The 72,089-nt window shown below is 48.3% G+C and overlaps 1 protein-coding gene and 1 pseudogene across 4 annotated transcripts; both read left to right on the top strand.

Annotated features, from left to right (window-relative positions):
• Positions 1 to 29,189: 29,189 nt before the first annotated feature.
• Positions 29,190 to 34,744, top strand: LOC117866338 (disease resistance protein Pik-2). Of its 4 annotated transcripts, none has more exons than XM_034750531.2 (5): positions 29,191 to 29,353; positions 29,577 to 30,480; positions 31,025 to 33,263; positions 33,359 to 33,443; positions 33,939 to 34,744. In XM_034750531.2, the coding sequence occupies exons 2-4, from the start codon at positions 29,579 to 29,581 to the stop codon at positions 33,407 to 33,409; spliced, it is 3,192 nt and encodes a 1,063-aa protein (XP_034606422.1). In that variant the 5' UTR covers positions 29,191 to 29,353; positions 29,577 to 29,578; the 3' UTR covers positions 33,410 to 33,443; positions 33,939 to 34,744. The 4 variants fall into 4 exon arrangements, with proteins under 4 accessions (XP_034606423.1, XP_034606422.1, XP_034606418.1 ...); XM_034750527.2 differs by having other exon boundaries at positions 29,573 to 30,480; XM_034750526.2 differs by having other exon boundaries at positions 29,499 to 30,480.
• A 1,352-nt stretch (positions 34,745 to 36,096) lies between these two features.
• On the top strand, positions 36,097 to 42,037 carry LOC117866521 (serine/threonine-protein phosphatase 7 long form homolog; annotated as a pseudogene).
• Positions 42,038 to 72,089: the final 30,052 nt, after the last annotated feature.

Below are 72,089 nucleotides of genomic sequence, written 5' to 3'. Positions count from 1 at the left end.
TTCCTACAATGAACTGGTGAACCTGGCAATTTCCTAGGAAGATTGCATGAAGGCTCTCAAGGCCGACATGAAGAGGAAGGCCCCAATGCCGGCACCCAGCCCGCCTGCCCAGAAGTACAGAATGGTTCCCCCACAAGCGCCTCGTAGGCCTGCACAGCCTGGGAGATGGGTTGCTCGACGTCCATCGCAGGCAGCACCTCGTTTCCCCGGTTTCCAGCCGCAAGGGCCCCGCCCTGCTCTCCAGATGCCACTGCGCCCGGTCACTAGAAACCGCTGTTTCACTTGCGGGAACTCAGGACACTTCGCCAAGGACTGCCCCTGCAACCAGAATCAACGACCCGGTCAAAGCAATACACTGGGCAACAAGGGGAAGAAGCCAAAGGTGCAGGTCCGACAAGGCAGGCTGAACTTCACCACCCTTGCTGAACTTCTAGAGGGCGCACCAGTGATGACGGGTACCTTTTCTATCTGTGATCAACCCGTCCTTATTTTGTTTGATTCGGGAGCATCTCATAGTTTCATTGGGACTAGAATCAGTGCTAAGTGTGGGTTAGATTTCTGTCACACCAAAGGTACCTACATAATCTCTACCCCGGGTGGAAAGGTAGCTTCACACCAAGTGAGCCGCAAAGTACCTATCCAGTTAGGGAGAACCCTTCTTAAGGAAGACCTGCTTACCCTTGGAATAGAAGGAATAGATGTTATCTTGGGAATGGATTGGATGACCCGACACCGAGTGACCCTAGATATCCCTGCCAGGGCAATCCAAATAAATTCACCCAAGTATGGTAGCTCCACTATACACTTACCTCCCCGAGAGTGCCAAACTTCTTGTGCCTATCCCGTGTCTAAAGCCCGTTTGGAAGATATCCCAGTAGTGTGCGAGTACACGGATGTGTTTCCAGACGATTTGCTGGGTATGCCGCCTGAGAGAGACATCGAGTTTGCCATTGAGTTGCAACTAGGTACCGCCCCAATTTCAAAGAGACCATATCGGATGCCACCAGCCGAACTGGCAGAAATGAAAGCTCAGTTGCATGATTTGTTGGAAAAAGGTTTTATTCGCCCAAGTACATCACCTTGGGGTTGCCCCGCCTTGTTTGTGAAAAAGAAGGACGATAGTCTGCGAATGTGTGTGGACTACCGACCTCTCAATGCGGTGACGATAAAGAACAAGTACCCCCTACCCCGCATTGATGTTCTGTTCGACCAATTAGCTGGAGCTAGAGTGTTTTCCAAAATTGACCTCCGTTCTGGCTACCATCAAATCAAGATCCGCCCGTGCGACATTCCAAAGACTGCCTTTTCTACACGATATGGACTCTACGAGTACTTAGTCATGTCATTCGGGCTTACTAATGCACCGGCTTACTTCATGTACCTCATGAATTCGGTGTTTATGCCCGAACTCGACAAATTCATCGTGGTATTCATTGACGACATCTTGGTGTACTCGAAGAATGAACAAGAACATGCAGAGCACCTACATACTGTACTCCAACGCTTAAGAGACCACCAACTCTATGCCAAGTTCTCTAAGTGTGACTTTTGGCTGGACAGTGTTAAATTCTTGGGACACACCATATCCAGAGACGGTATAGCAGTAGACCCAAGCAAGGTGCAAGAAGTAATGGACTGGAAGCCGCCCACTTCAGTTCATCAGATTCAAAGTTTTCTTGGTTTGGCCGGTTACTACCGCCGCTTCATCCCTGACTTCTCAAAAATAGCTAAGCCAATGACGGAACTGCTGAAGAAAGGGAGTAAGTTTGTGTGGAGTGACAAATGTGAAGAAGCTTTCCACACCTTGAGGCAATTATTGACTTCTGCGCCAGTTTTAGCTCAGCCCGACACCACTAGGCCATTTGATGTGTATTGCGATGCCTCTAGCACTGGACTTGGTTGTGTTCTTATGCAAGACAGCCGAGTCATTGCCTATGCCTCGCGAGCGTTACGGCCACATGAGTTGAATTACCCTACTCATGATCTTGAGTTAGCGGCAGTCCTTCATGCTCTGAAAATGTGGAGGCATTATCTCATGGGAAACGGATGCAACATCTATACAGATCACAAGAGTCTTAAGTATATATTCACTCAAGAAGACCTCAATATGCGTCAGCGGAGATGGTTAGAGTTAATCAAGGATTATGACCTAGAAGTGCATTATCACCCAGGAAAAGCTAACGTAGTTGCAGATGCACTCAGCCGCAAGGTCCATTGTAACTGCTTATAGGCGGTTAATTATGCCGAGACCCTGTGTCACGAAATGGCTAAACTCAACTTGGAAATTGTTCCACACGGCACCTTAAGTCATATTTCTCTGGAGTCCACCCTGCTTGACCAAATAATTCTAGCACAGCTAGAGGACAAAGAGATAAACCTGATCAAAGCGAAACTTGCACAGGAGGACAAAGGATATAAACGTTTCCGACAGGATTGGAAAGGAGTGGTACTTTATGAAACTCGACTTGTAGTTCCAAATGATCCCGAGCTTAAGAAACAAATTCTGGATGAAGCACACCTGTCCAAGTTCTCGATTCACCCTGGCAGTACCAAGATGTATCACGACCTCCGACAAAATTTCTGGTGGAGTGGGATGAAACCCGACATTGCTCGATATGTTTCAGAGTGCGATACCTGTCAGCGAGTTAAGGCAAGCCACTTGAGGGTAGCTGGCCCCTTGCAGCCGCTCCCTATTCCCTCGTGGAAATGGGAAGATATAAGCATGGACTTTATAGTCGGACTACCCAATACCTCCCGCAAGCATGACTCCATATGGGTTATGGTAGACCGACTAACCAAAACGGCACATTTCCTTCCAGTACACGCCACCCACACCATACAGAAATATGCAGAACTGTACCTTGATCGGATTGTTTCCTTGCATGGTGTACCTAAAACGATCATCTCTGATCGAGGTAGTCAGTTTGTAGCACGCTTTTGGTAGCAGTTGCAGTTTTCACTTGGCACTAAATTGATCCGCAGTTCCACATATCACCCTCAGACCGATGGGCAAACTGAAAGGGTTAATCAGATTTTGGAAGATATGTTGCGCGCCTGTGCTATTCATTATGACAAGAACTGGGATAAGTGTTTGCCATTAGCGGAATTCTCCTACAACAATAGTTACCAAGCTAGCCTGAAAATGGCACCTTTCGAGGCCTTGTATGGACGTAGATGCCGAACCCCACTGAGCTGGTCGCAACCCGGAGAGAGAACAGTGTATGGACCTGACCTGGTCATAGAGGCCGAAGAAAAAGTGAGAGTCATCCGCGAAAATCTCAAGGCCGCCCAATCTTGACAGAAGAGCTATTCCGATCAAAGAAGAAGACCCATCCAATTTAAGGTTGGAGATTTTGTATACCTACGGGTTTCACCGACCAAAGGTGTACAACGTTTTGGAGTAAAGGGAAAGTTACCTCCGCGCTATATTGGTCCCTACGAGATCGTAGAGGCATGTGGACCCGTAACGTACCAAGTTAAACTTCCAGAGAAGATTGCAGCGATACACGATGTTTTCCATGTCTTGCAACTTAAGAAGTGCATCAGGATTCCAACTGAGATCATTACCCCGGAAGAATTGGAGATTGAACCCGATTTATCATATAAGGAGTATCCAGTTAAGATCCTCGACTGGAAGGAAAGACACACTCGTCGACAAATGGTCAAGATGTACAAAATTCAGTGGAGTCACCATACGGAAGACGAAGCGACATAGGAGACGGAAGAATATCTCAACGCTAACTTTCGCGGTTTTCTTTCGGTCAAGGAGGTACGTTGCACCAGCCACACTAGTTCTTTCTGCACTTGAATCTCGGGGCGAGATTCCTTTAAGGGGGGTAGTCTGTAACAACTCTACCTAAATTAAGTGCTTTTAACTCTAAACCAGTGATAAATCCTTAATTTAAGAAGTGAAATGACCTTTATAAACCTAAGAAGCTCTTTTTGGAGTTTGATTTTAAAGCTTGAAATTCTATATACAAACTTAAGTTTCCGCCCAAATAAGAGTTGTAAAACTTTTTAATTCCAACAACTTTTGTTAAAGGCACCTTGACTAATTCGGAGTGGAAGGAAGTCAAAAACAGCAACCAAAGCCGGTTTTCCTAAGGACCCTGAAAATCTCTTAAGTCCTGGAATTCGAGTTTTCCTCCATCCTTGCAAGCTTTCATCTCCCGTTTTCCTATCTAAACTCGAGTCAGAGCCTTAATAGAAGTTGTAGTACCTCGAGAGTGTTCCAACTTTGTTACACTGACCCAGATCCAAATCGGACCCGAACTTGTTCAAAATCCCGGTCAAAGTGAGGTAAACCAGTCAACTCACCCCGGATGCCTTAATCCTAAGTCTGGAATTCCAGATTTTTGGCTAACTTTGGCTGGAAATATCTTTAAATCCTTCCACAATCTAAACCAGCACCTTAAACAAAGTTTGAAGAACAATCAGAGTTGAGCATGTTTGTTTAAGGGAGTTTCAGAACTTGTGTTGAAAGATTCGGAGGAAGGATCACTCCCAAGCTGGTTGGGCTTGCTGCCGAAAGGAGCCTCGACGCCCGCGCGCCAGAGCCCATTCGCTCGCGCGCCGCGCGCCGCGTGGCCGCCGGCCACCAGCAGCTCGCCGGCGCCCTATCACCAGCGCGACAGCGACAGGACGAGAGCCACGGTGCCCAACCCGTGCCTGTGACAGGACGGAGCGAGCGCAGGGCTAGCCAATCGCCGGCCGCGCGCAGGTCGCCTTCCACCTGCCACGACTCTACTCCGCCAACCCTGTTCCGCTCGTTCGCCGAGAAAGCTGAGACGCCCCCGACGTCCCGCGCCTCCGCCCGCTCGCCCAACCCCCACGGTAGCCCTTCCGCCTCGCCCGCCCGACAGACCCGAAGCCCCAGACGCGCGCCGCCTAAGGCCAATCCCCGCCGAAGACCACACGAAGCTCCGCCTCCTCTGCCCAATGGCGTCGTCGGCCAATGGTCGCCTCGCCCGAGCACTCGCCGCTCCCGGCCTTATCCTTTCCCCACCGGAGCCCCGCCTCGACCCTCCGCGCCACCCCGGCCCTATAAAAGGGAACCCCCTCACCGGCAACGCCACCCCTTTGCCACCGCCGCATCTGAGCCGCCGCTTTCTCCCCGCGCCGCTGCTGAGCTTCCGTGGAGCTCACCCCCTTGCGCCACCCCCACACTCCGATGACTTCGCCGCCACCCTCAAGCCGTTTCCCCCAACACACCAGCCGCCCGCTCCTCCGCGCGGTACTCGAGCTTGCTGGTGTCGGCAAGAAGCACCGCCGCCGCCGGACCACCGTCGAAGTGTTGTCACTGCCCAAGCGTTAGCGCGTACGACTTCCCGCCCTAGCCTACTCCTGTTCGGCCCCAAGGCTTCACCGGTAGACCTGGAGGTAAGCTACTTAACCTCCCTGTCCTTTCCGTCTCGCCCGACCCCTTTTTCTTTCCGTCTCGCCCGACCCCTGTCCTTTTCGTTTCGCCCGACCCCTATCCTTTTTCGTTTCGCCCGAGCCCTTTGTTTCGGTTCGCCCGACCCCTTTTCTTTTCGTCTCGCCCGACCTTTTCCCGTTCGCCTCGCCCAACCCTGCCAAGTTTCACCGACCCTTTCTCCGCCTCGCCCGAGGGCTTGGCTGTAACTTTTTTTTTGACCCGAGGGTATCGGTCAAATATTTTCGGGGATTCCTCTATGTTGAGTCTGAGGACCTCGGTACGGTTTTCCTTAAACCTGAGGGTCAGACCCTAAGTTTTCCCCAATCCGACCCTCTAATCCGGCTCTCCACCAACAGAAGTTGAACTCCCCCACCTTTCCTGTAGCTTTGCTACAAGTGTCCATGTTAAAACATGAGTGTGTTGAAATAACCATCTAAAATGTTTAACCCCTGCATTGCATTTCCGTGTAGAGTTGAATCTCGCCGACAGAACGTACGAGCTTCACCCGGCGCCGGAAGAAGACCCCGCCGAGGAACTGAACCCCTTCAAAGGAGAGCCCGAACCGGAGCAAGACCCCGAGGACCCGCAAGCTTTTTCGGAAGGCAAGCCCCGGAGCATAAATTCCTATCTTGAGTTCATGCAATATTATTGATTACTTGATTGCGCATTTACGTTTTGAGGAGTTGTAATGGAACCTTAGATGCATAACTTAGTACCTTGTTTTTGAATACTAGTTGCTAAGGCCGAGTAGTTGCATTGCTTAATAGGTTTCGGTAAAAGTCGAGTGATCTCCTGTCACTCGCGAGTTATAGGAGTTGAATGTTTTAGATTTGTCACAACTATAAGGACGACGGACGGGGTCAGGCTTGTGTTCGATACTTGGTGGATTGCCCCATCTGTCTAAATGAAAATGAACTAAGGTCGAAACGTGTCGGCGTTCGTGATCAAGTGTTTGAATGTACTAATCTCATACCTAGTATGGGATGGGGAAGCCTAGTACCTGATTGAACTGGGGCGTGGCATACCTTCCGGCTGTCCTTGGAACGTCGTTCCCATGGTGCATCATGTGGGTGCAAGTGCGGTCACAGTGCAGCAATAGGCCGGGACTGTGGAGCATTGCATGCCAAAGGAAGTTGGCCCTGACACGTGCCTAAGGGATCGATGGGGACGGCTGACAAATGAAGCGACCCTTCGTGGTGCGCGGATGTCGTGAGATTAGGTTTGCCATGCATGGTTAATAAAATTCGAATCGATTCGTCTGCCTCTCACAGATTGGGACTACTTGATCGCTATTCTGCACTGAGTAAAGATGGAACATGATGATGATTTTAATCTTGATGTTTGTTCAGTAATTGCTTGGAAACCATGTTTGTTTAGTATAAGTTGCTAATCTAGAATGGATAAAGAACATAGAACATGAGCTAAAATGTTGAAAGTAAGGACTGACTTTAGACGCTTTTGGCAAAGAAAACCCCAGAGCCAGAAAGCCTTGCATGTCTAGGTCTCGGTCGTGTCTTTCCGACGGGTCAGTCTTGCTGAGTACTAGTTGCTCAGCCTTGTTGTGGCTAATCTTTTTCAGGTAATGTCAATAGCTTGGGTGTTGGTACCACTTGGCCGACCCAGCTTCCTCCAGGCTGGACCGTCGAGTGGGATCCTTCCTCGGATGGCGAAGGAAGGAATTTTTGAGGTCACGATCGGCTCCGTCATGATGTCATGTATCGACGTGTAGTTTCCGCTGTTTTCCTTTGACTTCGAACCATGCAAAATTTCGGTCTAAATTTCGAAAACTCTGATGTAATAAATTGTTGAACTATGTTGTCATGATGGAATGTTGTAACCTCTGTGCTACTCACCTTCGCGTGAGCGTTGCTTCTCGATCCTGTTATGTGGTTTATCGGAGAAAATCCGACGGTCGACCAAGTTGACTTGCTTAAAGTGCATAATCGCGTGTCAGGCGACTTCAATGCATTTTAGTCAGGTTAATTTGGGCGGTTCCGCCACAGATGCCTTGCGGCCCTGAGCCGTTTCATCTCACGCCTCGGCGAACGAGGACTCCTTCTCTACCGACTCCTGAAGAAGGCTGACCGTTTTGTGTGGACCGCCGAGGCCCAGGAGGCGCTTGACCAGCTCAAGCAAATCCTGACAAAAGCCCCAATCTTGGTCCCACCGACCGATGGGGAGCCACTCCTGCTCTACATCGCGGCAACCACCCAGGTGGTTAGCGCTGCTCTGGTGGTGGAGCGAGAGGAGGAGGGACACACCCTAAAGGTGCAGCGACCGGTATACTTTGTCAGCGAGGTCTTGTCCGACTACAAGGCCCGCTACCCTCAAATCCTGAAGCTCATATACGCAGTCCTCATAACGAAGAGGAAGTTGCGCCACTACTTTACCTCCCACCCAGTGACGGTCGTGTCATTGTTCCCCCTCGGCGAAGTGATCCGAAATCAGGATGCCACGGGGCGGATCGTGAAGTGGGCGCCCGAGCTTATGGACCAGGGCATCACCTACTATAACAACCGCGGAAATCACCAACTAAAACCACCCGTTAAAAATCGCTTTCAAAATCTTTTTACCGCTGAGCTCACGGATATCGAAAACTTTCCTGGCGATTTCACCGTCCCGGCACCTAAGCCGACAGCCATCATCTTTACCCGTGCCCGTAAATCTCGCCGCGTGCCGTCGTCAGACCGCTGCGCGCGTGCTACGACCACGTGCTGCAATCGCCGCCGGTTCCCCCTCTTTCTTTCTCTGTTTCCTCCCTCTTTCTTTCTTTTTCCTCTTCCTTATCCTTTCGTTTTCTTCTTCCTCCTCCTCCTTCTCTCTCCTCCTCTCTTCTTCTTCCTGGCGCCACTCCTCCCGGTTCCTGGACGCCCCCCCACCGGCGCATTTACTCCCCCCCGGCGCCCACGTCTCCCTGGCGCCACGCCGCCCGGCCGCCTCGGGCCGCGCCCCACCGCCCGGCCGACCCCGCCGACCCCGCCTCCGGCCCCGCTCCGTGCCGGCCAACCCCGCCGACCCCGTCTCCGGCCGCGCTCCACGCCGGCCGACCTGGCCGACCCCGCCTCCAGCCCCGCTCCACACCGCCCGACCCCGCCGACCCCTTCCCGCGCCCCTCCTGCGCTGGCCCCACCTCCGTCCCCGCTCCACGCCGCCCGCCGCCGGCCCCTACCTCTCTTCTGGTGCCTCCCGCCGCACGCCACCGTTGCCGTGCCGCCCTCCCCGTGACGCCCTCCTCCGGCGCCCGAGCCCCTACCGCCAGCCCGGCCTGCCCAGCCCCCACCCCCACGCCGCACACCGCCGGCCGCCCAGTCCCCCACCGCCGGCCGCCCCTCGCCGGCCTATACAAAGGGCCGCTCGCCCGGCCTCCCTTGCCACTCCACCACCGCCCAGCTCACCACCCCAACCTACACCACTCGCCAAGCACCGCCGCCACCAGTACCTCCGCCGCCCGAGCGCCAACCGCCGCCGCCTCCACCGAACCATCGCCGGCCGCCCCTTCCCTATCCGAAGCTCCAAGGTATCGGGCAAAATGGAGCCCCCACGGCCTCCTCCAGCCTCTCCCGCCGCCTCCCCTCGCCGCCGGCGAGCCTGGACTGCCGCCCCACGCCGGCCGCCCCTCCCTCCCATCTCCTCTGTTCCGGTACAGAGAGAAGGGAAGAAGAAACCCCTCCTTTCCGATCTAACCCCAAGGAATCTGTTATTCGCGAAACAGTCCTTCCACCACTCTCATAAACCTATTAACGGATAAGCCCCTCCACCTCCAAAAGTATTTACAAAAAAGTCCCTAGTTTATTATAAATCAGTCCTAAACCTCCGTTTAAGCCCCTAATTCATGTTTAACCCATCATTTCATGCGCCAAACTTCCTTCAATTAATTCCAAATTTCACCACTTCATCCTCCAGAACACTTTCGCCGATCCATATCCAAATTTCCCAAAAATAACCTTTCTACCTATTTTCCGTTCACATTTTCTGTTCGGAGCTCACGGTTAAAAACCAATCTTTCTTTTATTTATTTGTGTGTCCGTTTGTGTGTGCCGTAGATCGCGGATTGCCCGAGGAGGATCCCGAGGAGGAGTTTGACCGCGAGCCCGAGCCCGAGGATCAGCAGCACGAGCCGGAACTCCCGGAAGGCTTTGAAGACGGCAAGTCCAATCTCACCTTTTTGATGCATATTTGATACAACCTATTGGCCTATTTTACAAAATGCATATTATTTCATCGCAAGACATGGTTGGATAGCCACCCCTTGATTGTTATGAACATTCCTTGTTATCCTATGGTTGTCTCTAAATATGATTCGCTCTATTTGGTCGATAGCCACCGCTAGAATGCTTAGGAAATTACTACTCAAGTACAATCACCACTACAATTATGTTTTCAGAAAATAAACGTGTGTGTGTGTGCAAATAAGGAAAATAACTTTCTGGGTTCAAAGGAAAAAGGATGTGTAGGCAGGATGGATGGGTGTTCCTTGTGTGGGATGCCAGGGTGTGGTGCTCGTACCTTGGTGGTTGAGCATTGTCGGGAGATATCCATCTTGTCATGATTAAGGACTGAGTTGATGTGTCATCTTGCCTAATTCCACCATCGTGCAACCACTCGACCGTTGTATGGGCAACGGCTTAGCATAAATCCCACTAGCTGAACTGTTAGCCGTCAGGGGTGCTGGTGAGCAACGGGAGCCCATGGAAAAGGAATAAGATCTTGGTGACTTAGGTCCCGGTTACGGTCTCGTGGTTGAGCCGTGAACCCCTTGGGTGCTTCCGTGAGGGCTAACCAGTTTTAGTTAAGGTGGGTAATGGCTTTGTTAGGATCCGCACCGGCACTAAGGTGATCGTGCTGCGGAACCCTACTTGTGGGAAAAGTGTACAACCTCTGCAGAGTTAAAACCTATCCGGGTAGCCGTGTCCACGGCATTGGACGAGTTATGGTTTGGTCACATAACTAGCACTTGGGCATGGTTGGTGTGTGTGTGTGTGTGTGGGTTGAATTTTAGAAGAGTCCGGCAGTCGTGTCGTGCGCTATGGCGGACGGGGAGTCCGATAGCGATAAAAACTTGGATCCTTTGTGTAGGATCAACCCCACTCCTTGTTCGGTTACTAAAGAAAAGCTTCACAAAAATTTGTTTGAAAATGAACCTATGCATGTGTTGAAAATTTAGCTTTATTGCAAATAAACTCTAGCCTATCCTTGTTGTATCCTGTGCATATACTTGCTTGTATCCCCCTCCGTGGATGGGGTTGGACTTGTTGAGTACATTTGTACTCACCCTTGCTTCGTTACTACAGAGGAAGACCCTGACTTCATCGCCGAAGACCTTGAGTAGAGGTTGTGTCCGCACCCAACGCTACCTGTGGTGTTGGCCTTTCCAAGATGCTGGTGCTGCCGTGTAGTCCCGAGTGCTGTCTTTTGGCAGTCACTTGGTTAGCTGCTGTTGTTTATTTACTTCTTATCGCTGCGTGGCTCTCACGCCCACTCCCTCGGGAGTTGTACGGTAACTGAATTATCTGTTGAATAAATGTGTTATCAGCCTCCTGGGACTGATATTTGTATCACATTTAGTCTCTACTTATGTGGGGACGCTTCAGGTGGTATCAGAGCCGTCGTTGGCTGTAGGACGCGACCTTAGGACCGGATTAGCCCTTTTGACCAAAATAAAAGAATTACAAAATTTCTGCCTACCTCTGCTCTGTTGCAAAACTAATTTGTGCCTGGATCTTTTCCAGATGGCCGAGGAAGGATGGGTCAACAGCCACTGCCTGGAGGAGCTTGACTTTCTCAGATTGTTGTTCGCCTGCATGGACCGCCTCGGAATCTACGAGCGTCGGGAGTACACCAGCAGGGAATACGAGGACCGTGGGACCCCTTGATGTGAGATGATTATCTACATCGGGCGGAGTAGCCGCTACCCCGACATCCAGCCTTGGAATGTGACTGCCACCGGCTTCCGACACAAGGATACTTATCAAGTGGCAGCTCGGAAGGCCCTCCGTTTCCTATGCCAGATCTACGAGAGGCACATCGGTCGCACCCCAATGAGGTTCTACCCGCCTGTCAAGAAGAACCGCCCGGTATGGCTGGCCCGGGTGAAAACTTTGGAAGGACGTGGACAGTGCGAGGACAATCCCACTGTACTCCACATGGCTGCCTACCTTCTCACCTTGGACGAGCTCTACGATGAGCAGGCTGCTAAGTTGAAGCAGCAGACTCGTAGGACCGAGGATGCAGAGGTTATGGTGAGGAGGCTTCAAAGGAAGTTAGCCGCCGCCGAAGCCCGAGCCGCAGCCGCTCAAAGCAACGAGGCCATTGCCGTGGAGGCTCTCAAGGAGGCTGAGGATCGGCACTCCAAGGAACTGAAGGATGCCCACCTCACCATTTGTTCCAGGAGGAGGATGGTGGCCATCGAGGATGAAGAGGCCCCGATCCTTGAAGGAATTCCCATCGCCCCAGGGTCCAGTAAACGGAAGAGCCCAAATGCCACCCCAGCGCCACCGCCCTCGGAAAGGAACTCCGAGGTGTCGGATGGAGAGGCGCCCGAGACCCCTCCAGCGGGCGGGACTCTGAAGGATGAGGTGCTGGCCCTCCTCATCCCGCTAGAAGACCACTCAGTCCAGGGAGAAGACTCGCCCCGCGAGTAGTATGCCCCGCCCAAAGATGCCCAGAGAATGAAGCCGACATGGTCCGTAGTTTAGAGTTGTACCCCCTCCAGTTGTGTTGTTGTAACCGGTCGTGTAGTACGTGTTTTGGCCTTACCCCAGCAGTGTTGTACCCCCCCCCCCCCCCCCCGTGGCAAAATAAATAAAATCGCTTGTGTTTGTTGCTTGTTAGTCTGTGTGTTTGTCGACAGGAGGTGGATTCTGTCTCTTCAAAAATACAAAATAACCACTTTAAAGATCAATAAAATCCAAATCCCACTCTCATAAAGTCTCACTCAATCTGCAGATGCCGCCCAAGCGTGCCACCAGGACTTCCCCAAGTCAGGCCCATGCCACCCCCAGTGCTGAGAGGCAGCCAGAAAGGCAAGAACCGCCTCCGGCAGTGCTTCCTGAGGAACAGGAAGTAAGCCAGCCAGAAGGAAGGGGAGCAAGCCAAGTGGGAACACAGCAGCCACCACCCCCACCAGTTATTGATTTGGTTCAAGTGATGAACAACCAGACCCTTCTGCTGGAAGCTCTGGCCAACGCCGTTACCCGCCAGAGGCCCCGCGGGTAGGACATGAATGAGAAGTTGACAGACTTCCTCCGGACCAAGCCACCCACTTTTGGCGGGTCCGTCAACCCGCTGGACGCAGATGACTGGTTGCGCGTCATCCAGAGGAAGCTGGAGCCATTTGGTTGCGAGGGCAGGGACAAAGTTCTCTTGGCTGCCCACTTGCTCACTGGAACTGCCCTAGCCTGGTGGAAGAACTACTGCTCTGCCGCCCAGGATGCCTCCACGATCACCTGGGATGAGTTCATGACGGAATTTCGTCGCTACCATATCCCCGCAGCCACCATGAAGCGCAAGGCGGATGAGTTCCGCGAGCTCCGCCAAGGAAACAGATCTATGGAGGAGTACACCTTCCAGTTCATGGAGCTGGCCCGTTATGCTCCAGAGGAGGTGGATAAGGATGAGAAGAAGCAGGACATGTTCAAGAAAGGCTTGAACGCGGAACTGAGGACCCTGCTCACTCCCCAGAACTACCCCGACTTCAACACCTTGATGAACATGGCCATCTTGACTGAGAGGGCTAAGGCAGAAGAACGGAGGGACAACAAGCACCGGTTCCTGGAGAGCAAGACACACCAGCAGGACCGATTCTAGAAGCCAAGGAGCTTCGGTCACCCCTTACCTAGGTCCCAAGCTCCCATGCATTACCGGACCCAGTCCCAAGCACCCGGTTCGCACCAGACCGCTGCCCCGTTCAGGAGCCAGAACCCTGCCAAGACCCCACAGAACAGCGCCAGCCAAGTCACCAGCAACGGCAGGGCATGCTTTAACTGCAGAGAGCCAGGTCATTTCATCGCCAACTGCCCCTATGCCAACAAACCAGCAGCATCAGCCTTCTCCAACTCAGTAGCCGGGCCCAGGGCCGCATTGTCAGGAGCCAACCGTGTGCCAGTCCGCAGCAACAACAACCCCAGCAACAACAACAGCTAGCAGATGAGGCCGCCCCAACAATCATTCGGACGAGCCCACGTCAACCACATCGGCGCGCAGGAGGCTCGCGAAGCTCAGGGCGTGGTACTCGGTGAGTTTCTAGTCAGCTCAGTCTTGGCAACAGTACTTTTTGATTCTGGAGCATCACATTCCTTCATATCCTCAAGTTTTGTGGAAGAACATCATATACCTACAGTACTACTAAAGTTACCCCTATTAACCCGGACTCCTGGAGCCGACATTCAGTGTCAACTAGGTTGTTCCCGGGTAAGGATCAATTTAAGTGGGGTAGAATTTCTAGCGGATCTAGTAGTACTTAAGTCTAAGGGGATAGATGTGATTCTTGGAATGGACTGGTTGAGCCTGCATGATGGACATATAGGGTGTGCTGATAAGGTAGTGCACCTGACCAATCGGGATGGTGTGCCAGTAACCTGTCACACTCGAGGAAGTGGCCCAGATCCCATGGTGTTTAGCATGGCGACCAAGACCATAGAAGAAGTCCCGGTAGTGAGTGAATACCCGGATGTCTTTCCCGAGGAACTACCTGGACTGCCCCCAGATAGGGACATAGAGTTCGTAATTGACCTTGTCCCCGGAACCTCTCCTATAGCCAAGAGACCCTATAGGATGGCAGCCTCAGAGTTAGCCGAACTGAAGAAACAGCTGGGAGAATTGCAACAGAGTGGCTTCATCAGGCCCAGCTCATCCCCGTGGGGAGCACTCGTACTCTTTGTCAAGAAGAAAGACGGGAGTATGAGGATGTGCGTAGACTATCGCGCACTAAATGAAGTCACCATTAAGAACAAGTACCCTCTTCCCAGGATAGATGACCTATTCAACCAACTTAAAGGAGCCAAGTATTTCTCCAAGATAGATTTAAGGTCAGGGTACCATCAGCTCAAGATCAAGGAGAGCGACATCCTGAAGACGGCCTTTGTCACCCGTTATGGTCAATTTGAGTTTACGGTGATGTCCTTTGGATTGACCAATGCACCTGCTTATTTCATGAACCTTATGAACAAGGTGTTTATGGACGAGTTAGATAAGTTTGTCGTAGTCTTTATCGACAACATACTTATTTACTCCAAGAGTGTTCAGGAGCATGAACAACATATACGGGTGGTGTTAGAAAAATTGAGAGCCCACCGACTCTATGCTAAATTCAGCAAGTGCGAATTTTGGCTTGAGAAAGTGGCATTTCTTGGTCATATCTTGACCGCGGAAGGAGTCGCAGTTGACCCGGAGAAAGTGGAAGCCATCTCCAACTGGCAGCAACCCACCAATGTTAGTGAAATCAGGAGTTTTCTGGGTTAAGCTGGGTATTACCGGAGATTTATTGAGGGATTTTCCAAGATAGCCCGGCCCATGACAGAACTGCTCAGGAAGGATCAGAAGTTCACCTGGACCGAGTCATGTGAACGGAGTTTCCAAGAGCTGAAGAAGAGGTTGACGACAGCCCCAATATTAATCCTACCTGATATCCAGCGAGACTTCGTCATCTACTGTGATGCATCCCGACAAGGATTAGGGTGCGTCCTCATGCAGGATGGAAAGGTTGTGGCATATGCTTCCCGACAACTTAAGCCTCATGAGCAGAACTACCCAACCCATGACTTAGAGTTTGCAGCCGTAGTGCATGCCCTCAAGATCTGGAGACATTATCTGATTGGAAATAAGTGTGAAATCTACAACGACCACAAGAGCCTAAAATACATTTTCACCCAGCCCGATCTGAATTTAAGGCAAAGGAGGTGGTTAGAGCTGGTAAAGGACTACAACCTAGAAATCCACTACCACCCCGGCAAGGCTAATGTTGTGGCTGACGCCTTAAGCCGGAAATCCTATGGACCACCCGGACCCGAGAATGCCCGCTTACAGGAGGAAATTGCCCGGTTAAACGTGCATATAGTTCCCCAGAATACTAGCCGCAAGCTAAGTGTCCAGCCTACCTTAGAGGATAAAATCCGAGAAGCCCAGAGTTCGGATCAGGACTTAGTAAAAATCCGCAAGCAGACCGGAGAAAATAAAGCCCCGGATTTTAGGGTAGACGACAAAGGAACCCTGTGGTACAAGGATAGAATTTGTGTTCCCAAGGACGGAGAGTTCAGACAGACCATCATGGATGAAGCCCATAACTCGGCATACTCCATTCACCCCGGATCCACCAAAATGTATATGGACTTAAAGCAGAGATACTGGTGGAATGGAATGAAGGCGGACATAGCTCAATTTGTCGCCCGTTGTGATACTTGCCAAAGGGTCAAGGCCGAGCACCAGAAGCCAGCCGGCTTGCTGCAACCATTGCCTATCCCGGTTTGGAAGTGGGACGAGATTGGCATGGATTTTGTGGTAGGCTTGCCCAGGACTCAGAAGGGAAATGACTCCATATGGGTAATAGTGGACCGACTCACCAAGGTCGCTCACTACCTACCCGTACGACCACATACGGTGGAGAAAGACTAGCTCGACTCTACGTCGACAACATAGTGAAGCTGCATGGTGTGCCTAGCCGGATCGTCTCAGATAGAGGAACTCAGTTCACGTCTAGGTTTTGGAGGAGTTTGCATAAAGCCATGGGCACCAAATTGGATTTTAGTTCAGCTTATCACCCCCAGACCGATGGCCAAACGGAGAGGGTAAATCAAATTATGGAAGATATGTTGAGAGCGTGTGTCCTAACCTATGGTAAGGATTGGGAACAAAGTTTGCCCTATGCAGAGTTCTCATACAACAATAGCTACCAAGCCAGCCTAGGCATGTCACCGTTTGAGGCCCTTTATGGTAGAAAGTGTTGGACCCCTTTGATGTGGTCAGAAGTAGGAGAACGCTCCCTAGTCAGACCAGCTTTCATCAAGGAAGCAGAAGACCGTGTGGTAGAGATCCGAGAAAAACTGAAGGCCGCACAGTCCAGACAGAAGAGCTACTCGGACAAGAGGAGACGGGAATTATGCTTCAGTGAGGGAGATTTTGTCTACCTCAAGGTTTCCCCGATTCGGGGTACTCGAAGGTTTCAAGTACAAGGAAAACTGGCACCTCAGTATATTGGACCTTACCACGTGTTAAAAAGAGTTGGAGCCGTAGCTTACCGTATCCAACTGCCCGAAGAGATGTCGGATATACACCCGGTATTTCATGTCTCCCAGCTGAGAAAATGTTTGAGAGTACCGGAGGAACAAGTACCGGTGGAGACAATAGACCTACAAAAGGACCTTCGGTATCAAGAAGTGCCCGTCAAGATTCTGGACACTGTCACCAGAAGGACAAGAAATACCACAGTCTGGATCTGCAGAGTACAATGGAGTAGACATGGTGAAGAAGAGGCCACGTGGGAATGCGAGGACGCGTTAAAGAAGTAATTTCCCCACCTCTTCAGGACTCAGCTGAATCTCGAGGACGAGATTCAATTTAAGTGGGGTAGGTTTGTAACATCCGCGGAAATCACCAACTAAAACCACCCGTTAAAAATCGCTTTCAAAATCTTTTTACCGCTGAGCTCCCGGATATCGAAAAATTTCCCGGCAATTTCGCCATCCCGGCACCTAAGCCGACAGCCATCATCTTTACCCGTGCCCGTAAATCTCGCCGCGTGCTGTCGTCAGACCGCCGCGCGCGTGCTCCGACCGCGTGCCGCAATCGCCGCTAGTTCCCCCTCTTTCTTTCTCTGTTTCCTCCCTCTTTCTTTCTTTTTCCTCTTCATTCTCCTTTCTTTTTCTTCTTCCTCCTCCTCCTTCTCTCTCCTCCTCTCTTCTTCTTCCTGGCGCCACTCCTCCCAGTTCCTGGCGCCATTTCCTTTGGACGCCCCCCCACCGGCCCATTTACTCCCCCCCGGCGCCCACGTCTCCCTGGCGCCACGCCGCCCGGCCGCCTCGGGCCGCGCCCCACCGCCCGACCGACCCCGCCGACCCCGCCTCCAGCCCTGCTCCGCGCTGGCCGACCCCGCCGACCCCGCCTCCGACCCCGCTCCGCACCGCCCGACCCCTTCCCGCGCCCCACCTCCGTCCCCGCTCCACGCCGCCCGCCGCCGGCCCCTACCTCTCTTCTGGTGCCACCCGCCGCACGCCACCGTTGCCGTGCCGCCCTCCCCGCGACGCCCTCCTCCGGCGCCCGAGTCCCTACCGCCGGCCCGGTCTGCCCGGCCCCCACCCCCACGCCGCACACCGCCGGCCGCCCGGTCCCCCACCGTCGGCCGCCCCTCGCTGGCTGCCCGGTCCCCCACCGTCGGCCGCCCCTCGCCGGCCTATAAAAAGGGCCGCTCGCCCGGGCTCCCTTGCCACTCCACCACCGCCCAGCTCGCCACCCCAACCTACACCACTCGCCAAGCGCTGCCGCCACCGGTACCTCCGCCGCTCGAGCGCCAACCGCCGCCGCCTCCACCGAACCACCGCCGGCCGCCCCTTCCCTATCCGAAGCACCATCAGGCAAACTGGAGCCCCCACTGCCTCCTCTAGCCTCTCCCGCCGCCTCCCCTTGCCGCCGGCGAGCCTGGACCGCCGCCCTAGGCCGGCCGCCCCTCTCTCCCATCTCCTTTGTTCCGGTACAGAGAGAAGGGAAGAAGAAACCTCTCCTTTCCGATCTAACCCCAAGGAATCTGTTATTCGCGAAACCGTCCTTCCACCACTCGCATAAACCTATTCGCAGATAAGCCCCTCAACCTCCAAAAGTATTTACAAATAGGTCCCTGGTTTATTATAAATCAGTCCTAAACCTCCGTTTAAGCCCCTAATTCATGTTTAACCCATCATTTCATGCGCCAAACTTCCTCCAATTAATTCCAAATTTCACCACTTCATCCTCCAGAACACTTTTGCCGATCCATATCCAAATTTCTCAAAAATAACCTTTCTACCTATTTTCCGTTCACATTTTCTGTTCGGAGCTCACGATTAAAAACCAATCTTTCTTTTATTTATTTGTGTGTCCGTTTGTGTGTGCCGTAGATCGCGGATTGCCCGAGGAGGATCCCGAGGAGGAGTTTGACCGTGAGCCCGAGCCCGAGGATCAGCAGCACGAGCCGGAACTCCCGGAAGGCTTTGAAGACGGCAAGTCCAATCTCACCCTTTTGATGCATATTTGATACCTAGTTTTTCAAACACAACCTATTGGCCTGTTTTACAAAATGCATATTATTTCATCGCAAGACATGGTTGGATAGCCACCCCTTGATTGTTATGAACATTCCTTGTTATCCTATGGTTGTCTCTAAATATGATTCGCTCTATTTGGTCGATAGCCACCGCTAGAATGCTTAGGAAATTACTACTCAAGTACAATCACCACTACAATTATGTTTTCAGAAAATAAACGTGTGTGTGTGTGCAAATAAGGAAAATGACTTTCTGGGTTCAAAGGAAAAAGGATGTGTAGGCAGGATGGATGGGTGTTCCTTGTGTGGGATGCCAGGGTGTGGTGCCCATACCTTGGTGGTTGAGCATTGTCAGGAGATATCCATCTTGTCATGATTAAGGACCGAGTTGATGTGTCATCTTGCCTAATTCCACCATCGTGCAACCACTCGACCGTTGTATGGGCAACGGCTTAGCATAAATCCCACTAGCTGAACTGTTAGCCGTCAGGGGTGTTGGTGAGCAACGGGAGCCCATGGAAAAGGAATAAGATCTTGGTGACTTAGGTCCCAGTTATGGTCTCGTGGTTGAGCCGTGAACCCCTTGGGTGCTTCCGTGAGGGCTAACCAGTTTTAGTTAAGGTGGGTAATGGCTTTGTTAGGATCCGCACCGGCACTAAGGTGATCGTGCTGCGGTACCCTACTTGTGGGAAAAGTGTACAACCTCTGCAGAGTTAAAACCTATCCGGGTAGCCGTGTCCACGGCATTGGACGAGTTATAGCTTGGTCACATAACTAGCACTTGGGCATGGTTGGTGTGTGTGTGTGTGGGTGGGTGGGTTGAATTTTGGAAGAGTCCGGCAATCGTGTCGTGCGCTATGGCGGACGGGGAGTCCGATAGCGATAAAAACTTGGATCCTTTGTGTAGGATCAACCCCACTCCTTGTTCGGTTACTAAAGAAAAGCTTCACAAAAATTTGTTTGAAAACGAACCTATGCATGTGTTGAAAATTTAGCTTTATTGCAAATAAACTCTAGCCTATCCTTGTTGTATCCTGTGCATATACTTGCTTGTATCCCCCTCCGTGGATGGGGTTGGACTTGTTGAGTACGTTTGTACTCACCCTTGCTTCGTTACTACAGAGGAAGACCCTGACTTCATCGCCGAAGACCTTGAGTAGAGGTTGTGTCCGCACCCAACGCTACCTGTGGTGTTGGCCTTTCCAAGATGCTGCTGCTGCCGTGTAGTCCCGAGTGCTGTCTTTTGGCAGTCGCTTGGTTAGCCGCTGTTGTTTATTTACTTCTTATCGCTGCGTGGCTCTCACGCCTACTCCCTCGGGAGTTGTACGGTAACTGAATTATCTGTCGAATAAATGTGTTATCAGCCTCCTGGGACTGATATTTGTATCACATTTAGTCTCTACTTATGTGGGGATGCTTCACCTATGCCCCCCGGACAGCCATCAAGTCCTAGGTACTCACTGACTTTGTCGCGGAACAGACGGAGATCCAGACGCCATCAGAACCAGAGAAGCAGGAGTATTGGACGATGTACTTCGACGGGTCGCTGATGAAAGCTCGTGCCGGAGCGGGCCTGGTTTTCATCTCCCCCCTCGGCGTGCGCATGAGGTACATGATCCGCCTCCATTTTCCCGCATCTAACAATGTCACCCAGTACGAGGCTCTCCTCAATGGGCTTCGCATCGCCATCGAGCTGGGCATCCGACGGCTGGACATCCGAGGCGACTCTCAGCTAGTCGTCGAACAAGTCATGAAGGAGTGGAGCTGCCACGATCCCAACATGGCGGCGTACTTCAACGAAGTCCGCAAGCTCGAGGACAAATTTGACGGTCTGGAGCTCAACCATGTCGCAAGATGCTTCAACAAGGCAGCTGACGAGCTGGCAAAGGCGGCGTCCGGCCGGAAGCCAGTCCCCGAAAGCGTCTTTATCAGTGACCAGCATAAGCCCTCGATCCGCTACAAGGAGCCGGGAGAAGCTGGCAACACGCCACCTATCCCGGACTCAGGAGCTGACCCGGGAGAGATCGGCAACACGCCACCTGTCCCGGACTCAAAAGCCGATCCCTCCAACCTCAAGGTCATGGAAATCGACACGAATCCAGTGGAGGGACCCGACCCCCCGCCTGACTGGAGAGCCCCGTACCTCGATTACCTAATCCGCGAGTTGCTCCCGATGGACAAGACAGAGGCGCGAAGGATTGCCCACCGCGCCAAATCCTTCGTCATCATCGACTAGGAGCTCTACAAGCGGAGCCATACCGGCATCCTCCAATGCTGCACCTCGATCGGGAACGCCTTCTGACAAGGCTTCTACTGGCCAACGGGCGCTAATTTTTTGTGCGACAAACCCATCTGCCTGCCCAGGCACTCCAGACCATCCCCATCACGTGGCCCTTCGCAGTCTGGGGTCTGGACCTCATCGGACCCTTCAAGAAGGCACCCGACGACTTCACGCACCTACTCGTTGCCGTGGACAAATTCTTGAAGTGGATCGAGGCTCGATCGATCGCGCAGATCAAGTCCGAGTAGGCGGTACAGTTCTTCACCAACATCATCCATCGCTTCGGAATCCCCAACTCCATCATCATGGACAACGACACGCAATTCACCAGGAAGAAATTCCTCAAGTTCTGCAATGATCACCACATCCAAGTGGACTGGTCGACCATAGCGCATCCCCGCACGAACGGACAGGTTGAGCGGGCCAATGGCATGATACTCCAGGGTCTCAAGCCACGGATCTTCGACCGCCTCAACAAGTTCAGCGGCCGATGGGTTGCGGAGCTCCCCGCAGTCCTATGGAGCCTGAGGACGACCCCCAGCAAGGCAACCAACTCCACCCCATTCTTCATGGTCTATGGGTCCAAAGCAATCCTCCCCACCGACCTGGAGTACGGGTCGTCGAGGGTCAGGGCGTACGACGAACAAAGGAACCAAGCATCTCTCGAGGACGCGCAAGACCAGCTCAACGACGCGCGTGACGTGGCCCTGCTGCACTCGGCCAAGTACTAGCAAGATTTGCGATGGTATCACAGCTGTAAGATACGGGGTCGGGCCTTCAACGTCGGTGACCTAGTGCTTCGCCTCGTCCAAGACAATAGAGGTCGGCACAGGTTGACCCCTCTGTGGGAAGGTCCTTTCGTCATCGCGCAGGTACTGCGGCCGGGCACGTACAAGCTAGCGACCCCCGACGGGCAGGTCTTCACCAACGCTTGGAACATCGAGCAGCTAAGACGTTTCTACCCTTAGCTATTATTTCCAAGTTTGTACATACATACTTCCGCCATCTTTTAGTTTGTGAAAAAGGGGCTGTTTTGAGTTGCCTTCGCTAAAGTTTCATCCCAAGCTTAGGGATATCCGACCCTGGCTCTGCCCCAGGGTCGCATATCCCTCGGGGGCTGTCAAGGGCTCCAGCCCAAGACACTTGGCATCTTCTCAAAACACCATTTTCCCAAACCGACCCCCTTCCTAAACGCTTGTGCGTGAAAAGAAAGGAGTGCGCAAACGACGCTCGGGAAAGACCGATCGGACTGCGAGAAACCTACGCCCCAGCGGCTATGGTGCCTTTGCTCATCGGCGCTTCCTGACACGTCCGACTCGCGCTCTGATCTTTCCAAACCCAAAAAACAGAAGGCAGATTGAAAACTTTTTCGAAAAATTGTATGAACCAAAAAGGCCTCTGTGGCCATCGTAAAAGCAAGTTCGAAATTACTTAACTTATTTACATATTTTTGGGCAACTCGGCTTGATACAGCTAGCTCGTCCCTGAGTCCTCTGGCGGGATGGCCTCATCCTCCAGGAGCTTCGCCAAGGCCTATGCTGGATTGAGCACCGACGCGTCGATCTCATCACGGCGAAGTTGATGTTTGAGTAGTGAGAGCCGAAGACGCTGAAGGCTCACCTCACGCCGACGTGGAGCACCTCCCGAGCGATTTCACGGGCCCGCCGGTACGCCCCGAGGACACGAGCCGCCAGCGTGCTCATCCCCTCCTCTTGGCCCACACTAAGGTCCTCGCAGATGATGCGAACGGCATCCCGTAGGTTGGCATGCTCGACGTGCTCCGCATCGGAGGCGTCCCTCAGCCGGGCGAGCTCGCCCTCAAGGCCTATCCAAAAAAGCCCGCCAAGTCAGAAACCAGCGCAACAATGCAAGCAAGAGGACAACGAAAGCCTTACCCTCAGATTGGGCTCTCAGCAGGCGTTCCCGGTCGAGCCCTTGGGACATAGCAGACTGAAGCTCCTGCACCGTCTCCCGCGCTCGCAGGTCGGCAACATTCTGCTAGGCGGCGGTGAGCTGCCCGGTTAGCTCTCCGATCCACCGCATCTCCGCGGCGAAGCGCTCCCAGACCCTCCGCTCGCGCCGGAGAAACTCGGACTTCCCCGGATGCATTTCTGGAGAGCCCGCGGAACGGTTCACGTTCAAGAATTGTCAGAAAAAAAAAGGAACGAAGAAATGGAAGAAAAATAACCACCAAAGAGAATACTGTACCTGACCGGCGGTAACAACAATGCCGTCCAACTTCCCCATCGCAGAAGACAGGGTGGCATTGACGTCTTCAAGTCTGCCCTGCACCTTCTGCCATCTTCTCCGCTCCTCAACATCGTCCAGCACGAAGTGTGACTGTTGCGGGTCCTCGCGGGACATCCAGCGCACGGTCGGCCCTCCCCACGCGTTGGGGTTGCGACCAAGCGGGACGAGGGCACAGGAGGACTCTCCGACCAGCCCCGCCACCGCCGTCTCCACCGTCGCCACCGGGGCAGGCGACACCGTCTCCGCCACCGCCGCCGTCCCTATCGACGCCGCTGGGGCAAGCGCCACCGTCTCCGTCACCGCCGCCGTCTCCATCGTCACCGCTGCCACCTCCATCGTCACCGCTGCCGCCTCCATCGTCTCTGTCACCGCCGCCGCCTCCATCGTCACCGCTGCCGCCTCTGCGACCGGCACCTCGGACACTGGCGCCTCCCTCACCGGCTCCTCCTCCGCCTCGTCGTCGAGGTTAATCACCTCGCTGGACGGAGGAACCCCAGGGGCAGCATCTTGTCTCGCGGGGTCGGTCGTGGGGGTAGAAGACGGAGCAAGGGTCGGCCTCTGCCCCGTGCCTGACTGCGGCACCCTTTCTTCAGTCGCCGCCATAGAGACCGCAGCTCGTTCCCGGTGGGGTCATGGTTGGCCCCGCGGAAGCGCCTGATACCCGGAGCGCCTTCTTCGGCGCCAGCGGCAGGACGAAGTCTCGAGGAGCAGTGCTACGAAACGACGACAACTTCATGAAAAATGACTTGATGCTAAGAAAAGAATAAGGTACACGAGAACTTTCCACCTACCTCGCCACGGTATGAGGGTGGCGGGCACGCTTAGCCTCCGAGCTCGACGCTGACCCCGGGACAGCCGATAGCGGCCGCTTGCCGCTACCCCTCTGCTCGTGTGACGCAGGCAAAGGGTCGGGGCTCGGCCCCATCGATCCCTGAGGCGCGCACCTCGCCGATCTCTGGGGTGCGGTCTCCAAGCCCCGCGGGGTCGGGCCTTGGGAGGGCGGTCTGCTCGACCTGTCCCCCGCGGCCGGTTTAGGGGGCTGGTCCCGGATGACGAGCGCACCTGGCGTGAGAGCAGGGACATAACCCTCCTCCTCCTCCTCATTGGTCTCGTCCTCGTCATCATCATCATCGTCGTCGTCGTCGTCCAACACGACCGTGCCCCTCCGCCGCATTCGGAACTCCTTCACATCCCTCTTAATCCTCCTCGCCGTCTCCTTATCCTTCCTCCTCTTCTCCTTTTCGGTAAGGAGGTGGTTCTGTTGCCGCCGCGCTGCGTCCTCCAGCACCGACGGGCGCGAGGCTACGACATGGTTCAGATTACCCTATAGATTCAAAGACTCCACGTCAGAACGGCAGACCAGGAAATACAAGAAAGAAGAACAAGAGTGCAAAATTCTCACCAGCGGGACGAATTCCTCGTGCGGGTGCATTGGAGGGTGATCTGGCACCAGGTAGACGACATCCCTATCATCCAGCACCTCCCGGACGCACTGCTCGATCTCAGCGTCGGCAAGCATGCCCGTCGCAAGGACGATGCCATCAATCGTCGCGCCGGGAACCATATTGTTGAGCGCGCGGGCCTGAAGCATCAGTGGCAGAGGTGGATGCCGGCGCACCCCATCGGCACCGGAACCGTCCGCACCTGGATCCCCCTCTTCTCGATCTTGTGATGCAGGCTGACCGTGAAGAAGTATTTCCAAAGCGAGAAGTTGGGCTCGATCCCCAGGTACCCCTCGCACAGCACGACGAACGCCGCGATGTGCTGGATCCCATTGGGGTTGAGGTGCTGCAGCTCGAGCCCGTAGTAGTGCAGCAGCCCGTGGAAGAAGAGGCTCGGCGGAGTTGCAAACCCCCTCTCATGGAAGTGCGCGAACGAGACGACGTACCTGTCATCTGGCTGCGGTGCATCCTCTCTCCCGGGGTACCGCCACTCGTTCTTGGCGGTCCTCTCGCAAAGGAGGCCCTTCTTCACGAGACCGGTGGCGCGCGCGGTGCTAAAGTTTGAGCGCATCCAAGACTCCATCGCTGAGGGAAGGAAGGGCTCAAACGGCGGAGGCGGGGAAGGCTGCTGCGCTGGAGCGAAGGGAGGCGAAAGGTGCGCAAGAAGGCAAGAAAGGCTAGAGACGAGCGTGGGGCGGAACCAACGAGGCGGACTCCCTCATCTTATAGGGAGGCGCGTGGGAAGCGAAAAGGGCAATCCGATCGCAGTTATTGCGACGCCAGGTACACCCGTCACCTCCGCCTTTTTTCGGAAACTGTGTGCACGAACTCTCCCTGCTGCATGGAATGTCTACCCTTCTCGTTTCGTGGGCCCGGTGTTTTCTGCCACTTCACCTCCCAGAGGGTGCACGCACATGACCTCCTCCATGTACGGCTCGGGGCCCACCGATAGGTAAAAAAGGGATATGGATCTGAAAATGCTCCTATGGCCCATTATGGTCCAGGGGTTTGAAGTTTGGCCCATCGCAGGGTTCAACAGTCGCCCCAGGACACTCCCGAGCAAGGGTTGAGAAGGGACGGGTCCGCTAGCGGCCACCACCCAGGCGAGCGAAAGCCAAGGGCGTTCCAACCTCACGTTCGAGTCCGGACTGGCGTTTAAGTTCATGGTTTTTGCCCGAAGAAAGGCAACGAGCCCCCAGATCCAATCGAACGGACCAGGCAACTATATGAATTGGCCATCCGGAATCTGGAGTACGCCACCAGCTTGGCCCGAGACGGACCCCCCTGAACGGGGACTGGGACTCCACTCGAACTGACCCGTTCGTAGCTCAACGAGCACCACGGTTCGTCCAACGAGGATAACGTGGCATGGCTCACCCCCTCTGTCCCAGTGAACGGACGCTTGAGGGGGAACGATCAAAAGTCGATCCAACCTCTCGATCAGTATCCTGCAACGCACGGGGGCTCGGGGGTTGGCATCGCAACCAACAACCACGCATGTGGTCACAATTCGGAGTCTTGGAGCAGGAGTGGTCATCGAGGCAATAGGGAATCTTCCCGAGCCGAGCCATCCTCGGAATACCTTGCCTACCCGAAACTTCCTGGCTAGGCCAAACGAGCGAAGCTTTTCCTCCCTGATCAAATGCAGGTTGCAGGACAAACAAAAATCCTTGACGAACGACGAATACAGCCTCTGGAGGAGTATTTTTTGGTCCACCAAAGGCTCAGGGGCTACTGTTGGGGGGGTATATTAACGACCTCCTCGTATTCCTTAAACAACAAACATAAGGGCCCGGGCCCACCACCAGCGATAGTGACCTCCGCCGACTTGGCACGACCGGGGAATATTCCGCTTCGCCTCGCCCGACCCATGGTCCTAGTGTCGGACACGCCCAACTGCCTGAGGGCCACTCCGCATCCCCCGGGCGCAAGGGGTCGGACGTGCCTGACCCCTCGCCGTAGGGTTCCGCCTCGCCTGACCCCGGGCGCAAGGGGTTGGACCCGCCCGACCCCTCACCGCAAGGCTCCGTCTCGCCCGACCCCGGGACGCTGGGTGGGACGCATCCGGACCCACAGGACAGAGCCTTGCCTCACCCGAGGACAGGCGCGGGCTAGCAGACGAGGGCGCAGATCTAGTGGGCCCCCACCAATCTCACCATAAATGCACTGATGGGGCGCCCATGCCCAGAGTCCGGCTCTGACACGCAGAGGGGCGCCCGTGCTCCTCGACGTGACCGGCCAAAGCTCGCGGGCGGTGCACTGTAGCCATGACTGCACAGGGCTACAGCTGCACCATCCTAACTCTCCCCTGTGACATTCGTCATAGGGTACTCATCGCGCATGCTGCCTGACAAAGGAGGGAGCACCACCCTTTTTCCCGCTCAGCCTAGCGGCAGGGGCGTGTTAGCTGCACCGCCCGGTCAGCACGCAAAGCTACAGAGGTCGCCCGTCATTTGCGACGTGCACAACTACGGCGCCCAATCATCATCATCACCTTGTATGGCTACAGCAGTCGGTCGCCACACACGTCTCGCATGCTCGGCTACAGTGGCCGACCGTCGGGTCACGGATGAGGCCCAACGACAACCATCCCTCTTCGGTGGTCATGCTAACAGGAGACAGAATCCGGAAGGGAAGGCAGCGACCTCGGGGGCTCGGTCCTTTTTCCTACACTTTTACTTCCCTTTACTCCTAGCTCGACTGTAACTCCGGTGCTCTCCTTACGCTATAAAAGGAGGACCGGGGGGTTCGAGACAGGGACGGCTCTCAAGCAAACCGAACGCCCAACTCACAACCCTTCCATACGAGCATCAGTACACACCCACAGAGACTTAGGACCAGCTTCCCTCTCTCACCCGTTTGTAACCCCTGCTGCAAACTCTGCATGGGTAACACGAGCAGTCTCCCACACTGGACGTAGGGCTATTCCTGCCCAAACCAGTATAAACCCTGTGTCCTCTCGTGCAACCATCCGAGCCTTACGCGCATAGAAAACAAATTCACTTGCCGTAGTCTTGACCCGTGATAATTGACAACGACAGAATCGGAGCTCCTCCTTGACGTCCGTTGCCACTCGGTGGAGAACATGCTTGCCGAGATGAACACGGTATGCAAGTTCAACAAGTACACATTTGAAAAACCATATTGAATTTGACAAGATAAACCGTCTACACAAGGGTAGCATCATTCTTAAACCGCTACAGGGATACATACTATATATGACACATATGACATACTAATTTTGTCCTCATAATTAATATTGAAATCCTCTCAATTCTACCTCACATTTACACTCCAATCTCCCTCACATTCTAGCTCAAAATCCTCTCCATTTTCTACTTCACATTCTAGCAAATAAACTATCCATCTCCATTCTACACATCAAGTTGTTTTAACTGATACGAATCGTATATAACAAGCCAACTATCCATCACATTCTAGCTCAAAAATATGTATAAATACAAATCCTCTTCATTCTCCCTCTTTCTAACAAACAAACTCATTTTTCTCCCTCTCTAAAGCATAAATCAAAGCATAACAAGAGGATGAAGTAGCCAACCTTCACAACACTTTGGATGAGTGAAATTCCCAGGAAAAAAATTCGGGCAGCACCTCCCCTAGGCTTCCTTCGGCGCCATGGAGAGTAGGTGAAGCTCTCTATCTTTGTGGAGTGGACTGGCTCGGGCTGGAGGAGGAAGAAAGGCCTCTGTCTTGGGATTTAACGGGGGATGAGTTTTTATCCTGGTTAAAAACTCCAACCGGAACAAAAAGAAACACCTTTTGTCCCGGTTGAAGTTTACTCCCGGTTGGAAACACCAACCGGGACAAAAGGGTGGAGCTTTTGTCCCCGTTGGAGGCTCCAACCGGGACAAAAGGGACACGCCACTGATGCCCAGACTCTGGACGTTACAATCGGGACAAAAGGGGGGGCCTTATGTCCCTGTTAGAAATACCAACCGGGACTAAAGCTCCGCTCCATTCCAGCCTACCGTGGCGCGTCCCCTTTTGTCCGAGGCCAACTTTAAACCGGGACAAAAGGGGGCGCATGGAAGGTCAGTTCTCTACTAGTGTACAAACTCGTTATAGATTACTTGTTCCCCTTGTGTGTTGTCTTGTATCGCTCCCTCGATTATTAATTCTACCTTAGCAATACATCATGCGTGCATGTGACTTTTCCTGCAATTCCACGGCTGGGACAAGACGAGCGTTAGAAATGAATACACTGCAAAGGACAAGTCATTCATCGGGCACGTCAAACTACACTCACTAAGAAGTAAAAACATACGAGTGGCTAGTGGAATCTGACCTCTTGAGAAAAGGTCACGTAAATATGTATGTATGCGTGCATGATCGATCAAGCAGCTAGTGGAATCTGACCTCTTGAGAAAAGGTCACGTACCCATCAACCTTAGGAGTACTAAATCATTCTATTAACTAAAGTCGATGCCAATAAGCAGGCAAAATCTGGGCTGACGATCTTAGTTTACATTTTCTAGACTGCTTTTAGCAGCAAGTTGTCACCACTTTCCAACTGCCCCACTACTTTGCATCATTTAGCTCCACTGATGCTCGGCTCAGTGCTTGGCTCTCGATCTAGCTTTCCTCCATATTATTTTATTCTTTTCCTGCACTCAGTGCTTGGCTCATTCACCACAAGCTGCGCTTCATCTTGAACTCAACCACCCATCAATCCTTCATTCTTTCCTCAAGCACAATCGAAGAGCTGAACCAGGCAGGTGCGTGACTTTAATTTGGCTCCCCATATCTTATCTATAATTCTTGCTTAATGGCCTCGATCTAGATTTCTTTCTTTCTTTTAAATCACGCATACATACATATTTCTATCACGTGTTTCTTGCTTAATAGCCTCAATGCTTGCAGGTGTTTACATGTATTAATGCTGAACCTGTTATATCAGCTCTGCACATGCCAAGCTTATTTTTTCATCTCAACAGCTAGGCATGGATCTTGTGGCCGGGGCGGTGGGCAGCGTCATCGGCAAGCTCGGCGAGCTGCTCCAGGCGGAGTACAAGCTGCAGAAGGGCCTGCCTGAGCAAATCCAGTCTCTGAAACACGAGCTCGAGAGTGCGCAGACGGCTCTCAGCAAGGTGGGCGAGGTGCCGCCGGAGCAGCTCGATCCCCAGGTCCGGCTGTGGGCTAGCGAGGTCAGGGAGGCATCCTACGACATGGAGGACATCCTCGACACCTGCCTTGTCAGCATCGTCGACGTAGACGCCCCAGCTGAGAACAAGAATGGCTTGCTCAAACGTCTCCTCAAGAATATTGCCGACTTGTTCAACAAGAGCAAGGCGCGCCACACCATCGCCGTCGCCATCGACGACATGAAGAAGCGACTCCAGGAGGTTGCTGACCGGCGTGACAGGTTCTCCGTTGCGGTGGCTCTGCCTGCCCCGGCGACGAAGCCGGATCCTCGCCTTGCGGACATGCACAAAGAAGCGGCGCAGCTCATCGGCATGGACAATGCGAGGGCGGAGCTCATAGCCATGCTTCTGCCTGATCTCAAAAGAAAAGAAAAGAAAAGAAAAGCCATGCTTCTATCGGCGTCTCACGGCAATGCAGATTCTGACGTCTCTGGCAGCAGCAGCAGCAGAAAGATGAAGATAGTTTCTGTGGTTGGAGTTGGGGGACTGGGCAAGACGACTCTTGCCAAGGCGGTTTACGATGAGCTTCAATCACAATATAACTTTAGAGCCTTTGTTCCCATTGGTCGGACACCTGACCTGGCGCAAGTCTTGAGCAACATATTGTACCTTCTCGACAAAAACGAATACACGGCCATTCATAATGTAAAGGACCAATCCCTGCTCATTGGAGAACTCCGAAAATTCCTCCAAAACAAGAGGTATGCATTGATTAGTAGCCACTTATATTAATGCTCTTAGCTAGATGACAAGCATATCACATCAAATTAGTAGTTTCTCCGCTTCATCTTTACACAAATTGTAGAGTTATGAAAATGTTTCCGTTTCCTTATGAATTTTTAGTTGAGCACAACTTTCACAAATTGGAGGCTTCCTTAACTATATCATAGCCATAGACTTTTCCAATGTAGACTTTGGTATGCTATCTATTGGATGCAGACATTTAAAGTTACTCCCTGATATGCTATCTATCATTATACTAAAACAATTGAACTTTAAGGAATGAGACTCTATTGTAGATAAAACTCTCCTGTTGTTATAAAGATAATGTTTACTTTATAAAATACAATATTTACATCAAGAACATAAATATTGAGTAGATTTTAGATAATAAAATACATTACATTAGTAAATTTTTGCTAGCATTTTTAAGATTGTATTCTATACTTTATCACTCTTCTTTGGTTTTATACATGCTCAACGGTTATCAACTCTGGGTATTGATCTGTACTGTCATGTTGCAAGGTACTTCATCGTTATTGACGATGTATGGGACATAACAACTTGGAACATAATCAAATCAGCTTTGGTTAACAATGACACTGGAAGTAGAGTAATCACAACTACTCGCAATCGAGATGTAGCCAACAGGGAGGAGGTTTACGAGCTACGCACACTTTCCCCTGATCACTCGGAGAAATTATTCAAAACAAGGCTATTTGGTGTTAATGGTGAATATCCTGCTAATCACCCTGCTGTGGCATCTAAAAAGATTTTGAAAAAATGTGGTGGTATACCATTAGCTATCATCACAATGGCTAGTTTGTTGGTGGGTAAATCAAGAGAAGATTGGTTTGATGTGTGCAACGCTCCTGGTTTCTATCGAGGTAAGGGTAACCAGCAAGTAGATGATACTGAGTGGATATTGTCTCTTAGCTACTATGATCTGCCTTCTTATCTAAGGACCTGCTTACTGTATCTAAGTGTGTATCCAGAAGACTATGAGATTGAGAAAGATTCTTTGATATGGAAATGGATAGCTGAAGGTTTCGTGGAGAAGAAAAGAGGAACCAGCTTGTTTCAGCAGGGAGAGGAATACTTCAATCAGCTCATAAATAGAAGCATGATCTCATCCGTGACTAATGACGAGTCAGAAATGTTGGGCATGATATTTGGCTGTCGAGTTCATGACATGGTGCTTGATCTCATCCGTGACTTGTCAAATAAAGAAAACTTTGTGACTATCTCATCAAATGATGATGAAGAAACATCACCACATCAGAACAGGGTGCGCAGATTAGCTCACCAGAATAGAATTATGAAGCAAACTCAGCAGGAGGATCACATGGAAATAGCACAAGTGAGGTCATTGGTTGCCTATAGGTGTAATATTGAGAGTTGGGTCTTGCATCCAAGCTTTAAACTCGTGCGACTGCTAGATTTAGAGGGATGCATAGTACCTTGGGAGAAAAGCTGGCAGGGTCTTAAGCACCTTGGAAATCTACTTCATTTAAGGTACCTTGGTCTACGAAATACACGGGCTATTCGTGAGCTCCCGGAAGAAATAGGAAAACTGAAGTTTCTACAGATACTTGACTTGGAAGGTTCTGGCATAAAGACACTGCCATCGAGCATTTGCCAATTAACGCAGTTGGTATGCCTACGTGGTGACCACAAAAATACATGCGCGCCGGATGGGTTGTTCCTGAGGAAGCTGACGTCACTGGAGGAGCTGTGTATATGTATTGATAAACTGGATGAGCAATTTATGAAGGACATTGGCAACCTGAGCGAAATCAGGGTGCTCTGCATTAAAAGTAGTTTGAAAGAGATTGTGCAGTCAAATCTAGTGAAGTCACTAGGCAATCTCCACAAGCTCCACAAGCTCGACATGAACCAAGGGAGACATGTCAGTGTGCTCAACAGAATTGGCAAGGGATCAGATCTAAGTCCCAATCTTTTAGATCCCAATCTTTCAGATCTAACGCACTGTCTCATCAGACTCAAGCATTCCATTATGGCACGATTGCATTCAATGGTGGATTTAATTGGCAATGTTGAAGCCGCAACGAGGGAGTGGGACAGAGTGGTGCTTCCACGGCATCTCCGCCATTTGGGTTTAGATTTTATACCATTCCGTCAGCTGCCATCATGGATTAGTCCCTCGCATCTCTCCATCCTCTGCTACTTGTCATTGCGTGTGGATCATATGGACGAGTCAAGTCTGCGAAACTTGGGTGGGTTGCGAGAGCTCCGTTACCTCGAGTTGTGCACAGCTCAGCGGTCGATGGCTTGCACGGCAACTGTAGCTAATATTACAGCAGTCGATGGCTTCTTCAAGAAGTTGAGATATTGGTTTTTGTATGGCTGGATGGTCCAGTTGGTGCTCAACAAGGACTCCACTGGTGTTTCGTTTAGCATCTGGAATGGGATTGGTGCTATAGCCTTTAGTTCCAAAACAAAGGATGAGTACAACAGATCAATAGCACCACCACCCGTGATGCCGAACCTTCAAGAGCTTTGGTTTGACATTCCCGTCAAGGCCTTATATAAGGATGGAAACGGTAGTTGTGGTGATCTCGGGCTGGAGTGCCTCCCTTCGCTTCGGAGTGTCCAAATAGCTGTAGACTGTGAGGGTGCCTCTGCTGATAACACGGAGAAGGCAGAGGCTGAGCTGAGGAATGCAGCACAACTCCATCCTAACAAGCCCACAATCATACTAGGACGACAAAATGAACATAAGATGATGTACGACAACAAAGAGGTACGCGTGAGTGGTAACTTCCAACATGCAGTTCAACTTTTTGTTTACTAATCAAATTCCTTCTCTGTGCTAATCAAATTCCTTCCCAATTCTAGTCTAACGACGGTGATAATGTGTCCGCGACACCCAGCTGTTCAATCTGTTGAATGCAAATCAGTCTTGCCTCTTCTGCATGCACATGTACACTCACTCTCCACGCTACTAGCTCATCCCGGAATCTGTTACTACTTACTAGCATGTTTAATTTCCATGTTTAGTTCGCTAGCACGATGCATTATGCCCTATTTATGGCTCCTCTAGTAATATATATATATATATATATATATATATATATATATGAAATCTATGGGCACCTTCCATTCCAAATTGTAGGTCGTTTTGGTATTTCTAGATTCATAGTTTGCACTATGTTTCTAGACATAGTGTATATATAGATGAATACCAAAAGCTATGAACCTATGTATGCTAAAACGACCTACAATTTTGGATGGAGAGAGTACCTTGTGTGTGTGTATATATTGCTCGGTAGTATTTTATATATTACATTTGACATTTACATACATACATATATCCATTCTTGTGGCCGAGTTACCGTTTATGATGACTTATTAATGTCGGCATGCAGCTTCTCTTGTACTAAACAGATTTTTGTTTTCCTTGACGGCCCTCACCCAGGTTAAGCTTGGCTTGCTCGGTGAGAGGAGTTAATTTCAGGACCGTGGAATGGTGGCAGTTCGTATTACCTAGCACATATTTGGTTTGACATGCCTGAATTTGTGGCGCGTGTACATTCTTTTAAATATCGTGTGCACAATATTTTCATTGCTTCTTAGCTAAGAAAAAAAATGCAAAACCTGAAAAACTACCAAAAAATTTCTTATTTCTATATTTTCATTTCTTTTGAGTGGGTGGGTAGGGAACTCTGCCTATGCAATTTTAAGGTAACACTTAATTTCGCATAGCTGGTCCCAAGCCAAGAGAAAGGAGGAGGGACTACCCTTACGCATTGCTGAGACGATGGAAAGTTGGTGTCGGATTTGGAACAGTGGAAAGTTAGTTGACCGCATGGGTCTGCTTGTGAGCAATTAGGCCTGATCGATAGCTTTGCCTGAATGGACTCTGTTTCTAGTCACCGTCCGACTCTGTTTCTGTTTGATGAATATCATGTCCTTTCTTGCAAGTACTTTTGTTTGCTGTAATCTGTCTACGCAAGATATATCAATTGATTCTGCAACGACACAAACCATAGCAATTGATACTAGATAATTAACGTTTGGAGGTGCGTAACTGTATGCCGGGTTGATCTACTAGGCAATTCAGTTTCCTGCTGTTTCAGACCTGCAATAATATCTGAGCTGCTGGCTTGTTTGTTTCTTCCATTTGGCTGTGTCATGTACGTCGTGCAAATAACTTTGGGACATATGTTATGCTGTCCTCCTCATTTCGTTTCGTATTTTCAGTAAAGTTTTTCTCGATTTTTACCACATCTTGCTGACATGCATATTCTGCTAGTTCGATTGGGGCATTGCTCTAGTACAATTCAGATGGGGTGAGAATTATGAGGAACCGTTGCATATCTAGTCTGCACAATGTGCATGCATGGGTAAACTTTGGCTTGTTGGCTGTCCTACCCCGATTTCTATTCAAGTAAATTGCGGGTGCCTTGGTATCTTCAGAGTGCCAGGCCCATATCAAAGTCCTTGGTTGTTGAAGTACTATTTTGGTTTGATCTACTGCTGTGGCAAGTTACCACAATAGTAGCTAAGGTCAGTTACTCTCTTCCCTTCTTTCGAGATTTCATTACTCTCTTCCCAGATAATAGTAGCTCACCATTTCTCATGGGCATAATTGAAGATCAAGGTGGCATAATAGCCTAATAGGTGTCATTTCACTAGCTAGCCTTTCCGTTCATGATTCATGGGGTGGAACTGTTGGCACTTCTGTGTTGCAGAGGAAATTATATATGTTCTGCTTTAACATTCGATTCATCCGGCCTATTGACCCAGGAACAAGCTTCCTCCTTTGGACACCACAATGCTGAACGGTGGCAGCATAATTGTTGGCTTCTCGATCAGGGTTCACTACCTGAATGCCCGTGCAGGATTGAAGGGTTGGTGCAAAAGTGGCGCAGTTAATTCAGATGTGCAATGCAACATCTATATGTGAATGCTAGAATAGCAGTAGGTGTATTTCATTTTGTTAGTATAATATATTTGAATTCTTGCATGTTCTGACGAAATCAAAGAGCAGAAATCGGGCCATTTGGTTTGGTGCATCTATGTCCCTGAACCTCGGCCCAAATCGGCCTGGGCATAACACAAACACTCGTCATCAGGAAGCCCATTCTGGGCCAGATTTTCACTGCCATGATGTTTGGCCCATTTACATCACCTCCTATTTATTCAGGTGTCATCGTGACAAAATCATTCGAAGAAAACGAACGCTACAAAGACATGTCCATATACAAAGATTTTCAGGTGTCCCTCTCTCTCTATTGGATGTACTTGTGAATACAGAGAATGCAATTTTTTAGGGGGAAAGATTTCTGGGCCAGATTTTCATTGCCATGATGCTCGGCCGACCCAAGTAGTGAGCCTTGGGCCTCTTGTAATTAGCCATACCTCATTACTCGGGCCGACAATCACATCCCGTCGTTCCTCCTGCCCAGGCCTACGACTGCTCCGCCGGTCGTCCCCCCGACTTTTTTTTATTTTAGCCCTTTTCGTGAAAATTTTTCACAAATAGGTCCCTGGTGAAACTAATTCCAGAAATGGACCCTCAACGTCTTGGCACCAGATGGCTGGCGCCAAGGTCCCCGCCTTGCCGTGCCCACATGGCGTATGACGGATTACGTGGAAAAAAAAAGCTCGGCGCCAAGATCGGTGGCGCCAAGGCTTGGCGCCACCGAGCCTGGCGCCAAGCCTTTTACCTTAACGGCCGCTCCTTCCTTTTGCGCAGTTTGTTTTCGCATCTCATCCCATCTCAAACCCGCACCGGCGCTCTCGAAGTCCGCCGCCGCTGCCACCGCAGGCGCCCGCCCGCCCGCCCGATCGGAGCCGCCGCGGCCCGCCCCGCCCGGCGCCGTCCCCGCCCGGCGCCCGCCCGGCCCGAGCCACACCACCCCGCCCGGCGCCAGGAGGCACCCCGCCCCGCCGATGCCCCCCGGCCGGGCCCCAGCGCCTCCGTGGCCTGAGGCCGACCGCCCCCCGCCCTGTGCCCGCTCCCGGCCAGGCAGGCCGCCTCCCGTCCTGTGCCCACTCCCACCACGACCGAAGGTAAGAAGAGTTGTAGTATAATTTAGACAGATAGGTTTAGATAAAATAGTTATATTGATAAATTAGAATAGTTAGGTAGAATTTAGATAGGTAGGTAGAATTGTTAGATAAAATAGGTAGATAGATAAATTGACAGATAGATAGAATTGTTAGATATGAAAACTAATATAATTTGGTAGGTTTTTACATAGTAAACTAGTTATTACGATATTTAGTTAAGTAGTTGTATAGTTAAGTACATATGTACATATTAGGTGACATAGTTAATATTAGGTGACATAGTTAGTTAGTATATGTGACATAGTTAGTTAGTTGTATTTAGTAGTTAGTAGTCAATTGATACTATCTGATTTCATACTAGACTAAGAATGTTTGATTTATTATGGACTAAATGAATTGTGCGTCGTTATATTGATATACTAGATGGAGAATGTAGTGAGCATATATCACGGAGGCACCGTGAAAAGGGATGAATATGGATGTGTTAAGTTTGTTGCCATGCAGTGTGAGGTTGTCATATTTGATGAGAAACCCTCGTTTAGTGAGTTGCTTGCAAGGGCTCGGGAGGAGTTACATTGTCATGAAGATGATGAAATCACAGTCGAGGGCATACTTCACCTAGGTTCCCCTCTCAACATTCAAAGGAAGATGGTCCCAATTCGGTGTGCAGGCCAGTGGGAAAAATATGTAAGGACGGTTATGAATGGTCATTCTCCAAGTGTTGAAGTGGTTGTTCGTCGAGTGGGAGTTGATCCAAATCCTCGTCAGTTTTCCCAACCAATGGGTCAACGGCCACACTTCGATCCTCCCGTCCCAGAACCTGTTATGGACGTGGATGTTGCACCTACTATTCCCGATGTTGAATCTGCCCCCAATGAAGTAGTTGGACATGATTGTCGGATTGTTGATGATGTGGCAGACTCTCTTAATGAGTTCCTTTTCACTCAGAATGATCCGAGTAAGTGTCTTACCAGTTTCTATTGTTGGAAGCTAACCTCATTCGTTCCATCAATTTCTTCTTTACTCATATTTGTACTTAATGGCGCAGGAGATATTCCAAGAAATGTGGATGTGCCTCTAGTTGCTGCGCAAGTGCAATGTGGAGATGGATTGCGTGGCTCCAATAGTGTTGAAATTTTCAATGATGAAGATGTATACGAGATGGGAGTGGATCTTGATTCTGATGATGATCGCCCTGTTGGATAGATGACAGAGAGTGATATTGAGATGTTCAGGCGTATCTTCCCTGGACCTCATGATCCGATAGTTCACGAGTTTAGCGATCTTACTCTTTCCGATCAGGTGTTTGCAGAAGGACGTGATGATGAGCTCCTAGAAGCTCCTGAAGCTAGTCCTAGTATGGTTATTGAGGAGGGAAGGGTATTTAAGGACCTTCCCGCATTGAAGAGGTGGTTGCAAGCTTTTGCGGTGATTCGGAAGAGACCTTACAAAGTGTTGCATTCATATGCGGAGCGCCGTTACATAGTTGTGTGTGACAAGGAACGGTGCCCATGGAGGGTTTGTGCAAGGAAGCAAAATATCACCGGGAAGTGGAAGATCACAAAGTTGTTGGTCCACACAATTGTGCTGACTATGAGCTTACAGTGAGACATCCGCAGCTAACATCTACCCTCATTGCGAAGCGGTTGATGGGAATATTGAAGGAACAACCCAACATGAAAGTGACAACAATTATCAGAACTGTTGAGGAGATTTATGGAGGTTATGTCATAACTTATGGTAAAGCTTGGAGGGCTAAGCAGCGAGCGTGGAAGATGATATATGGGGATTGGGAGTCTGGGTACGAGCAGCTGCCAGTGGTTTTTAATGCAATAAGGCAGATATTCGGGCGTGCGTTCTAGTGCTTCCCTCAGTCTTTGGAAGCCTTTAGGCATTGTCGTCATGTTTTCTCTATTGATGGTATGTTTTTGATTGGCAAATACAGGGGCACACTTCTTATAGCCGTATCTTGTGACGCGAACAATATGTTGGTTCCTTTGGCATTTGCATTGGTTGAGAGGGAGAACAATGACAGTTGGGGATGGTTCTTAAGACTAGTCCGGATACATGTGGTTGGTTCTGGCAGGGAGGTTGGCGTCATATCTGATAGGCATCAGGGTATACTTCATGCTGTGCAAGAGCAGATAGAGGGGTATGCACCTTTGCATCATCGTTGGTGCACTCGGCACCTTGCGGAGAACCTTCTTCGGAAGAATGGTGTGAAGGATAATTTTGATCTGTTTCAAGTTGCTGCTCGTCAGCTTGAGGACTATTACTTTCAGCGCAAATTGGAGCAGGTCAGGACCGCAACAAATGCAGAAGGTAGACAATGGCTCGCTGGTTTGATGAGAGATTTGGATAAGTGGACTAGATCTCACGACGCCGGTGGTTGGATGTACGAGTTTCAGTGCAATAACATGGCCGAGTCATTCAATAAGTTGTTATTGGGGATACGTGGTATGCCTGTGAACACAATCATTGAATTCACCTTCTACAGGCTTGTTGCGTGGTTCAATGAAAGACACGCAAAAGCAGAAGCGTTGTAGATTGCTGGGGAGAGATGGGTTGAAAAACCAAAGAGACATCTCAACATTGCAAATGAAAGGGCTTCCACACATGAGGTGCAATGTTTTGATCTCGGCACAGGTACTTATCAGGTCAAGCATAGGGGCGGGACAACGTTCGACGGCGAGATCCAAAAGTCGAGGATACATGTGGTAGTCCTTCGAGATTTCAAGTGCATTTGTGGTAGGCCAAGGCAGTACCACTTCGTATGTTCTCATTTGGTGGTAGCAGCTAGGCATCGTAATTTTGATATCGAGAGCATGATACCTCATGAGTTCAGCGTAGACACCCTTGTGCGGACATGGAGCCCCCGCTTCGTGCCTTTTCGGGATCCTAGAGACTGGCCTCCATATGATGGGCCAAAATATGCCAAAATATGTTATGGATCCAGCATACCGTTGGAACAAACGTGGAACAAGGAAGCGGACGAGGCATAACATGACTATGGATCAGGTATCCAGAAGAACAAGGCGTGGTAGAGAAACACCAGTTCTTGCTGATCCAGAATAGAACGAGTGCGGCAAGTGCAGTAGATTGGGCCATAATTGACGCACTTGCCGTTGGCAGATTAGTGAGGTGCGACTAGTAGCTCTTTTTGTTACTTCATATGTGTTTTATTCATGCATGTTATGTTTCTACATCTCTAACTTCATGATTCATTATTTACTAATCTTATTTGTTTTTGCCTTTTTGTAGGATGGCGCACTTCCACCTACTAGACCAGGCGTACGACCAGACCCACCGAGGTCGTCTCATAGCGGCAGGGCAGGTAATAATCTACAGTTCATGATTCAAGCATTGCAAGCGTCCACGACTTGTTTCTTAAGAAATGTCTAACTCGGTTTGTTTGCATGCAGGTCCTTCCGCTCCTTCGTTCTAGAGCCCATGATGGGTTTTTGGTGCTGCAGTACGACGACCGCTACACTCCTTTGCTAGAGATGGCGGGCCTAGATGTCATCTTGTATCAGGTTCGTCATGGGATGCCCAAGTTCAACTCAGCGGCTATAACTGCGTTGGTTGACAGGTACTATTACCTCCGTTCATATTCAATTTATTATGTCCTTACATGTTAACAAGTAATAATCCTACAAAATGTAGGTGGCGGCTTGAAACTCACAGCTTTCACCTGCCGTTCGGAGAGATAACAGTGACCCTACAGGACTGTCAGAAGATGCTGGATCTATCGATTCGCGGCCACGCAGTGACTGGACCGTGCGTCTCAGAGGGTTGGAGAGCACGAGTGGCAGCCTTCCTTGGGCAAGAGGTTCAGGAGCAGGGGACTCGCACATCTGGAGTGCTAATCTCCTGGTTGCGGGAACACTTCGGCCAGTGCCCCCAGGACGCGGATGCGGAGACAGTTGGGCACTACTGCAGGGCGTGGATCCTGCACCTGTTTGCCTGCGTTCTTTTCCCACATGCTACAGGTGACACTGCATCTTGGATGTGGATCCATTGCCTCACTGACTGGCAGCAGGCGGGTCTTTACAGTTGGGGATCAGCTGTGCTGTGTTTTCTATACTGCCAGCTGTGCGAGGCGTGCCATCAGACTTTGGGCTCCGCGTCAGTTGGTGGGTGTGTCTGCCTATTGCAGTTATGGATGGATGTGGGCCCGTCTTCCTGTTGGTTGTCCCGAGATTATGCCGCGTCGACCCTGGTTCCCAGGTGAGATGCTGAGACGGCAGCCGACATGGGCATATCTTTGGGATCAGGTTAAGGTTAGCCATATGAGGTTGGACCGCGCGTACCTGGATTACATCAACGAGATAGACGCGCTCACGGCTCATAGTGTAAGTCAAAATTTTTTTACATGCTTTCTAATCTTTTAGTATAACAACTAACATCTTGTTTTGACATTTTGCAGGTAAATTGGCAGCTTTACGAAGGAGAGGACGCACTTCCTTTTACCCTTAGCTTCATGTGTGGGTTGGATGACGATCTTTACAGGATGATGTGCCCTCTCATATGCTTCTATGCTGTCGAGTACCACCTGCCAGATCGAGTAGCACGTCAGTTTGGGATGAGGCAAATTTGGCCAACACCGGCGACCTCGACTAGTGTGGAGTTACACAGGTAAGTCTTTTCCTATTTAAATTATTTCAATACTATTAACTAAATTTTGGCTACCAGTAACATGTAACGTGACGTGCAGCGTGGATCGTAAGAAGAAACGGAAGGTCTCTGAGTGGGCCGCGTTCCACCAGGCGTACATTGAGGAATGGGAGCAGTTCCACGACAACGTGGACGAGAACGACGAGCCGCACACAAACAGTGAGTACAGGCAATACCAGGCTTGGTACCAAGGTGCGACGCATCACAGGCTGAGGGCAGCATGGACGAAAGATGACTACGCCGACATCCACTCATCCGACGATGAAGACACGGTGTACGATCAGAGTACTCGTGCTGGAAGGCAGGTGGAGGCAGGACCAATCCTGGATAGGATGGTAAGACAATTGCTTCACTTTTCTATGTTCTATGTTAAGCTACTTAGAGATTTAGTTAGTTAGATAAGGACTTAGTGACCATCTGACTTAATCATTTAGTCATTTAGTGACTTAGTGTGTAAGTAAGTTAATGACTTAATCATTTATTGCTTTAGTGACTTAGTCATTTGTTGCAGGGCCGTACCCTCCAAAGCTCGGTTAGAGATATAGAGCATTTCCGTCCTAGAGTTACGGACCCCGAGACGCGAAGCTTTCTAGATGTAAGACTCAAATTATTCTTTCTAATACTTTATTAATATGTTACATTCTTCTTTCGTGTAACTAGTTTTTACTACTGCAGCGACTGTCAAATCGGCTTCGCCGTGCGGCTGCTCGTTGTGGTTGCAGGACTGCCGCAACGTGAGACGTGCACGTTCCATCCCTACGCGAAGGAGGCGTCGATACGTCTAGCCAAGGCCCCTCAGGTTCGAAAGCAATTGCATCCGAGGATGAGGACGACGACGACGACGACGACGATGAGCAGAGGGCCGAGGAGCTTGGCCCGTCTTAGCTTCAGGAGGCTCCCTTGACTCAGCCTACACAGGTTGTAGGCACTAGACTACGTCGCCCACGTTCTCCTTACACTCCAAGCACCGACGCCCTTGGTCACAAGGGTAAGGGTAAGACTAGGAGGCAGTGACGGTTCTTTTTGCGAACTTTGTATTATATGGACTATTTGTATATATGGACTTTCATTCTGAACTATTGTGGATTTTATTATGAATGTGTCATATGCTTGTGTCGTATGCTTATATGCTTGTATTTTGTATTTATGTTCGCTATTCATCTCGTACTTTTGTATGGATTGCATCAAAAAGTAGGGGAAATTCTGCCGAAATTTCGCTAACAAGTACACCTTTTATTTTCTGCGGAAATTTCACTAGAGTACAACTTCGAAGTGTATTACATCGCAAAATAAACATAGGTCGTCTACCACTTGCGTCTTCATACTTAAAGTGCATTATTACATGACAACATAATAAAAGTCTCACAGTAGAAAATATTGTTCATAAATAAACCATAGAACTAGAACCTAATTATGACTACTGAGTGCAACGAGGCCTCTTTCCCTTCCTTAAGGCATCGGGATTCTCCTCAACCGCTGCTTTCGCTCGGTGTGCACGCTCAAGCTTCTTCTCCCTCTCCTCCCTGTTCGCAGCAACCCGCCTCCTTTCCTCCTCTTCCTTGTGCTCCTTTTCTGCAGCCTCCTCTCTGAGCCTCTTCTCGTACACCTCCTTCCTCTCTGCATCCCAGCGCATCATATACTCCAAAAACTCCTTGTCTTCAGGATTGATCTCAGTGTCGATCCACTGCTCAAAATCACATAGCGGTGGAGGGGTCTACAACAAATGCAATTGTTATAAAACAAAAAAATTATGGTCAATAATTATAAGACAACAACAATTCCTTACCAACATGTTAATGCGGCGCTGACGAAGTGTAGGTTCAAACGTAAAATTGGAACACATCCAATACCTCTGCCTATACGTGCCATGTTCATCAGACTTGCCTACCTTGCAAGGATCGCCGCAAAAACACATAGGCACTGGAACACCACTAGGCAGAGGCAATGGATCGAAGGCATTTCCGGTCATCTTGGCAGCATAACTACAATTTAGTTTATTTCGTTCTAAGAATCAAACGCACTTAACAATAAACCTACAATTAAGATTTTTTCATTTGATCCACAATAATGAGCATATAACATAACTACGTGCGCTGAGGTTACCTTAGTTTCTTAGCTTTTCCACACCTCGGCATCCTACATTTCCATAAAACCCTAAGTTCAAAAATGCAACAAATATATAGCAAATCGATGTGAAAACAGGTACGACGGAGAGAGGATACCTTGCTCTTCAGGATCCACGGATCAAATGAAATTTTCCTAAGCTACAATGTCGATTCGTAGTCTAGGGCGAAGTAGGGAGAGTAAAAACCCGAGAGAGTGAAAAAGAATGAGGAGGAACTCTCGGGCAGGAAGAAGGGCCGGCGGTTTATGTAAGGAGGCTTGGCGCCAAGCCTTGGTGCCACGTCAGAGGGCCGGCGCCACGTCGGAGGCGCGGTGGGGGGCCTTGGCGCCAAGACGTTGTAGCTTGGCGCGCCAAGCTGAGGGTCCATTTCTGGAATTGGTTTCGCCAGGAGCCTATTTGTAAAAAAATTTCGCGAAAAGGGTCAAAATAAAAATAAGTCGGTCGTCCCCGCTGCTCGTACTAAGTATTAAACATGCCCTGTTCCGCAAACGCAGATCATCCTTCTGAAGAGCCATGATGTGATGCGTGGAGGCCGTTGACACGAATACATTTATAGCAGAGAAATTTGCTGAGAAGTCTTTTCACGGTCTGTTGTTGTCCGATCTGGAACAGTTTGGTCCACTCCCTTAGTACTCGATACATTTTCATCCGGTACTAATATTAGCATTAGTATTATTAAAAGGTTTAGAACTTTTAATACCGGGTCATAACACCACCCAGTAAGTGACACTTTTAGTATCGGATGGTGTCATGGTCCAGTACTAAGGTGGCGTTTGGTTCCCTTTGCTTATTTTTAGCACGTGTCACATCGAATGTTTAGATACTAATTAGGGGTATTAAACATAGACTATTTACAAAACCCATTACATAAGTGGAGGCTAAACAGCGAGACGAATCTATTAAGCCTAATTAATCCATCATTAGCAAATGTTTACTGTAGCAACACATTGTCAAATCATGGACTAATTAGGCTTAATAGATTCGTCTCGCCGTTTAGCCTCCACTTATGTAATCGGTTTTTGTAAATAGTCTACATTTAATACTCCTAATTAGTATCTAAACATTCGATGTGACGGGTGCTTAAATTTAAGTCAGTGAACCAAACCAGGCCTAAAGGCACTCCACAAGTTACTTCAAAAGAAAAGTATATCTACCTCCATCATATACGTTACGTAGGGGGGATGGTAAGGAAGCACATTCTAATTTTCACTGCCACGATGTTGGTCCATTTACATCGCCTCCTATTTTTTTTTCAGGTGTCATCGTGACAATCATTCGAAGAAAACGAACGCTACAAAGACACGTCCATATACAAAGATTTCTCTCTCTCCCTCTCCCTATAGGATGAACTTGTGAATACAGAGTGTGCATTTTTTTAGGGGGAAAGATGTATGGGCCAGATTTTCATTGCCATGATGCTAGGCCGACACAAGTAGTGAGCCTTGGGTCCCTTGTAATTAGCCATACCTCATTACTCGGGCCGACAATCACAACCCGTCGTTCCTCCAGCCCAGGCCTATGTCTGCTCCGCCCAGAAAAAGGAGGTGGGCCTACCCGTCCCAGACAGATTGCTGAGATGTTGTAACACTAGCTTTAAACCTTTGGTTTTTCTTATTTTTACGTGTTTCCATTCGTCACTTTCATGACAAACATGCTCAGGTTTGAACATTGCTGCATCATAGGAGGAAGGATCATTATAGATAATCTCTTGATAGTATTTTTATGCAAAAGTCAATCTGCTGGGCGAGAGAAAATCAATCTGCTGGGCGAGAGAACGTGTTTCTTTTTTTCCCTTTTAATTTGTAGTATATTGCAGTACTGTAAGGCTTTCAATTTCTACTGCTCGTCTCAGGATGCTCTGATTTTTTATGGTGGAAAACTAGGAGCCGCTTCAAGTGTGACAGGACCTCATCAAGTAAGCTTCAGTTGTGGTGTTTTGTCGTGGCCTACTTTTTTGTTGGCTTTCTGTTTTCGGAGAGCATATAATAAACTGGTTATGGCTGAATCGATCTTGTGGATTATCTCGGCATACAATGCATGCTGCACCTACTGAAGCATCGACCTGATCAAGGAATGTGGTACGAGAGCAAACTCTGTTCCCGTGCACACGGCCGGACGATCCCTTGCAGCAAGTTGGTCTACGAGAGCGGCACCAAGCAGAGGAGCTATAGGAAAGTATGCTGTGCTTGTGGAGCTCGACGTTATCTGTGTGATGTCCGGCGATGAGCTCATGCGTGCGTTTCGACGCTGATAGTAACTGCAAAACATGAAAAGTGATCTACACATACCTGCATCATGAGATGAAGTCTACCCTTTTAGTCCAAACCAAATAGTTAGGCATGAAACCGTATCTAAACAAGTAGCTGTGAATAGTCCACCAGGAATCCTTTGAATAGTCATTCTTGTTATTGCATTGGAAGCATGGACAACATACGAACCCATTCTCTAGCTTGTTCTCTTTGGCCACTTCGAAAAAATAATGCAAGCCATCAATAAACACTTTGCTCTGTCTGTCTGCATTATACATCCATTGCCGGTCCATCTGCATGGTATGACGCATGAAAATGGATTACACTTGAAAATGTATTACACGTGAAAATTGATTACGCATGAACAAGGATTACACTTGAAAACGGATTACGCGTGAAAATGGATTATACTTGAAAATTGATTACACATGAAAATGGATTCACGATTGAAAGCATGTCAAATGTTGTAGTGCAAATAATGCTAAAAGTTTAGATATAGATACAAATACACATATTTAAATTAAAGATCCAAACAACATGATACAATATGACAAGCCATCCACTGATTATTATCTAGGAGGATTTTAAGCATCCTTGGGTGGTGAAGATGAAGGTTCCGCTGACCCAGCCTCATCCTATGGTTTATTTGTGTCACCTGAAACGGTAGTACTAAGTGGACGTGAAACACCGGGGACTGAGAGTGGAGCATAACGACCACCAAAAGAAGGTTCCTGACCCACAGCAATAGCTTCTTCATGACGTTTCTGCAAATAACGAAGCATTGCTTTCTCCAACGCGCTCATTTTCTTCGGCTTATCCTAAGGGCCAACTATGATTTTCCCCTTACCGAAAGAGGAACGACGACTGCCCCCACCATCGCCACTTCCTCTAGAAGCAGAAGCCATCTATGTACAAAAATTCTTACCTTAGCACTGCAGAATTTGTTGAACTTGAACACCGTGATCATCTCGGCGAGCATGTTCTCAACTGGGCGGCACCGTACTTCGTCATGGAAGAGCTTCGATTTTACGAGAAAGGGGACACAGTCTTCGACGATGTCTGTTGCCGCTCTTTCTCGTAAAATCAAACCTTCTCCTTGACGTCCGTTGCTGCTCCATGAAGAACATGCTTACCGAGATGAACACGGTATGCCTGCAGAACTTGTTGAACTTGAAGACCGTGACCATCTGGCAACATGTTCTCAACTGGGCGACACGGCACTTCGTCATGGAAGAGGTTCAATTCTACGAAAAAGGGGACACGGTCATGATGTCCGTATCCACTCTTTCTCATAGAATCGGACCTCCTCCTTGACATACGTTGTTGCTCGGCGGAGAACATTCTCACTAAGATGAACACAGTATGCAAGTTCAACAAGTATGGATATGAAAAATCATATTGAATTTGACAAGATAAACTGTCTAGATAAGGTAGCATCATTCTTAAACCACTGCAAGAATACATACTATATATTAACACATCAATCTCCCTCACATTCTAGCTCAAAATACCTCTCCATTTTCTAGTTCATCACATTCTAGCAAATAAACTATCCATGTCCAAAGCATAAATCAAAGCGTAACACGAGGATGAAGTAGCAAACCTTCACAACACTTGTGTTGGATGAGTGAAATTCCCACGAAAATGAGGGAAAAAAATTCGAGCAGCACCTCCCTTGCTTCGGCACCACCGGAGAGTAGGTGAAGCTCAGCTCTCTGTCTTTGTGGTGGACTGGCTCGGGCTGGAGGAGGAAGAAAGGCCTCTGTCCTGGTATATAATGGGGATGAGTTTTTATCCCGGTTAAAAACTCCAACCGAGACAAAAAGGAACACCTTTTATCCCGGTTGAAAGTTTACTTCCGGTTGGAGCCTCCAACCGGGAGTAAACTTTCAACCGGGATAAAAGGGGGCGCATCGATAGTTAGTTTTCTACTAATGAAATTTCCTAGGTTGTCTGAAATTCTCTTCTCCAGACTTGAGATTGCATCTCCTTTCCCTTTTATGTGTTTTGTGTATCATTGTATGTGTGCACATTGATATGTGTGCACAGAATGATCACTTGTACGCTTGCTATTCTGTCACATTTGGCATAGCATCATGGTGCATATGCTTTTTTACCTTCTTGTTACTCCCTTTGGTATCACATTACCAACCTTTTCTATTGTTTTGTAGCAATTTTCACATGCTCCGTGACAGGTACCCAACAAGAAAGATGTATCAGGCATCATTCATCTGGTGTATCTGTACATCTCTACTCCTAAAAAACCAAAAATCGGATGATTTTTTGGTGTTACCGCAGGCGTCACCATCCTTCGCTACACCATCTGAGAACGTCAGTCGTACGATCCGTCGTCCGCCTCACCACCGTCTACTCCCTTCCGCATTTTCCTCCTCCACCGCGCGCTCCCTCCCGCATCACGCGCTGCCTCGCACCACGGTCCGCTCCCTCCTCCCGCATCACACGCCGCACGCCCCACTACCCTCGCGCCTGCTGCCTCCTCTTCTCCAACCAAACCCTAACCCTGGGCCCTCCTCCTCTTTCCCCTGGAGAATCATCTCCAGCGCCTTCCGGTGTGGCAGGGGTGTCGTCCTCGCAGTCCCTAAATCCACCACAAAGAGAAAAATATCAATATTTTCACACATAAAAGTGCTCAAAAATCAAAATCGCATCATCCAGCAAGCAAGCAGAGGTAGAGCAGCGAGCAAGCAAATTGGACCTGGCACCGGGAGCCGCTTGGTTCGCGGCGCGCTTGCTGGGTCGCTCCTCCCGCCACCACCAACCTGCAAGACGGGCAGATCTGGCGTTAGCAAGCAGCTGCGCGGCGAAGCAAGGTGAAGATTGACAGCTTATCCATCGGCATGGCCCACCTCACGATGGCGAGATCTGTCAGGTTCGATCCTCCGCTTCTTAGGGGCTGTTTGGATACAACGTACTAAACTTCCTTTTCACGGCATGGACGGCTACCCCATTGGGGGTAGGAGGGTCACATCGAATGTTCCGACACTAATTAGAAGGACTAAACATGAGCTAATTATAAAACTAACTGCAGAACCCCTATACTAATTCGCGAGATGAATCTATTAAGCCTAATTAATCCATCATTAGCAAATAGTTACTGTAGCACCAGGACTAATTAGGCTTAATAGATTCGTTTCGCGAATTAGACTCCATCTGTGCAATTAGTTTTGTAATTAGACTATATTTAATACTTCTAGTATCCAAATATCCGATGTGACGGGTACTAAAATTTAGGGGGTGTATCCACCTTAGGCTGCTTGACATGCTCGTCGTCGCCGCTGCCGTCCCCACCAACCTCCCCAGCCCCATCGGAGTTGTCCGAGTACGAGAGGGGAGCGGCGGCGGTCTGCCCCTGACCCTCCCGCGCATGCTCACAGCAGCGGGACTGACGGGCAGAAACCTTCAGCGCCGAGGCCGATGGAGCAGCAGTAGCAGTGGCGCGGGACCCATCGCACGGCCGGCGGAGTAGCAGATGTGCAACAACAGTGCATGACTAGCGGTGGAGGCGGGGCAGCAGCAGCCCATAGCCAGGGAGCAAGGCACGCGTGGGGCAGAGGAGTGGAGTGGAGAAAGGAGAAATGGACAAGGGAAGGAAGACCGAGAAATGGAGGAAAAAGGTAAATGAGGAACGGACGGAAGAGGAGATAGAACATAGGAGTAAAGAACAAAAAAGGAGGAGGAAAAACGAGAAAAATACAGAAAAGAAAAAATTAATATTTCTATTTAAGAAATATACAAAGTATATTAGAATTATTTACTTTAGCTCCCACTCTAAAAATAATAATCTACCATCATCCTTAGGGGTATTTGAGGCATTTCACCACTTAGGACATATAATCGAGGGAAAAAATCAAGAGTGTCAAACACCCAGCTTATCAAGATATCAAACAATCCTGATTTCCAAATAAGCGGAAACAAACACGGCCAAAAGCAGTAGGTAGGACGTGTGGAGCTGGTTATGATGGATCTGGCTTGGTTGGTCACGCGGGATGCTGCCATGGCGGTGGTGGGCGGAGATTAACGCAGGGGCCAACAATATTATTACTCCCTCCGTTCCAAATTGTAAATCGTTTTGGTTTTCTAGGTGTATGATTTTTGCTATGCACCTAGATATAGCATATATCTAGATGCATAATAATATCTATGAACCTAGAAAAGGCAAAACGAGAAGTACTTTATTAGAATCATTATCATGAGATGGATCCTCATACTTTTGGACTCTTTTGAAACAAGTTTTGGTTACTGTTGATTGTGGTTGAATGTTACATGTTATAAATCTGCAGGCGTTTGTTTAATTAAGTAACTATGTTTTTATGTTAAATATTTTTAATACTTATTTCAATATTATTATAATCTTGTTGAATGCAATACAATTTTTTTGCTGCCTGTAGCAACGCACGGGCACGATCCTAGTATAAAACTTAGTGCACACCAAGTCAAATTGCAAAGGTATACTAGACATTGACCTCTTTCATCCATTCATTAAAAATAAGAGTCCATTCTACCAAGACATTTTCTAAAATGGTTTCAGCTTTATAAAAAAGTTGTTTAATTGAATTAGCCACAGTCGGAGCTATTTTAACTCGAGCGGGAGCCCTACCAAACAACGTCCAAATGTGGATGACAACAAGCAAAGGGTGTGACGTTCGATTTTTTTTTCAGGGCATTATTCAATCCTTCACTAACGCGTGGGGTACCTGTACGTTCATGAGGTCCTTGTGTTAGTGGCTTACAAAAAGCAAATACGTGTGCTTTCAGCTTTCATAGTAAAAGGAGCTGACCAGACGGTGGCTTGCAATGACCCCTTCCAACACCGATATTTTTTAACACTAGTAACATGCCCGCGCAGCACGCGGGACTCTCAATAATCTTATTTACTCATTATGGTGCCATTATTAATTCAACTCGACACGGACGTGTCTTTAAAAATCAGTTTAGAAAATATATTAATAAGAAAATAATAACGTGAAGCATTAGGTGTGTGAATAATATATCTTTAATGCATACCCACTCGACGACTATTGAAGTGTACCACCCTAATGACATCTCGTGGGTCCTTAAGTTCGAGGGCTTGGTGCCATAAACCACTTGGCCGACAGCACAAGAAGTTGGCATATCACTCATCAGCCGACCGACTCTCAATCTCACGGGCTTGACGCCATAAACTACTCGGACAGCGGCGCCAGAAGTCAGCACATTGCTCATGACCCCGCTGCCCCTTGAACTCGGGGGCTGGGGCGCTCGAAGCTTGACTCTCCCAGGGGTATATATAGAAAAAGAATCACGTGGCAATTTTTGTTCTTATAAGGATACCTCAATTGCTGGTCATGATTTCCTAATCCAATGGGAAGAATAACAGAGGTCACAATAAAATTTGTTGGTGATAGCATTTTGCATTAATCAATAAAATATAATTCTTTTCCAACCTCTTCAAGTGGAATAGTTGAAAATGTTTCTTTTATCAAAAAATTAGTTACAAAATTAGTAACTTTAATTGTCCGTGTGTGAATAACATACCTTTAATATATAATCATTCGACCGTTGTTGAAATATACCACCCTTAACGTCTCACGGGGACTCAAGCTCGGGGGGCTTGATACCACAAACCACTCGAGCGGCGACACCGGAAATCGGCACATCGCTCGTCACCCCACCTGCCCTTAATCTTATGGACTAATGTCTAAGAGCAACTCTAAAAGTTCCAAAAAAAAATTCTTCCCCAAAACGAAGTATTGGGGACTATGCTAAAAAATTTCCCCCTAAAAATATATCAGCCCATATCAGAATGCTAAAATCTAGCCCCCAATATTTCAAATCAGAGCACGTCATCGTATTGGACCCATTTTAGAATCTGTTTTTTTTCGCCAAGCAGCGTGGGATCTGATGCCATCGTCACGATCTTTTGCCAGTCACGATCATGCCGCCAGACCCCAGGTGCGCATGGCATTCTCCAAACACCGGCAGCCCCTGCGCAGGGTCTCTGTCCGGTTCCCAATCACGCCACTCGGGAAAGACCCCTGCGCACTGCGCCGTGCAACACCGGCAACCCCTGCGTCTTCCATAATTTGACTTGTTCATCTTCAGGCCATGACTTCCTGCAGAGGAAGCATTGCAAACTCACTGCTACCTCCTTAAGCAGACGAGGGACTGATTGCAAACCGAGAAAGAAAGGGTGCTGATAGTGCATATGACATATGTAACTAACAGATATCAACATTTCACAAGAAAATAGGTGAAATACACAGGTCTGCCCATTATCAAAACAGACAGAAAACAATTTGGTCTTCATTCAGAGCAATATCTATACGAAGTACACAACTAACAGCACCGTTCGTGCTCCATCAGTAAGAGCAACAGAAACAGCAAAGCCAAGACCCGTCAGAATAATAAAGCTACTTTCAATAGAGCCCTTCCATCACAGAAGCAATGCCACATAGCAACAAAACAAGTCTGAACTTTATAAATGGCTTTAATGTTGAATATCAAACTGACCGAATCATCCATAGGTTCAAAGTGAATAAAACAAGTTTGAAATTGCAAAATACAAAATAGTTCCTAAATCAACAGAACACAAACATGATATTTAAGTACTAGGCATAGATAGTTGGCTCATGATCTCAGCCTGCAAGGACATGTAGTATTTCTTTTGCTCATCTGGCATGGCAGTAAGGTTCATGGTCATAATCCTCTCTTCATGCCTCCTTTTCTGCAACTGGACCTCCTGGCTCCTCAACTCAAGAAGTAGTTTTTTATTTGCAACACGATCCTATCCAAGAACAACTCGATCCTGCTCAAGAGCAACTCGATCCTGTTCAAGAGAAAATGCTTTGTTGAACCTCTCCTCTTTTTTTAGCTCTTTCTCCCCATCAGTTTCTTTCTTCTGTACCCACATATTTTCTAAGGTTGCTGTCACACCTTTTATCTTCTCTTGCAGCGGTGCTGCTTTTGCCTTCTTCTTACCAATTGGCCTTGTTAATGCATTATCCTCTAGGCCTTGGACCTCACCTCCTCCTATTTCACTTGGTAAACTTGCACTAGGGTCAACAGTTGAGATTGTCTTCTGCTTTTTGTTAGATGTTTTACCAGCAGCCAATTCATCAATTTTAGCAAGCTATTTTGGTTGTGTTCTCAGCTTATTCTAGCAATGCATGAACTGGAATGCTTTTTGATATTCATCTTCATACTTGTACAAAGCACATGCCTCTGCAACCTGCACACATCAACGTCCAAGGGATATTCATATATGATATATAAACGTAAAATATTCGAAACAAATCCTTGTATTGCATAGTGAGTAAGTACCTTGTCTTGTACTGTAGTACCACTCTGACGTCTTAACTCAATCCGTGATAGACATCCACAAAACTTGTTCACACATTTTTGTATGGTCCCCCACCGATGCATGAGAGAATTCATGGTACGCGTTGAGGGGCACGTCTTGTGTTCATTGAAGTATTCATATATACGAGACCAATACTTGGCACCTTTTTGATCTTTGCCTATGACCAAATCCAAGCTTACATTCAACCACCCTGAAACCAAAACCTTATCTTCGTGGTCACTGAAATTCTTGGATCTCTTATGGTTTGGCCTCGCGGATGGGGCTGCTGGAACTTCTTCAATTGCCTGTGACTGTTGGTCAGCATATGTGTTGCTATAATTATCAAAATCCCCTTGATTGGTTTCATCCATCATCATGTTGGAAAAATATCCATTTCTTGCGAGCATTTAATCACTGATAAGTTTTCTATCAAACCTTAATGAACATAACACATAGAGCAGTAGTAATTCTACCATGCCGATGAACAGAGGTAAATATATTATTTTTGGTTGGATTCCACTTCCATTTCTTCCTGGTATGCACTGTAAGAACTATCAGATGTCCTCACTGTTTCCTGTTAACACACAGCAATACATTTTCCTTTATGCCTTATTCCTATGTTGTTTCACTGTAATCTTATAGCAATGCATGAACTGGATTTGTTTGCCAGCAACTGCAAGCGCTCAAGTAACAATTACATACTGATGCTGAATTAGTACAGATGCTGAATTACTCAAGCAACTGCAAGCGCTCAAGTAGCAATACATACTGTAATTGTCCACAACATAATCAGTACAGATGCTGAATTATAACTCAGGTTCACAATAATGAGCAGCCTGCTCTGAATTTAAACTATGGTACTAGCAATTCTAATCAAAATGCTCTTGCATGAAAAAACAATCCAAACTGACAAACTTGCCATTCATAAAGCAGGCAATTGCTGATCTTTAAAATTGTGCTCATTGATTTTGTGTGCTTTTTTCTGTAATCTGAATCTAAACTATGGTACTCGCAGCCTGAAAATTTACTGCTCGATTCACATGCAAACCTGAAGGTCTCTGGCTTTGGGCTGAGCGCGCTATCTCCGCAATGGTTTAAATATTTCTACCAACTTAATGGTACTCAGCTTAATGGAACAGAAAGATGAGTATTTATTCAGCAACATGATACTAGAATACCAAATTAAGCTACAGCCTTGAGGCGTAGCACAACACATTAGCAAAATTACCTCAACTCTTTATAGAAACCAAGGATCCAAGGACAAAACATGAATTTGATTGACGAATTAGGATAACAGGTTATGAGAACCATACCATTCAGAAAATTGTTGCCATTGGCCATGTGCTCAAAGGATGCATAGGGGGCGTTGCTGCCAGGGTAATGCTCCGCCAGGGGATCATCATCATCGCCGGCAAGGCCGTCCATCGTAGGACATGGTGGTCCTCGACCCTGCCCTTCACTTCGCATCTCACCTCCACTAGTCCGACCAAGGTACTCACCACCGGCAAACTGGAAATCTTGGACGCCGCCATTCCATTGGGCATTGGGGCCGCCGACGGCCATGACCTGACGCATCTTCTGCTTGCCGCGCCGATCTTGAACTTGCCGGATGGGAGCACTTGACATTGGCAGCTCCTTCTGCAGGCCTCTTGTGCCGCTGCTGCTGCTGCCGCCCGGGAAGGCCTGGCGCCGCCGCTGCTGCCATTGCCGCCCGAGAAGACCTCGGGGAAGGCTGGGCACCGCTGCGGTGCCTCCTCCGCCCGTCCGCCCAGCGCTCGCGCTGCACTTAGAAACAGAGGCATGGTCCATCAGTATCTGCCGGAGCCCAAAAGCCTGTGATTTGGGGAAAACCTGACCCGCCGGTAGGCATACCTGGGACGTAGTTGCCGATGATCCTGACGACGGTGTGGCCCTTCCTGTCGCGGTCCTTAGGGAGGATAGGGCCGGTCGTCGGTGCTACCGCTGCTTGGGGAGGAAAGGCCAGGCGCCGCCGCCGCTCGGGGAGGACAGGCGGGGCACCGCGCCGCTCGAGCAAGACAAGCCAGGCGCCGCCGCTACTCGGGGAAGGCTGGGTGCCGCCACCACTGCCGCCGCAAGGGGAAGGAACGGTGCCACCGCTGCCGAAGACGCTCGGGAAAATGGCATGCGTGGAAAAAACGGCGCGAGTGGGTGCGCACAGATGGATTGGGGAAGGAGGGTGTGCCACGTATATTTACGGGAAAAATAACAGTGGATGTGGGTGGACGCAAATTTGCGGGAGGTTTAGGGGACCTGTTGGAGCAACTGTTTTTTGCTATTTTCCCCTAATTAAGGTTTTAGGGGTAGTTTAAGGGAGCTCTTGAAGTTGCTCTAAGCTACCTCAAGTCGACCATGCCGTATTTGAACTGGGGACTGGGCTTCCCAAACAGCCCGGCTTGACGCTCCAAGACATATGGATATAGAAAGACACGTCATAGATAGTCTTATAAGGATACCTCTACCGGGATATGCGTTGTACATGTGAATATATGCGTGTTTTTAAAAATCAGTTCACAAAATAAATTAACAAGAAAAATAATGATTCAAATACCATACCTTTAACTTCCTCGGCTGTCAAACTGTACCACACCCTCGTGGCGTCTCACGGGACCCTTGAGCTCGAGGGCTTGCATAAACTACTCGGCCAGCGACACCTGAAGGTGGTACAGTTCGCCCTCGCGTATGCACCCAACCTTCATTCTTCCACTCATCGTCAACCTCCTATTCACCCCCACCCCGCCCTCCTCCATGCGCCTCTGACGGCAAGGAACCGAATCCGCCCCCCTCCTCCCCGCCCCCCCAAAAAAAAATGGTTTCTAAATTGAAACTCTACAATTAGTCATTGCAGCCTCACTGTAACAACAAGTTACTGACATATCCTCTTCACTTTTTCACGATCTCACACATCAGACCGCTTGATCAAAGAGACCAACTATTGGTTGAAGCCTTAAGATCATCATAGACATCATTTTTCCCTTCAGCCATAGTGTAAAGTGCATGTGGGGCACACGCGTGATTTTAAAAATCAGTTTACAATAACAGCCTTACAATTAGTCATTGCAACCTTACAATAACAGCATATTGTTAACATGTTCCCTTCACTTTTACAAAGTCTCACACATCAGACCGCTTGATCAAAGAGACCAACTATTAGCTGAAGCCTCAAGGTCATCTTAGACATCCTTTTCCCCTGCAGTCATGATGTAAAGTGCATAGGGGTACACACATGTTTTTCAAAATCAGTTTACAAAATAAATTGACAAAAATAATGATCCAAATAACATACCTTTAATGCATACTCATTCTTCAGCTGTCGAACTATACCACCCTCGTGGAAACTTGAGGGACCCTCGAGCTCGAGGGCTGAACATAAACTACTCGGCTGGCAACACCTGAAGGTGGTCCAGTTCGCCCTCGCGTTCGCACCCAACCTTCGGTCCTCCACTCATCGTTAAGCTCCTATTCGCCCTCACCCCACCATCCTCCCTGCATTTCCGGCGGCTATCGCCGCCAAATCCGCCGCACCCCCCCTGCCCCCTGCCCTACTGCAGCTTAAAAAATTGGTTTCAAAACTCAAACTCTACAATTAGTCATAGCAGCCTCACTGTAAAAGCACATTACTGACATATCCTCTTCGCTTTTCACGATCTCACACATCAGACTGCTTATCAAAGAGACCAAATATTACCTGAAGCCTTGGTCATCGTAGACATCCTTTTCCCCTGCAATCCTCTGTCCAGGCCGGTTCTTTCACTAGTAGAGAGCTGACTTTCGATCTGCCCCCTTTAGTCCCGGTTTAAAGTAGGCCTGGGAGAAAAGGGGTGCGCCACGGTAGGCTGGAATGGGGCGGACCTTTACTCCCGATTGGTATTTGCAACCGGGACTAAAGGCCCCTCTTTTGTCTCGGTTGTAACGGCTAGTTTCCGGGCACCGACGGCACCACGTTTTTGTCCGGGTTGGAACCACCAACCGAGAGTAAACTCCAACTGGGACAAAAGCGCCACACTTTTTTCCCGATTGGATTTACCAACTGGGATAAAATCTTATCCCATAAAAGCCATAGGACAGAGACTTTTCTTCCTCCTCCACTCCTCCAGCCCGAGCCACTCCACTCCACAAAGACAAAGAAGCTTATCCTTCCATGGCACCGAAGCAAGCCTAGGGGAGGTTCTCCTGAATTTTTTGTCCTCATTTCTATGGGGATTTCACTCATCCAAAGTGTTGTGAAGGTTAGCTACTTCATTCTCCATTCATTTATTGTTGTTATGCTTTTTTTATACTTTAGAGAGGGACAAAAATAAGTTTACTTGTTAGAAAGAGGGAGAATGGAGAGGATTTGTATTTATACATGTTTTTGAGCTACAATGTGATGGATAGTTTGAATGTGAGGGAGAATGGAGACTAAATGTGAGGTAGAATGGAGTGGGAGAAAAATGAGAGGATTTCAATTTTATGTATTAGGAAAAAATTAGAGTAAATATGTTTTTAATATTTAGAAATTAGCCATAAAATTAAGGTAAATAAATTTTAGGTGTAATTTCATAGTTTAGTATTTTTCAAATAGAGGTACGTAATTAGTCATTTTTACAATAAGTAAATTATGTAGGAAATATATAACTTTTTAATAGTTTAGTTATTTGCAAATATGAGCTAAAGAAATTGTGGTACATAGAGATGACTTCCGCTGCTGGAGGCACTGATGATGGTGGGGGCGATCATCGTTCCTCTCGCGGCAAGGGGAAAACCATAGTTGGCTCTCACGATAAGCCGAAGAAAATGAGTGTGTGGCAGAAAGCAGTGCTTCGTTATTTGCAAAGATGTCATGAAGATGCTGTTACGGCGGATCAGGAACCTCCTTTTGGTGGTCGTTATGCTCCACCGCCAGTCCTGGGTGTTTCAGGTCCACTTAGTACTACCGTTGCAGGAGGTACAAATAAACCACAGGATGAGGCTGGGTTAGTGAAACTTTCGTCTTCGCTGCCCAAGGATGCTTGAAGTCTTTCTAGATAGTACTTAGTGGATGGTTTGTCGTAGTGTATCATGTTGTTGTTGGTCTCAAATTTAAATTTGTGTATTTCTATGTAAACTTTCAGTAACATTTGAGTTTGTCATAGTGTATCATGTTGTTTGGGTCTGAAATTTTAATTTGTGTATTTCTATCTAAACTTTCAGCAATGTGATGGATAGTTTGATTGTAATCCATTTTCATCCGTAATCCATTTTCATGTCTAATACGATGCGCATGGACCGGCAATGGATGTATAACGCGGAGAGATGGACCAAGGAGTTTATTGATGGCTTGCATTATTTTCTCAAAGTGGCCAAAGTGAACAAGCCAGGGAATGGGTTCATATGTTGTCCATGCACCCAATGCAGTAACAAGAAGGATTATTCAAAGGCTTCCTGGGGGACTATTCACAACCACTTGTTTAGATATAGTTTCATGCCTAACTATTTGGTTTGGACGAAGCACGATGAAAGAGGGGTTGTAATGGAAGATGGCAAAGAGGAGGAGGATGATGACAACATTCCGGACTGGGCTGCAGGCCAAGCTTTTGCAGATACTACAATGGGTGAGGCCGATGAAGATGAGTTTGCAGAAGATGGCCCTACTGATGACCTTGGTCAGGTGCTAAGGGATGCACTAAGAGATTGCGAAAATGACAAGGAAGCAGCAAAGTTGCAGCGCATGATAGATGATCATAAAAAATTGTCGTACCCAGATTGTCAGGGTCATAAAAAATTGGGTACCACACTAGAATTTATGCAATGGAAGGCCAAAAATGGTATGTCCGATAAGGCATTTCAGGGGATGTTGAAAATTGTCAAGAAGATTCTTCCTAAGAATAATGAATTGCCATCCACAACATATGAAGCTAAACGGATTGTTTGCCTTCTAGGATTGGATGTTCAAAAGATACACGCATGCCCTAATGATTGTATCCTCTATCGTGGTGCTGAATACGAGAAACTGGATGCTTGTCCCGTGTGCGAAGCGTTGCGGTATAAGATCAGGCAAGATGATCCTAGTGATGTCGAGGGACAACCTCCCAAGAAGAGAGTTCCTGCGAAGACGATGTTGTATTTCCTTATAATACCACGCTTGAAGCGCTTGTTCAGGAACAAGGCGAAGGCTAAGTTGATGCGATGGCACAAAGAAGAACGTAAGCAAGATAAGATGCTGAGACACCCCGCTGATGGGGCCCAGTGGAGGTCAATTGATAGAGCATTTCTGGACTTTTAAAGTGATGCATGGAACATAAGGTTTGGTTTAAGTACTGATGGATTCAATCCATTCGGTGAGTGAGTAGTGGTCATTGTACTTGGCCTGTGACCTTATGTATGTTCAACATTCCCCCTTGGCTGTGCATGAAGTGGAAGTTCATTATGATGCTGGCACTTATCCAAGGCCCATAATAACCCGGCAACGATATTGACATGTACCTAAGACCGTTGGTTGATGAACTTTTACAGCTCTAGAAGAAAGAAGGTGTACGTGTGTGGGATGAGGATAAACAAGAGATGTTTAACCTACGAGCATTACTGTTCATAACAATCAATGATTGGCCTGCACTGAGTAACCTTTCGGGACATATAAACAAGGGATATTGGGCCTGCACTCACTGTTTAGATGACACAGATAGCATGTATTTGAAGCACTATAAGAAGGTCATCTATATGGGTCATTGTCGATTTCTCCCTGCTCACCACCAGCTGAGAGACAGCGGGATGCATTTCAAAGGGGTGCCACAAACTCGTTCGCCTCCCTCGCCATCGGTCTCCGTCCTTGTCGCAGCCTCCACCGTCCCGCCGCCGCCTCCGTCCTCGTTGCCGGCCTCCATCCCCATCGCCACCTCGTCTCCATCCTGTCACCACCTCCTCTCCATCCCTGTCGCTAGCCGCCTCCGTCCACGACCGACGACGTCGCCGGCGCCCCCTCGTTGCCCCCGACGCCGTCGCACATCGCGCTCCCCTTGTCCGCCTCGTCTCCAGCGTTGCATCCTTCGATCCTCTCCGTCCCCGTCGCCGCCTCCTCTCCGTACGTCCGCCGCGGCGCCTCGGGTACATGCTGTACGTCCGCTGCCACCGCCTCCTCCTCGTCTCCGGCGCCTCCCATCCACCGGCCTCCTCCTCGTCCCGGCGTGCGCGCATTGCCGCCCCGGCCGCCACCGTGCGCCTCCGTCCTCTCGCGTGTCGTCCTCGCCGCCGTCACGCGTAAAACCCGCCTGCTGCCTCTTGCTCCCGCACGTATGGCGGGGCCCTTGCTGACGCAAGCCACTAGCTTGCTCACGCAAGGGTCCTTTTTTAATTTCATAGTTAGAAAATTAATAGAAATTTTTAGAAAAATCAGTAGATTAGTAAAAAGTGAATAGGAAATTACTATTGTAAGTTGAAACTAATACGTACAATTCAGTTCTTCAGATATGCTTTGTATAGATAATTTTGTATACATTTTATATAATTTATGAGTTCTTGAGATGCTTAGAAATTTTGGTAGAAATTTCTACAAATTACTAGAAATTTGTAGAAATTTGGTAGAAATATAATGCTTAGAAATTAGAAGAAATTTGGTACAAATTCTTAGAAATTAATAAAAACACTTCAAATTTGGTAGAAATTTTTAAAATTTATACGAATTAGTAGAAATTTTCCGAAAATTCCAATAAATTAGTAGAAATTTTTATAAACACTTCAAATTTGGTAGAATTTAGCAGGAATTAGTAGAAATTTGTATGATTTCATGTTGTTCTATGATTTCATGTATGTACCTTAACTATATATGATTTCATGTAACACATTAAAGACATTTGATGTAATTAAGTTTCATTCAAGACATTCTTGCGTATTTATTGTAAGTTTCATGTAAGTTTAATTTCGTGTATGGTTTCATGTGTTTGTTCCAATCAGTTTGTTTTTTTCATGGTTGTTATATGATTTCATGTATATACCTTAACGTAGATGTAACTATGATTTCATGTGTGTTTAAAGTAGTTGAGATGGCAGACGACGAGAACGCAATGTTCATACTGGAGGACATTATTGCTGGTAATGATTCTGGCTCCAACCTTCCCATAACGTACACCGAAGAAGAGGGTAACCAGGCGGACATGTTCCTCAACATGTCCAGCGATGTCAATGAATAGCCCGAGCCCTAGCAAGACCTTGCCGTGGTGGAAGATTCCGACGAGGTATATATCATTTCCAATGTTTTACTCCATCTATAATGTCTTCTTCATTATTACTATGTACTAATTAATGAATCTTGAACTGTTAGTCCTCTGGATTGATGAACTGTAAGAAGATCCGAGGTCGTTCCATGGTGATGGATGGAAATCAGAAACTTCTCATCACGGAAATCACAGAAGAGGGCAGGCCGGTTGCTCCTGAAAAAGTGGCAACAAAGTACGCGAGTCAGATTGAGGCAATCATAAGGGACAACATGCCTATCAGCATTAGGGACTGGAAGGGCAAAAGTACTAATCCATACGCGCTCTTGCAAACTGAAAAGAATATGCTGTGGGAACATGTCAAGAAACATTTCACATTTCCCGAAGGATATATTGAAAAGGATGTGAAAGCATGCATGCTAAAGAAGATGGCCACACAATTCCAGACATTGAAGAAGATGCTGGTTGCAAGGTACATAAAGAATGACGAAACTCCAAATTTTGATCTGTGGCTAAAGTTGAGGGACCACTGGGAGGCATCTGTTGAATACAAGAGGAGCGAAGACGGTATGAAAAAGGTCCACACCAACGCTCAAAATGCTAGTCAGAAGGAGAACCATCATCATCTAGGGCGAGGTGGTTATGGCACAGCAATTCCCAAATGGCGCAAGATGGAACAAGGCTTGATCGATCGGGGTATCATACCAGCAACTCATGAATGGCCCGATCGATCAAAAAATTGGTTTTACGCTCATGGAGGCCTCCTGAGCTAGGAGCATGGGATACTGATCATCACTGAGGCAATACGTCAGAAGGCCGAAAAGCTTATCAAGAACATTGAAGATGCTAAGGCTGGGAGGTTGAAGGTGGACTAAGAAATTGACGAGCTCACATTGCCCCTCGGGAATCCTGAGCACCCAGGACATTGCCGAGGGTTTTGGATCGTTCCGTGGAAGTTTGATTTCCAAGGCGACAGAGACTCGTACAGAATCCGCAAGCGAAGAATGGAATGGGTTGAGGAGAGTTGGAGGCGCATGCTAGAATCCAAAGTGCATTATGTAGAAGTAAGAATGCAGGACGAAGTCAATCGTCGAGTGGCCCTTTCCCAATCTGGAGCACAGTCCGATCCATAGGACGAGCAACGGTTTGTTGTGGATTTCATCAGGCAACGCACCTCATGTGAGCTGCATATACCGGTCGGCAGCCTGACCATTATGGTATACTCTTAAACATAATATTTATGCAATCTTCTCAATCCATCGATCCACGCCTCGGGATTGGAGTTTAATAACATCTTTATTTCTACTATATGTACAAGTGGCGTATAAGAGTGCCTTAGTAATCCTTGCAGGGCAGACAAGTCATGGCATGCAGATTCTACCTGGCTACGCCAGCGTCACCGTAGAGCAGCTCGCTGATAGCTAATATGAAGGCCTAGAGCTCGAGCTCCCGGGAGGCGATGGGGAAAGGACACTAGGAGATGCGTTTCAAGCAGGCATCATTCTATGGCGCAAACGCTATATCATCATCCCTGGCATGGAGGCATCACCGCTCCCCGCAGAACCCGAGCCGTAACCATCTCCTCAAATGTCAAGACCGACTTCTCCACCACGACCTGCTCCAGGACCGTCACCACCGGGACCGTCGCTTCATGCTCGATCAAGGTCTCTATCTCCACCACATCCTAGCGACAATGATGACAATAACACCCCTCCACGATCACTGACGCCGAGACTACGAGCAGCCCCGAGCAAGGAACCTGCAGCACCACTTAAGAAGTCATAACCACCGCCTCCCAAGCACGCACAAAGAAAGAAGAAAACAAAGGAGCCTGAAGTGACTCCTGAGGAATGCTGGGAGGCAATGACTCACGAGGAACGTTGGTCCGAAATCCAAGCAAAAGAATGCAGGGAGTTGTTCAGGTAAAGGGCTGAAGAAAACAAATCAAGGGAGATGGAGCCACATCCACTAGATCAAAATAAATTACAATTTTTTATGCAGATGCCAGAATCAGTCAAGAAGACGTTGAGAGGAAAAAAAGGAAAGGAAAGTCATCTTTAAGTGGTGTTGATGTTGGGATACGAGGTACGCTACACTAGCGCAAATCAAAAATTTCTACCGCGTAAACCAGGAATACTGTCGTATAAGGATCACGGGATTACCACTCGACGCACTGGTGCGGAAGTTGTAGATTCGCGTCGATGTAGCGAAGTCGATCAGCGTAGTCGTACGTAGTCGATCACGTCGACGTCCAGCAGCTCCTCAGCAGCTCGTCCACGTGCAGTAAGATCGCCCTCGTGCCGCGGCTCGTCGTCGGCTCGTCGTGGCTCGTCGGCGGCTCGTCCAAGTGCTGCAGGCGCAACACCTCCAAGGTATCCACATGTGCAGGGAGGAAGCGTCGCAAGCCGGACTGCTAGATCCGTGAGTTGCAACAGGCGAGGGCGTGGGAGACGCAGCAGATGTGTTTCGCCAAAAGGTGTAAACCCTAGGGCGCCCCCACCCCTCTATTTATAGAGGTTCCTAACGGGCCTCTGGGTCCGAGGCCCATTAGTACTTCTAAACCTAATCCAACTTGGATCACATCCGAATTGGGCTTCCAGCCCCTTAAGTGTGTGACCCTATGTGTTCGGATACGTATAGACATGGCCCGAGTACTCCTACTCAGTCCAATACCTGGTAGCGGCCTCTAGCAAGATGTGCCAACTCCTATACGCATACGAAGATCATATCAGACGAACCATCACAACATTATATACATGCTATTCCCTTTACCTCACGATATTTGGTCTAGCTTCAAGCCGACCACTCTTTCTTGATCCTATGATTCGGAATCCCTTTGTAGGTTAACTCTTAACCGTACGTAGCATGGCCATGCATTTTCGGATCCGATCACTCGAGGGGCCCAGAGATATCACTCTCAATCAGAGAGGGGCAAATCCCATCTTGATTGACCATGTCTCATAGCATGCTTCTTGACAAACCCGAAAGCTACCTTTATAACTACCCTAGTACGGCGTAGCGTTTGATAGCCCCTAAGTAAGTCAATCCACATCTTGAGTACATGCGACAATCTCAGGTCTAAGGACAAAGCGTATATGTTGTGTAAAGAGAGAACTACTTCTCGTGTTGGGTCAATCCTAGCACATGTCTCCACATGTGCTCACATTATTAGTTCAACATCTCCATGTCCATGACTTGTGAAACATAGTCATCAACTAATACATGTGCTAGTCTAATATTCATGTGTGTCCTCACATGAACTCCGACTAGGGACAACTTTAGAATAACCATACAAGTAAAGAGTTTCACATACAATTCACATAATTGCAAATCAATTCAAGTAGCCTTTAATGGATATTCAATGAACACAATATAAATCATGGATACAAATGGAATATCATCATCTCTATGATTGCCTCTAGGGCATACCTCCAACAGTCTCCCACTTGCACTAGAGTCAATCTAGAAGGTACCTAATACCCATAGCTCTTACATGCGCATCATGCTTAGCCTGCGGGAGTGGTTTTGTCAACGGATCAGAAATGTTCAGATCCGTGTGTATTTTGCATATCTTGATCTCACCCCGGTTAACGAAGTCTCGAATGAGATGAAATCGCCGCATTACGTGTTTGTTCTTCTGGTGGTTCCTTGGCTCCTTTGCTTGCGCAATTGCCCCATTGTTATCACAGTAGAGATTCAATGGGCTGGACGCATTCGGGAACACACCAAGCTCAATGAGAAAAATTCCTTATCCAAACACCCTCCTTCGCGGCTTCTGAAGCCGCGATGTACTCGGCTTCTGTCGTAGAATCGGCCACCGTCTGTTGCTTGGAACTCTTCCAACTAACAGCACCACCATTTAGCGTGAACACAAATCCTGATTGTGACTTTGAATTATCTCTGTCGGTTTGGAAACTAGCATCGGTGTAACCTGTTACAACGAGCTCCTCCTCACCTCCATAGACGAGGAACATATCTTTAGTCCTTCTCAAGTACTTAAGAAATGTTTTTCACCGCTGTCCAGTGACTCTCACCTGGATCAGACTGGTGTCTGCTTGTCATACTTAGCGCATATGAAACATCTGGGCGAGTACTTATCATTGCATACATGATAGATCCAATAGCCGAGGCATATGACACTCTACTCATACGATCCCGCTCATCAGCAGTCGAAGGACACTGAGTCTTGCTGAGATGTATGCCATGTGACATAGGCAAGAACACTTTCTTTGCCTCTTCCATGCTGAACCGCTTCAACACTTTGTCAATGTAAGTATCTTGGCTTAAACCTATAAGTCTTCTCGATCTATCTCTATAGATCTTAATGCCCAGAATATATGCCGCTTCCCCTAAGTCCTTCATCGAAAAACTATTTTTCAGTGAAGTCTTTACGGACTCAAGCATAGGAATGTTATTTCCAATCAGCAATATGTCATCCACATATAAGATTAGAAATACTACAGAGCTCCCACTAACTTTCTTGTAAACACAAGATTCTTCTTCGTTCTTGGTGAAGTCAAACCCTTTGACCACTTCATCAAAACGAATGTTCCAACTCCTAGATGCTTGCTTCAATCCATAAATGGATCTTTGAAGCTTGCATACCTTTCCAGCATTTTTCGGATCGACAAAATCCTCAGGCTGTATCATATACATGTCCTCAGCTAGGTTTCCATTCAGGAAAGCTGTCTTGACATGCATCTGCCATATCTCATAATCGAAATATGCAGCTATAGCTAGAATAATCCGAATGGACTTAAGCATCATACGGGCGAGAAAGTCTCGTCGTAGTCAACTCCTTGAACTTGTCGAAAACCTTTTGCGACAAGTCATGCTTTATAGATGTGAACATTTCCATCCATGTCCTTTTTCTTTTTATAGATCCACTTGCACTCTATGGCTTTAACACCATCAGGCGGGTCAACCAAGTTCCAAACTTGATTGTCTCCCATGGACTCTATTTCGGATTGCATGGCACTTTGCCATTTTTCGGAGTCTGGGTCCATCATTGCTTCTGCATATGTCATAGGCTCATCATTGTCCAACAATAATATTTCTCACATTTCGCGGAGCCTTGCCGACCTTCGTGGTTGTGGCGGTGCTTCTCTTGCCATGGGTATCTCAACTTGTTCTGCTACGTTAGCATCACTCATTGATTCTTGCCCAATCGGCTCATCTTGAACTTCTTCAAGATGCACTGTCTTTCCACTCTTTTCTCCTTTGAGAAACTCTTTCTCTAGGAAAATCCCGTTCCGAGCGACAAACACTTTGCCCTCTGACCGGTTGTAGAAATAATATCCCAAAGTTTCCTTTGGATATCTCACGAAAATGCACTTATCCGACTTGGGTGCGATCTTGTCCGACTGAAGTCGCTTGACAAACACTTCACATCCCCAAATCTTTAGAAAAGACAAACTAGGAACCTTTCCAGTTCACATCTCATATGGTGTCTTAACTACGGATTTAGATGGTACCCTATTAAGTGTGAAAGCTGATGTTTCTAGAGCGTATCCCCAAAATGACAACGGTAGGTCCGACTGGCTCATCATTGATCGAACCATGTCTAACAAGGTTCAATTACGTCGCTCGGATACACCGTTTCTCTAAGGTGTTCCAGGCGGCGTAAGTTGTGGAACAATTCCGCAACTCTTTAGATGATTGCTAAACTCGTGGCTCAAATACTCGCCTCCACGATCAGATCGTAAGGTCTTAATCTTCTTGCCACGCTGATTTTCAACTTCATTCTGAAATTCCTTGAACTTTTCAAAGGTTTCAGACTTGTGCCTCATCAAGTAGACATAGCCATATCTACTAAAATCATCAGTGAAAGTTATGAAGTATTGGAATCCTCCTCTAGCCGTCGTGCTCATTGATCCGCATACATCGCTATGTACGAGTTCCAACAAGTCTACTGCTCTCTCAGGAAATCCTGTGAAAGGCATCTTGGTCATCTTGCCTAGCAAGCAAGCCTCACATGTCTCGTATGATTCAAAATCAAACAAAGTTAGGAGTCCATCAGAATGGAGCTTCTTCATGCGTTTTTCACTTATATGACCCAAACGACAATGCCACAAGTAGGTAGGACTCAAATCATTAGGCCGAGGCCTTTTAGCACTTACGTTACAGACAGGTGAACCATCAAGATTTAAAACAAACAATCCATTCACAATGGGTGCAAAAGCCATAAACATATCATTCTTAGAGATCACACAACCATTGTTTTCACTCGCAAATGAATAACCATCCTTCATCAAGCATGAAGGAGACAAAATGTTTCGACTTAAACTAGGAACGAAATAACAATTATTCAACTCCATAATAAATCCTGACGGGAGGTGGAGTTGCATCGTCCCGACGGTCAACACAACAACTCTTGCATTATTGCCCACGCGGAAATCAACTTCTCCTCTTTCCACGCTTCTACTTCTTATCATTCCCTGCATCGAATTGCAAATATGAGCAACCGATCCGGTATCAAATACCCAAGAATTAACAATTGTATCAGCGAGAAATATGTTATCTATAACATTAATAACAAGCGTACCTGAGGTGGAAGTACTCTTACTTCCGCCATTCTTCAACGAAGCTAGGTACTGCTTGCAATTTCTCTTCCAGTGACCAAGTTCATGACAGTAAAAGCACTCTTTGTCTGGAGCAGGTCCAGGTCCAGCTTTAACCTTGGGCGTTGGGTTTGGCTTGGACGTTCCAGCCTTGCCCTTCTTCTTCCAAGAATTGCCCTTCTTCTTAAAGCTAGGCTTGTTCTGTATAGCCATCACATGGCTGCTACTAGCGCTTTTCTTGATGTCAGCCTCTGCTGTTTTAAGCATGCCACACAGCTCATTCAGACCCTTCTCCGTCCCATGCATATGGTAGTTCGAGATGAAGTTCCCATAGCTAGGCAGAAGAGACGAAAGAATGAAATCAGTGGCCAACTCTTGGCCTAGTGGGAAGCCTAGCTTCTCCAACCGTTGAGTGTAACCAATCATCTTGATTACGTGTGGTCCTACTGCTGCGCCTTCTGCTAGCTTGCTCTCCACAAAGGCCTTAGACACATTGAACCTTTCAGTCCTGGCCTGTGTTTGGAACATGTCTCTAAGCGCCACGATCATATCGTGCGCCTCATGTTTGTTTCGAACTGCATCTGCAGCTCGGGTTCCATGCAAGCAAGCATAAGGCAGCTTACTTCGAGGTTAGCATCACATGCTTTCTTGTAAGCATTCTTAGCAGCAGCAGGTGCATCATCAGCAGGTTCTTCTGGTAGTGGGTTGTCTAGAACATCTTCCTTTTTCTCAGCCCTGAGAACAATTCTCAGGTTACGGATCCAATCCGAGTAGTTTGTTCCATTCAACTTGTCCTTCTCAAGGACCGAACGCAAAGCAAACGGTGTAGTGCTGCTAGGTACCATTTAATCTACAACAAAAGTAATGCAAAATACACTAAGACAAACGTATCCATGATAGAGCAAATCACATTAAACTATTTTAACAGAATCTACTCCCACTAAAATCAATATCCCTCTATTGATACTTAGTGATTCAGGATCCACAACTAACAAGTCTACTAGTGAGCTTTAGCATCACTGCTAGCAAACAAGGTAGATCGGTAAGCAACTTCTTGCTAATCATATCACATATGACTACTGTTGTTGGGTGACATCTCTATGTCTCGGCGCCCAACCTTTATGCCCCAAGGTCCTTAACCGTTAAGATAACCTTGTTAAGCAAACCAACCCTTATGCGTGTAAGTGTCCGACACAAACCCGTCTAGTCAAGGAAAACTAGTGGCACCCTAATTTCATAGACCCACCACTAATTGTACAAGATATGAGACGGTGCAAGTTTTAGTTGGGAGGGCATACTAACTTAAACTTTGTGAGGGATCGTTCTACTTCTAACATCACAGCATGCAGAAAGTAAAACATAAACAGAATAGCATTCACACAGTTGTGACACAGTATGGCCCGTTTTCTTATGGTGATCTCCATCTCCACAGAACCTGTTCACCATGGTGATCTCCATCTCCATGTTCCATGTGCGCCATCCTCCTGGTGATGAGTCCTCCAAGAACTAGAACATGCTATTACGCCTAATAGCTAGTAAAGAAGCTAGTAATGAAGATTACATAGTTGCTAGGCTCATCACAGATTGGTACGCAGACCATTAATTACATTAAAGTGACAACACATATGGCTCCAGCCATGTTGCCGTACGCACGACACGCAGGTCACGAATGAGTTACACACATGCATCACATACACAAAGGGGCCATACTGATCACAAGATACATCCTGCAAAAATGAGTTAAGCGTCCTAACGTTCCAAACTTCGGAAGCCCGAAACTCCATCTTCCAAGCCGAATTTGGGAAATCTAATTTCGCCAAAAACGGCGGAGCGTTGAATTTCATGTGTAACTTTTTCTGTAGATCAATTTTCATATAAAATTTGCCCCGATCCGAGATCGTACCGAAAAGTTACGGCTGATTTACCGAAGCACATGCACACGGCAAAATTCCGACCCCGGTAGTAGATCCAATCTACTATTGCACATCTCATGTGCCTGGCGTATGAACCTGGATTTCGATTCGACCAATCACATTGATCTTCGCTCACTGCAACTGGAATTACGTGTATCACTTAACTCCGATGGCGGAAACCGACCGGTAGGAGTATGTCGTTACACTACCATTGCAGCAAGAACACGAAACCAGGACATAGATCAAACTGAAAACTCGCATATCTCCATATGCACACATCCCGAATCCAAAACTAAACAGCTACGGCTCTGATACCACTGTCGGGATACGAGGTAGGCTACACTAGCGCAAATCAAAAATTTCTACCGCGTAAACCAAGAAAACTGCCGTATAAGGATCACGGGATTACCACTCGACGCACTGGTGCGGAAGTTGTAGATTCGCGTCGATGCAGCGAAGTCGATCAGCGTAGTCGTACGTAGTCGATCATGTCGACGTCCAGCAGCTCCTCAGCAGCTCGTCCACGTGCAGCAAGATCGCCCTCGTGCCGCAGCTCGTCGTGGCTCATCGGCGGCTCGTCGTGGCTCGTCGGCGGCTCGTCGTGGCTCGTCGGCGGCTCGTCCAAGTGCTGCAGGCGCAACACCTCCAAGGTATCCACACGTGCAGGGAGGAAGCGTTGCAAGCCGGACTGCTAGATCCGTGAGTTGCAACAGGCGAGGGCGTGGGAGGCGCAGCAGATGTGTTTCGCCAAAAGGTGTAAACCCTAGGGCGCCCCCACCCCTCTATTTATAGAGGTTCCTAACGGGCCTCTGGGTCCAAGGCCCATTAGTACTTCTAAACCTAATCCAACTCGGATCACATCCGAATTGGGCTTCCAGCCCCTTAAGTGTGTGACCCTATGGGTTCGGATACGTATAGACATGGTCCGAGTACTCCTACTCGGCCCAATAGCCGGTAGCGGCCTCTAGCAAGATGTGCCAACTCCTATATGCATACGAAGATCATATCAGACGAACCATCACAACATTATATACATGCTATTCCCTTTGCCTCACGATATTTGGTCTAGCTTCAAGCCGACCGCTCTTTCTCGATCCTATGATTCGGAATCCCTTTGTAGGTTAACTCTTAACCGTACGTAGCATAGCCATGCATTTTTGGATCCGATCACTCGAGGGGCCCAGAGATATCACTCTCAATCAGAGAGGGGCAAATCACATCTTGATTGACCATGTCTCATAGCATGCTTCTTGACAAACCCGAAAGCTACCTTTATAACTACCCGTTTACGGCGTAACGTTTCATAGCCCTAAGTAAGTCAATCCACATCTTGAGTACATGCGACAATCTCAGGTCTAAGGACAAAGCGTATATGTTGTGTAAAGAGAGAACTACTTCTCGTGTTGGGTCAGTCCTAGCACATGTCTCCACATGTGCCCACATTATTAGTTCAACATCTCCATGTCCATGACTTGTGAAACATAGTCATCAACTAATACATGTGCTAGTCTAATATTCATGTGTGTCCTCACATGAACTCCGACTAGGGACAACTTTAGAATAACCATACAAGTAAAGAGTTTCACATACAATTCACATAATTGCAAATCAATTCAAGTAGCCTTTAATGGATATTCAATGAACACAATATAAATCATGGATACAAATGGAATATCATCATCTCTATGATTGCCTCTAGAGCATACCTCCAACAGTTGACCCCACCTCGGGCGTCTACCAGAAAAAGACGCTAAAAGGATAGCAGCAATGCCCTTGGATCAACTAGAACAAGTATTACAATTCATGGAAGTATTGAAATTCATGGAAAATTCAGGTATAGAACTTGATGCATGTCTAGGACAAAGTGACCTGCCTGCTGCATAGCCAGTTCAACCGAGATGGACCTTTGAGCTAGACAAGTCCTTTAGTAAGGCCTGAGTTGGTAGGGAAGCTATCAACAAAGATGTACGAATTCTATGAATGGTACATGAAGATGTCCGTCGACCAGACATCGATGTTCGGCCTTAAGGTAAGACCGACAGATTTTTTCGGCGAAGGCGAGAAATGCCTCAGGCTAGAATTCAAAGATATATATGAAGTGTACCATCATGATGCCCTAGACGTCTCTCTCATTAGCATCTGGGCTCTGTAAGTATCCGTTTATCTATATGTAAATTTTGGATCATATTATTTTTTGTGCGTGCGTCACCCTACTAACTTTGTCTTCCTTTTTATGTAGGATGCTAATTCAGAAGTGCCGACGAGAAGGATACTTTCATGTTGGCTTCATGGATCCATCCGTAGTTAACCAAAACTAGGTACGGGATTTTAAATATATAAAACGTTGGTGGAAGTATTCAATTTCCTGGACAAACAAGCTTACAAGAGTTACGTACTACTTATGTAAAAATAAAAATAATTCAAGAGATAGATATATAAAAAGCAAAGTGAATGCTGCACAGAACCTAGAATTATGGGCATCAGCATAATTCGGTTGTTTAGAAG

This window comes from Setaria viridis, chromosome 8 (assembly GCF_005286985.2).
Source record: "Setaria viridis chromosome 8, Setaria_viridis_v4.0, whole genome shotgun sequence".
In the NCBI taxonomy this organism is placed as follows: domain Eukaryota; kingdom Viridiplantae; phylum Streptophyta; class Magnoliopsida; order Poales; family Poaceae; genus Setaria; species Setaria viridis.
Note: the sequence above shows the minus strand (reverse complement) of the source record. Positions and strands in the feature narration are given on the sequence as shown.

Coding starts and splice junctions, on each gene's coding strand:
- LOC117866338 (XM_034750531.2), top strand. CDS start 29,579: ATGGATCTTGTGGCCGGGGCGGTGGGCAGCGTCATCGGCAAGCTCGGC. Junction 30,481..31,024: donor AAATTCCTCCAAAACAAGAG/GTATGCATTGAT, acceptor TCATGTTGCAAG/GTACTTCATCGTTATTGACG. Junction 33,264..33,358: donor TGATGTACGACAACAAAGAG/GTACGCGTGAGT, acceptor TCCCAATTCTAG/TCTAACGACGGTGATAATGT.